At 46.5% G+C, this 71,284-nt stretch overlaps 4 protein-coding genes across 10 annotated transcripts; 3 read left to right on the top strand and 1 right to left on the bottom strand.

The window, feature by feature from the left end:
- Window positions 1-27,724: 27,724 nt before the first annotated feature.
- LOC123051535 (uncharacterized) lies at window positions 27,725-37,706 on the bottom strand. Of its 7 annotated transcripts, none has more exons than XM_044474430.1 (10): window positions 37,349-37,706; window positions 36,946-37,258; window positions 36,754-36,846; window positions 36,302-36,380; window positions 34,799-35,251; window positions 34,650-34,722; window positions 29,211-29,366; window positions 29,077-29,130; window positions 28,839-28,991; window positions 27,725-28,314 (listed from the first exon to the last, which is right to left on the bottom strand). In XM_044474430.1, the coding sequence occupies exons 7-10, from the start codon at window positions 29,253-29,255 to the stop codon at window positions 27,943-27,945; spliced, it is 624 nt and encodes a 207-aa protein (XP_044330365.1). In that variant the 5' UTR covers window positions 29,256-29,366; window positions 34,650-34,722; window positions 34,799-35,251; window positions 36,302-36,380; window positions 36,754-36,846; window positions 36,946-37,258; window positions 37,349-37,706; the 3' UTR covers window positions 27,725-27,942. The 7 variants fall into 7 exon arrangements, with proteins under 7 accessions (XP_044330365.1, XP_044330366.1, XP_044330364.1 ...); XM_044474431.1 differs by having other exon boundaries at window positions 34,836-35,251; XM_044474429.1 differs by having other exon boundaries at window positions 35,163-35,251.
- A 5,496-nt stretch (window positions 37,707-43,202) lies between these two features.
- On the top strand, window positions 43,203-44,357 carry LOC123048685 (protein PYRICULARIA ORYZAE RESISTANCE 21; the record flags this gene model as incomplete). Its single annotated transcript, XM_044471730.1, has 1 exon — window positions 43,203-44,357. A coding segment is annotated over one exon (888 nt), but the record flags the coding sequence as incomplete, so codon positions are not given.
- Window positions 44,358-49,347: 4,990 nt separating this feature from the next.
- Window positions 49,348-53,548, top strand: LOC123048683 (uncharacterized). Its single transcript, XM_044471729.1, has 6 exons — window positions 49,348-49,537; window positions 50,059-50,364; window positions 51,151-51,181; window positions 51,903-51,979; window positions 52,252-52,557; window positions 53,354-53,548. Exons 1-6 carry the CDS (start codon window positions 49,399-49,401, stop codon window positions 53,413-53,415), a joined length of 921 nt encoding a protein of 306 aa, XP_044327664.1. The 5' UTR covers window positions 49,348-49,398; the 3' UTR covers window positions 53,416-53,548.
- Window positions 53,549-61,668: 8,120 nt separating this feature from the next.
- On the top strand, window positions 61,669-63,325 carry LOC123048682 (protein PYRICULARIA ORYZAE RESISTANCE 21). Its single transcript, XM_044471728.1, has 3 exons — window positions 61,669-61,752; window positions 61,882-61,963; window positions 62,100-63,325. Exons 1-3 carry the CDS (start codon window positions 61,741-61,743, stop codon window positions 62,936-62,938), a joined length of 933 nt encoding a protein of 310 aa, XP_044327663.1. The 5' UTR covers window positions 61,669-61,740; the 3' UTR covers window positions 62,939-63,325.
- Window positions 63,326-71,284: the final 7,959 nt, after the last annotated feature.

The raw sequence follows: 71,284 nt of genomic DNA, 5'->3' as shown, positions 1-71,284 counted from the left end.
ACTATGAGCCTCAACGTTACAACTTCGGCTTTCATACATGAAATTACACATAAAATGATGATCTCTACTATGAATCTCCTTGATAACCGTACCATATATTCCCATGTTTCCAGAAATTATGTCGCCTACCACTTGCTTTGAATCAGACGAGATGACTATGCACTAGATATTCAGGTCCTCCGCTAGCGATAGCGCTTCCCGGCACGCAATTGCCTCAAGGGTGGCCGGGTCTGTAATGCCTTGGAGAACTATTGCAGAACTACCAAGGTATTTCCCATGATCATCTCTACACACTGCCGTTGCCGTGCCTCCCCACGAGCGACATCCGGCATCAACATGAATCTTGGCTGACCCCGCCGGGGGTGCCTTTGGGCGGACGGTTCTACTTGCTTGTTGTGCCGTATTTCTCCCTTGACCTGAGCTTCTTTCTCAGATGATTTCCAAGTCACCCAAATATCTCTGAATAAAAGAGTGCATATTCTGCGGGCTTTGGAAGATGCCCTCATGGACTGCTTTCCTTCGCGAAGACCAGATTGCCCAAAGTGTTACTGATATCTTAATGAACTCTGAGTGTGGCAAAGATTCCATCAGCGAGAAGAGCCAACACTTTGCATTACGATCAACGGCTACTATTATACTGTTGGTCGATTCTTCATCAGCAAGTGCCTAGGTACACCTTGCCACTGTGCATTCTAGGAGCGAATGCCTCCAAGAATCAGGTTCTCCGCATAGCGCACACGAGCTTCTATTTGACATATGCCCGTGAGCTCGTACATCCTCTGTTGGAATAGAGTGTTTTGATAACCGCCAAAGAAACATCTTGATCTTCCCTGGTACTTGAGTGTTCCACAACCTTTTCCATGCTCCCTCTTCTCTGTTTGAGCTTGAGGACCCGGCTGTACCCTCCAGCCAAGCCTTCCTTCTCCGTCTCGTTGAGACTAACATGTTGTACGCCGATCTTACGGTGAGCAGACCCGAGCGTTCAAAATTCCAGCTCCAGTAGTCTTCCACATTCTGCGTGCATATAGGGATGTTCAAGATCAACGAGACATCCATCGGCATAAAGACCTGCTTCACGTGCCCTATATTCCATGTCGCCGATGTCGTATCTATCAATTCAGACACCAGCTCCGGAGGGTTAGCTGAAATACACCCATAAGGTCGAAGCATTTCATCCCTAGGCAGCGAGTTGTCCACCCAGATTTTTGTACTTTAACCATTGCCAATACGCTTTATCAAGCCCTGCTTCATCACATCTCTCCCTTCCAGGATAGCCCTCCATATTTGACTCGGATGGTTACCTATGGTCGCCTCCAATATGGTGGAGTTTGGATAGTAAATGCTTCTAAGAAGCCGAGCACTTAAAGATTGAGGTTGTTGTAAGACACGCCACGCCTGTTTCGCCAACATTGCCATATTTAAAAGCTCAAAGTCCTTAAAACCCAAACCCCCCATAGCTTTGGGTTGGGTCATTTCCTTCCACGAAACCCAGTGCGGTTTGTGGTGCCCGTCCTTGCTGCCCCACCAGAACTTCCTTATGAGCATGTTAAGGTGCTCACAAAGGCCTCTAGGGAGTTTAAAGCGGGACATGGAATATACAAGAACTACTTGAGCAACTGCTTTAACCAATACTTCCTTCCCTGCCGTAGACATTGTGCTCTCAATCCAGCCCTGGATTTTACTCCAAAGTCGGTCCTTTAAGTATTTGAAGGCACCACTTTTTGAGGCACCAATATCCAAAGGCATTCCCAAATATTTCTCGTTTAGGGTCTCGTTTGGCACATTGAGTAACCCTTTAATTGTTGGGGAACGTAGTAATAATTCAAAAAAATCCTACGTGTCACCAAGATCAATCTAGGAGATGCTAGCAACGAGATAGAGGGAGTGCATCTTCATACCCTTGAAGATCGCTAAGCGGAAGCATTACAAGAACGCGGTTGATGGAGTCGTACTCGCGGCGATTCAAATCGCGGAAGATCCGATCTAGCACCGAACGGACGGCGCCTCCGCGTTCAACACACGTATAGCCCGGGGACGTCTCCTCCTTCTTGATCCAGCAAGGGGAGAGGAGAAGTTCAGGGAGAGCTCAGGCAGCACGACGGCGTGGTGGTGGAGCTTGCGGTTCTCCTGCAGGGCTTCGCCAAGCACTACGGAGGAGGAGGAGGTGTTGGAGGAGGGAGGGGCTGCACCCGGGGAAGGGGTGCGGCTGCCCTCTGTCTCCCTCACTATATATAGGGGGAAGGGGGAAGGAGGAGGCGCCCTAGGGTTTCCCTAGGGGAGGGGCGGCGGCCACAGGGGAAACCCTAGATGGGTTTGGGCGCCCCCACCCCTAGGAAACTTGCCCCCCAAGCTGGGAGGGGTGGCTGTCCTAGGGGAGGCGCCCCCACCTCTCCAGGTTATGTGAGATGGGGTGGGAGGGGCGCACAGCCCCTTAGTGGGCTGATGTGCCCCCTCCCCTTGGCCCGGGGCCTCCGAAACCCCTTTCGGACACGCTGGTCGTCACCCGGTACCCCCAGAACAATTCCGGACTCCAATACCCTTCGTCCAATATATCGATCTTCACCTCCGGACCATTCCGGAGTTCCTCGTCACGTCCGGGATCTCATCCGGGACTCCGAACAACCTTCGGTAACCACATACTATTTCCCATAACAACTCTAGTGTCACCGAACCTTAAGTGTGTAGACCCTACGGGTTCGGGAACCATGCAGACATGACCGAGACATCTCTCCAGCAAATAACCAATAGCGGGATCTGGATACCCATATTGGATCCCACATGTTCCACGATGATCTCATCGGATGAACCACGATGTCGGGGATTCAATCAATCCCGTATTCAACCCCCTTTGCCCATCGGTATGTTACTTGCCCGAGATTCGATCATCGGTATCCCCATACCTCGTTCAATCTCGTTACCGGCAAGTCTTTTTACTTGTTCCGTAACGCATTATCCCGTGGCTAACTCCTGTTGGGAATCGTAGCATAATTTAAAATTTTCCTACGCTCACCAAGATGCATCTATGGAGTCTACTAGCAACGAGGGGAAAGGAGTGGATCTACGTACCCTTGTAGATCGCGAGCGGAAGCGTTCCAATGAACGTGGATGACGGAGTCGTACTCGCCGTGATCCAAATCACCGATGACCGAGTGCCAAACGGACGGCACCTCCGCGTTCAACACACGTACGGTGCAGCGACGTCTCCTCCTTCTTGATCCAGCAAGGGGGAAGGAGAGGTTGATGGAGATCCAGCAGCACAACGGCGTGGTGGTGGATGTAGCGGGTCTCCGGCAGGGCTTCGCCAAGCTTCTGCGAGAGAGAGAGGTGTAGCAGGGAGGAGGGAGGCGCCCAAGGCTGTTGTGTGCTGCCCTCCCTCCCCCCCTTTATATAGGCCCCCTGGGGGGGGCGCCGGCCCTGGAGATCAGATCCAAGGGGGGGCGGCGGCCAAGTGGGGGGGAAGGGGTGCCTTGCCCCGCAAGGCAAGGGGGAACTCCCCCTAGGGTTCCCAACCCTAGGCGCAGGGGGGAGGCCCAAGGGGGCGCCCCAGCCCACTAAGGGCTGGTTCCCTTCCACTTTCAGCCCACGGGGCCCTACGGGATAGGTGGCCCCACCCGGTGGACCCCCGGGACCCTTCCGGTGGTCCCGGTACAATACAGGTAACCCCCGAAACTTTCCCGGTGGCCGAAACTGGACTTCCTATATATAATTCTTCACCTCCGGACCATTCCGGAACCTCTCGTGACGTCCGGGATCTCATCCGGGAATCCGAACAACTTTCGGGTTTCCGCATACATATATCTCTACAACCCTAGCGTCACCGGACCTTAAGTGTGTAGACCCTACGGGTTCGGGAGACATGCAGACATGACCGAGACGCCTCTCCGGTCAATAACCAACAGCGGGATCTGGATACCCATGTTAGCTCCCACATGTTCCACGATGATCTCATCGGATGAACCACGGTGTCGAGGATTCAATCAATCCGTATGCAATTCCCTTTGTCAAACGGTATGTTACTTGCCCGAGATTCGATCGTAGGTATCCCAATACCTTATTCAATCTCGTTACCGGCAAGTCTCTTTACTCGTACCGCAATGCATGATCCCGTGACTAACGCCTTAGTCACATTGAGCTCATTATGATGATGCATTACCGAGTGGGCCCAGAGATACCTCTCCGTCACACGGAGTGACAAATCCCAGTCTCGATCCGTGCCAACCCAACAGGCACTTTCGGAGATACCCGTAGTGCACCTTTATAGTCACCCAGTTACGTTGTGACGTTTGGCACACCCAAAGCACTCCTACGGTATCCGGGAGTTGCACGATCTCATGGTCTAAGGAAAAGATACTTGACATTTGAAAAGCTCTAGCAAACGAAACTACACGATCTTTTATGCTATGCTTAGGATTGGGTCTTGTCCATCACATCATTCTCCTAATGATGTGATCCCGTTATCAATGACATCCAATGTGCATAGTCAGGAAACCATGACTATCTGTTGACCAACGAGCTAGTCAACTAGAGGCCTACTAGGGACATGTTGTGGTCTATGTATTCACACATGTATTACGATTTCCGGACAATACAATTATAGCATGAATAATAGACAATTATCATGAACAAAGAAATATAATAATAACCATTTATTATTGCCTCTAGGGCATATTTCCAACAACTCCTTAGTCACATTGAGCTACTTATGATGATGCATTAGGCTGGGCCCAGAGATACCTCTCCGTCATACAGAGTGACAAATCCAGTCTCGATTCGTGCCAACCCAACAGACACTTTCGGAGATACCTGTAGTGCACCTTTATAGCCACCCAGTTACGTTGTGACATTTGATACACCCAAAGCACTCCTATGGTATCCGGGAGTTGCACAATCTCATGGTCTAAGGAAATGATACTTGACATTAGAAAAGCTCTAGCATACGAACTACACGATCTTGTGCTATGCTTAGGATTGGGTCTTGTCCATCACATCATTCTCCTAATGATGTGATCCCATTATCAACGACATCCAATGTCCATGGTTTGGAAACCATAACCATCTATTGATCAACGAGCTAGTCAACTAGAGGCTTACTAGGGACATGTTGTGGTTTATGTATTCACACATGTATTACGGTTTCCGGTTAATACAATTATAGCATGAACAATAGACAATTATCATGAACAAGGAAATATAATAATAACCATTTTATTATTGCCTCTAGGGCATATTTCCAACAGTCTCCCACTTGCACTAGAGTCAATAATCTAGTTCACATCGCCATGTGATTAACACTCATAGTTCACATCACCATGTGACTAACACCCAAAGAGTTTACTAGAGTCAATAATCTAGTTCACATCGCCATGTGATTAACACACAAGAGTTTACTAGAGTCAATAATCTAGTTCACATCACCATGTGATTAACACTCAATGAGTTCTAGGTTTGATCATGTTATGCTAACGAGAGAGGTTTTAGTCAACGGGTCTGCAACATTTAGATCCGTGTGTTCTTTGCAAATCTCTATTTCATATTGTAGATTGCTACTATGCTCCACTTGGAGCTATTCCAAATGGTTGCTCCACTATACGTATCCGGATTGCTACTCAGAGTCATCCGGATAGGTGTTAAAGCTTGCATCGACGTAACCACACCGAACTCTTTATCACCTCCATAACCGAGAAACATTTCCTTATTCCTCTAAGGACAATTTTGACCGCTGTCCAGTGATCCACTCCTGGATCACTCTTGTACTCCCTTGCCAGACACGTGGCAAGGCACATATCAGGTGCGGTACACAGCATGGCATATCGTATAGAGCCTATGGCTAAGGCATAGGGGACGACCTTCGTCCTTTCTCTTTCTTCTGCCGTGGTCGAGCTTTAAGTCTTAACTTCACACCTTACAACTCAGGATAGAACTCCTTCTTTGACTGATCCATTTTGAACTCCTTCAAAATCATGTCAAGGTATGTGCTCTATGAAAGTCTTATCAGGCGTCTTGATCTATCTCTATAGATCTTGATACCCAATATGTAAGCAGTTTTACCCAGTTCTTCCTTTGAAAAACTCCATTCAAACAACCCTTTATGCTTTCCAGAAATTCTACATCATTTCCAATCAACAATATGTCATCCACATATACTTATCAAAAATGTTGTAGTGCTCCCACTCACTTTCTTGCAAATACAAGTTTCTTGCAAACTTTGTATAAACCCAAAAGCTTTGATCACCTCATCAAAGTGTATGTTCCAACACCGAGATGCTTGCTCCAGTCCATAGAAGGATTGATGGAGTTTGCATACCTTTTCAACTTAGGTAGGTGCCACAGAAACATCTTTTTGTGCTGCGCTACTCTCTGGTTGAAGTAAAGGTTCAACAACCTCATCAAGTTCTATCTTCCTCCCACTCAATTCTTTCGAGAGAACTATTTCTCGAGAAAGGACATGTCCCTAGTGACAAACACTTTGCCCTCAGATCTGAGATAGAAGGTATACCAAATCGTCTTGTTTGGGTATTCTATGATGACACAATTTTCCGCTTTGGGTTCGAGCTTTTCTGGCCGAAGCCTATCGACATAAGCATCATAGCCCCAAACCTTAAGAAACAACAACTTAGGTTTCTTGCCAAACCATAGTTCATACGGTGTCGTCTCCACAGACTTAGATGGTGCCCTATTTAAAGTGAATGTAATTGTCTATAATGCATATCCCCAAAATGATAGCGGTAGATTGGTAAGAGACATCATAGATCACACCATATCCAATATAGTGCGATTACGACGTTCAGACACACCATTATGCTATGGTGTTCCAGGTGGCGTCAACTGTGAAACGATTCCACCTTGTTTTTAGTGATTGCCAAACTCATAACTCAGATACTATCCCCTTGGTTAGATCGTAGGAACTTGATCTTCTTGTTATGACTAGTCAATGTGTACGTGCAATGCACGTTAATTTGGAAGTATATTAAGTTCATGCGGATATTAAGTAGGATATTATTTGCGTGTTATTATGTGATTAACACTATATCTGATATGAAATTAACTGCACGCTAAACGTGTTGACCGCTCGACATTAAAGAAGTCTAGGTCGTTGGATTGACATGATTTGATGGCCGAGATTAATTGGATCTGCCCCTTTGGGTCTTTTTATATTGGTATAGATGATTCTCAACTTCACTCTGAAATTGCTTGAAGTTTTCAAACATTTCAGACTTATTCTTCATTAAGTAAATATACCCATATCTACTCAATTCATCGGTGAAGGTGAGAAAATAACGATATCCACTGCGTGCGTCAACACTCATCGGACCGCACACATCAGCTTGTGTGATTTCCAACAAGTCACTTGCCCGTTCCATTGTTCCAGAAAACGGGGTTTTAGTCATCGTGCCTATGAGGCATGGTTTGCATGTGTCAGGTGATTCAAAATCAAGTGACTCCAAAAGTCCATTAGCATGGAGGTTCTTCATGCGCTTTACACCAATATGACCTAAGCGGAAGTGCCACAAGAAAGTGGTACTATCATTATCAACTCTACATCTTTTGGCATCAATGTTATGAACATGTGTATCACTACGACCGAGATTCAATAAAACATTCACATTGGGTGCATGACCATAGAAGGTATTATTCATGTGAACATAATAACCATTATTCTCTGACTTAAATGAATAACCGTATTGCAATAAACATGATCTAATCATGTTCATGCTCAACGCAGACACCAATGGAAACAACATTTATCTGGGTTCAACACTAATCCCGAAGGTAGAGGGAGCCTGCAATGGTGATCATATCATCCTTGGAAACACTTCCAACACACATCGTCACCTCGCCTTTAGCTAGTCTCCGTTTATTCCGTAGCTTTTGTTTTGAGTTACCAATATTAGCAACTGAACCGGTATCTAATACCCATGTGCTACTAGGAGTACTAGTAAGGTACACATCAATAACACATATATCAAATATACTTTTGTTGAAGTTGTCAGCCTTCTTATCTACCAAGTATTTGAGGCAGTTCCGCTACCAGTGACCGTTCCCCTAATAGAAGCACTTCGTGTCGGGTTTGGGTTCTTGGGTTTCTTCACTGGAGTGGCAACTAGCTTGCCATTCATGAAGTTTCCCTTCTTGCCCTTGCCCTTATTTGAAACCAGTGGTCTTGTTAACCATCAACACTTGATGCTCCTTCTTGACTTCTACCTTTACGGCCTTAAGCATGACGAACAGCTCCGGGATCAACTTTCCTTGCATGTTATAGTTCATCACGAAGGTCTAGTTAGCTTGGTGATAGTGACTGGAGAACTCCTTCAATCACTTCTCTTATCTGGAAGATTAACTCCCACTTGATTCAAGCGATTGAAGTACCCAGACATTCTGAGCACATGCTCACTGCTGAGCTATTCTCCTCCATCTTGTAGGCAAAGATCTTGTCAGAGGTGTCAAACCTCTCAACACGGGCATGAGCCTGAAATACCAATTTCAGCTCTTGGAACATCTCATATGTTCCATGGCGTTCAAAACGCTTTTGGAGCCCCGACTCTAAGCTATAAAGCATGGCGCACTAAACTATCAGGTAGAACGTGTCTGCCAGATGTTCACAACATTCACAAACGACGCCAGAGGGGTTGGCACACCGAGCGGTGCATCAAGGATAGAAGCCTTCTGTGTAGCAGTGAGGACAATCCTCAGACTACGGCCCTAGTCCGCACAATTGCTTACAATATCTTTCAACATAGTCTTTCTCTAGGAACGTATTAAAACAGGGAGCTAAAGCGCGAGCTATTAATCTACAACATAATTTGCAAAGACAATTTAGACTAGGTTCATGATAATTAAGTTCATCTAATCAAATTATTTAATGAACTCCCACTCAGATAGACATCCCTCTAGTCATCTAAGTGATACATGATCCGAATCGACTAGGCCGTGTACGATCATCACGTGAGACGGACTAGTCATCAACGGTGAACATCTCCATGTTGATCGCATCTATTATACGACTCATGTTTGACCTTTCGGTCTCTCATGTTTCGAGGCCATGTATGTACATGCTAGGCTCGTCAAGTCAACCTAAGTGTTTCGCATGTGTAAATCTGGCTTACACCCCTTGTATGCGAACGTTAGAATCTATCACACCCAATCATCACGCGGTGCTTCGAAACAACGAACCTTCGCAACGGTGCACAGTTAGGGGGAACACTTTTCTTGAAATTTTAGTGAGGGATCATCTTATTTATGCTACCGTCGTTCTAAGCAAATAAGATGTAAACATGACAAACATCACATGCAAATCATAAAGTGACATGATATGGCCAATATCATCTTGCGCATTTGATCTCCATCTTCGAGGCGCGGCATGATCACCTTCGTCACCGGCATGACACCATGATCTCCATCATCATGATCTCCATCATCGTGTCTTCATGAAGTTGTCTCGCCAACTATTACTTCTACTACTATGGCTAACGGTTAGCAATAAAGTAAAGTAATTACATGGCGATTTAATTGACACGCAGGTCATACAATAAATTAAGACAACTCCTATGGCTCCTGCCGGTTGTCATACTCACCGACATGCAAGTCGTGATTCCTATTACAAGAACATGATCAATCTCATACATCATATATATCATTCATCACATCCTTTTGGCCATATCACATCACATAGCATACCCTGGAAAAACAAGTTAAACGTCCTCTAATTGTTGTTGCATGTTTTACGTGGCTGCTATGGGTTTCTAGCAAGAACGTTTCTTACCTACGCAAAAGCCACAACGGTGAAACGCCAATTACTATTTACCCTTCATAAGGACCCTCTTCATCTAATCCGATCCGACTAAAGTGGGAGAGATAGACACCCGCTAGCCACCTTATGCATCAAGTGCACGTCAGTCGGTGGAACCAGTCTCACGTAAGCGTACGTGTAAGGTCGGTTCGGGCCGCTTCATCCCACAATGCCGCCGAATCAAGATAAGACTAGTAACGGCAAGCAAATTGACCAAATCATGGCCCACAACTACTTTGTGTTCTACTCGTGCAAAGAATCTACGCATAGACCTAACTCTAATGCCACTGTTGGGGAACGTAGTAATAATTCAAAGAAAAAATTCCTACGTGTCACCAAGATCAATTTAGGAGATGCTAGCAACGAGAGAGAGAGAGTGCATCTTCATACCCTTGAAGATCGCTAAGCGGAAGCATTACAAGAACGCGGTTGATGGAGTCGTACTCGCGGCGATTCAAATCGCGGATGATCCGATCTAGCGCCGAACGGACGGCGCCTCCGCGTTCAACACACATACAGCCCGGGGACGTCTCCTCCTTCTTGATCGAGCAAGGGAAGAGGAGAAGTTGAGGGAGAGCTCAGGCAGCACGACGGCGTGGTGGTGGAGCTTGCGGTTCTCCTGCAGGGCTTCGACAAACACTACGGAGGAGGAGGAGGTGTTGGAGGAGGGAGGGGCTGTGCCCGGGGAAGGGGTGCGGCTGCCCTCTCTCTCCCTCACTATATATAGGGGGAAGTGGGGAGAAGGAGGCGCCCTAGGGTTTCCCTAGGGGAGGGGCGGCGGCCACAGGGGAAACCCTAGATGGGTTTGGGCGCCCCCACCCCTAGGAAACTTGCCCCCCAAGCCGGGAGGGGTGGCTGCCCTAGGGGAGGCGCCCCCACCTCTCCAGGTTACGTGAGATGGGGTGGGAGGGGCGCACACCCCCTTAGTGGGCTGATGTGCCCCCTCCCCTTGGCCCATAAGGCCCCTCAACGCTTGTCGGGGCCTCCGAAACCCCTTTCGGACACGCTGGTCGTCACCCGGTACCCCCGAAACAATTCCGGACTCCAATACCCTTCGTCCAATATATCGATCTTCACCTCCGGACCATTCCAGAGTTCCTCGTCACGTCCGGGGTCTCATCCGGGACTCCGAACAACCTTCGGTAACCACATATTATTTCCCATAACAACTCTAGCGTCACCGAACCTTAAGTGTGTAGACCCTATGGGTTCAGGAACCATGCAGACATGACCGAGACATCTCTCCGGCCAATAACCAATAGCAGGATCTGGATACCCATATCGGCTACCACATGTTCCACGATGATCTCATCAGATGAACCACGATGTCGGGGATTCAATCAATCCCGTATTCAATCCCCTTTGTCCATCGGTATGTTACTTGCCCGAGATTCGATCGTCGGTATCCCCATACCTCGTTCAATCTCGTTACCGGCAAGTCTCTTTACTCGTTCCGTAACGCATGATCCTGTCGCTAACTCCTTAGTCACATTGAGCTCATTATGATTATGCATTACCGAGTGGGCCTAGAGATGCCTCTTCGTCATACGGAGTGACAAATCCCAGCCTCGATTCGTGCCAACCCAACAGACACTTTCGGAGATACCTATAGTGCACCTTTATAGCCACCCAGTTACGTTGTGACATTTGATACACCCAAAGCACTCCTATGGTATCCGGGAGTTGCACAATCTCATGGTCTAAGGAAATGATACTTGACATTCGAAAAGCTCTAGCAAACGAACTACACGATCTTGTGCTATGCTTAGGATTGGGTCTTGTCCATCACATCATTCTCCTAATGATGTGATCCCGTTATCAACGACATCCAATGTCCATGGTTAGGAAACCATAACCATCTATTGATCAATGAGCTAGTCAACTAGAGGCTTACTAGGGACATGTTGTGGTCTATGTATTCACACATGTATTACGGTTTCTGGTTAATACAATTATAGCATGAACAATAGACAATTATCATGAACAAGGAAATATAATAATAACCATTTTATTATTGCCTCTAGGGCAAATTTCCAACATTAATATCATCTCGGGCAGCTTCAGGAACCCCCTTGCAGGAGAAGATCGATGATTTGTCATAGTTGATTCCAGTAGCTTGACAATAAGCATCCAACACTTGGTTCACCTCATTAGCACCCATACCATTAGCCTTGAAAAACAACAGGCTGTCATCTACAAACAATAAGTGGCTTACGGGTGGCGCCGAAGGTGCCACTTGCAATCCATGGAGATTTGATGAGTCACTTTTAGATTTTAGCAGGCACGAAAGGCCCTCGGCTGCAATCAAGAACATGTATGGTGAAATTGGATCACCCTGTCGAATACCACAAGATGGCTTGAACTGCTCGAGTTTCTTCCCATTAAACAACACCGAGAATTTCACTGAGCTTACCATTCCCATGACTATCTCCACCCACTTTTCCTTGAAACCCAACTTTAGCATTATATCTTTCAGATACGCCCATTCAACTTTGTCATATGCCTTCGTCATATCAAGTTTTAGAGCGCAGTGTTGATTTTTCTTTGCCTTATTTCTTTTCATGAAGTGGAGACACTCATAAGCAGTAATGATATTATCCGAAAGTAGTCTCCCTGGCACAAAGGCAGATTGTTCCTCCGAAATAATGTTAGGGAAAACAAGCTCCAGCCGGTTCGAGATAACTTTTGATGATATCTTGTAAAACACATTGCACAAACTTATAGGGCGAAATTGTGCAAGGAGAGTTGGGTTCTTTACCTTAGGGATCAATACCAACGTAGTCTCATTAATGCACTCAGCTGACTCCGTGCCTTCAACTATTCTTATGACTGATCTTGTCACTTCCTCCCCACATACCTCCTAGTGTCGCTGAAAAAGTGTGCCAGAAAACTGTCCGGGCCAGGCGCTTTTGTTGGGTACATCTGACAGAGAGCCTCCTTTACTTCCTTTTGGCTGTATGGTGCATTCAGGTTTAAATTCATTTCTTCTGTTACCTTGCATGGGAGAGTATCAAGAACCTGGTGCATATCATGCACTCCATTGGAGGTATATAACTCCTTGTAGAAAGCTGTCGCCATCGCCTTCATCTCTTCTACTTCTTCTGTCAATTGCCCATCCTGACGATGAAGTGCTTTTATTCTGTTCTTTCTTCTCCGACGACTCACCCTTAGATGAAATTAATAGGTATTCTTATCACCGTGTTGAAGCCAATCCAACCGAGCTCGCTGCCTCCATAGGATTTCTTCCCTGTGATACAACTCGACAAGCCGGTCGGTGATCTTTATTTCCGCATGATTGGGCCCTTGTCCAGCACGAGAGGAGCGCAGTCGGTCCAGCTCAGCTTTCAAGTGTGCAGTTTCTAGCCTCACCGACCCAAAATGCGTACGATCCCATGTCGTAAGATTTCTGGACATTTTGCTTAGTTTATCCCGGACATCCGCTACTGTTCCACCCTCTTTCTCTTTCCACCCCGTTCCAACAAATTCAAAAAGATCTGGATCACGCTCCCACATCAGTTCATACTTAAAAGCTCTTGGGGGCTTCTTACATGCCTGCACATCAGAGAACTTTAGCAATATTGGGGCGTGGTCAGAGGACACTGCAGTTTTGTGCTCAAGAACTGGTGTAGGAAAAGCCATACACCATGCCGGATTTGCAGAACACATGTCTAGTCGTACTCTCGTGTACGTTCCTCCTACGACCTTCTTCTCGAAAGTCCAACAACTTCCTTTGGATCCAATATCCATGAGGCCGCAGGTGTCCATCACAACGCGGAACGCGTCCATTTGTGCTTGGTTGTGTTGCCCCACTCCATCATGCTCGTGAGCATGCAAGACTTCATTAAAGTCCCCAATGACCGCCCATGGGAGATTGTTATTTCCTGCAATCCCTCTCAACATATCCCATGTCTTGTATCTATCCTGGACTTGTGCCTCCCCATAAACAAACGTGACGCGAGTTCTGCACTCCACCATGTCATCTATCAGTGCATCAATATGGTTCCTCGAATAACCGACAATCTCAACCTTTATTGAGTTATTCTAGAAAATACCAAGACCACCACTTCTACCAGTACTGCTAACTGCAAAACTACTCTCAAAACCTATTGTGCTTGCTAGATTCTCAACTCTCATACCCTCTAACTGAGTCTCAGCAACGCATAATACAGAGGGGGCAAATTTCTTCGTAAACTCGCGAACTGTCGTGGGTTTGCCTGCCCCGCGACAGTTCCATACTAGGAGACTCATTGTGCCTGGCGGTGCTCCTCCGAGGAGCCCGCCGATAATGCAACATGTGATTGATTAACATGACCTTCAGACCTGTCGTGCTCATCTTCATCTCCCTTGTCTCGCAGTTGTTTGTGCCTCTTGTTATGTTTCCGGGGTGATACATACACTGGTGGTAGTGGGGGCACCGCCGCAGCAGAGGTAACCACTGTCGGTGTCAAAACCGGCGAATCTCGGGTAGGGGGTCCCGAACTGTGCGTCTAAGGTCGATGGTAACAGGAGACAGGGGACACGATGTTTACCCAGGTTCGGTCCCTCTTTATGGAGGTAATACCCTACTTCCTGCTTGATTTATCTTGATGAATATGAGTATTACAAGAGTTGATCTACCACGAGATCATAATGGCTAAAACCCGGGAAGTCTAGCCTGTATGATTGTGATTTCCTCTACGGACTAAACCCTCCGTTTATATAGACACCGGAGGGCACTAGGGTTGTACAAAGTCGGTTACAGCGAAAGGAATCTTCATATCCGAACGTCAAGCTTGCCATCCACGCCAAGGAGAGTGCCATCGGGACACAGGAGAGAGTCTTCTGTCTTGTATCTTCATGGCCCATCAGTCCGGCCCACGTGACATAGTCCGGACGCCCGAGGACCCCTTAGTCCAGGACTCCCTCAGTAGCCCATGAACCAGGCTTCAATGACGATGTGTCCGGCGCGCGGATTATCTTCGACATTGCAAGGCGGGTTCCTCCTCCGAATACTCCAAAACAGACTTCAAGTATAGAAAACGTGTCCGGCTCTGCAAAACAAGTACCACACACAACCGCAGAGAGTATAATACTTCACGAGTCCAATCTGCTGACAACTTTTTGTAGCGTGACATTACATCGCTGCCCGGTCATTATTTCGAACCGTTTTTTAGCCCGCCGCTCCACGCTTCAAGATGCGGTTTTATTTGCACGTCTTGTCGAAGCAGAGATCGTGTCCCCTCATTACGGGATTCTCATCAATACGGGCGTGGGTAATCCAACCGTTCCGTTGGCATGATTCCTTGGGAATAGGCAGGTTTTAAGGCCTTAGGGGAGGCGCTTGATATTCATCACCTTTATGAAGGGGCACAGACCCGCCTTTCTCCCCTATGCCAACTCCTTCCTCAACCTTTCCACCCTCGATTTCCAGCACCCAAGGTTTAAATTGCTCCGATCCTCCCAGTCATGTCCGGACCCAGCCCTCAACGCCGGTGGGTGGCTTCCTCTGTCACAGAGGAGGATATCGCGAAGCTCCGGGCGGCAAGATACCTGACCGCGGAAATCCCCCACAGGCTTCCTGCTCAAGGGCAGGTTATTCCTACTCCCAGATCCGACGAGAGGGTCGTTTTCATCTCCCACTTCCTCCGGGGGCTAGGGTTCGCTCCCCATCCCTTCTTTCGAGGGCTCATGTTCTATTATGGGCTAGATTTTCACGATCTAGCTCCAGACTCCTTCCTTCATATCTCGGCGTTCATCATCATATGTGAGGCCTTTCTCCGCATCCCCCCACTTCGGCTTATGGCTCAAGACCTTTAACGTGAAGCCGAAGGTAGTCGAGGGGAAGCAAGCGGAGTGCGGTGGTGTTGCGGTGAGCAAACTCACCAATGTTCCTTGGCCAAAAGGCTCTTTCACGGAAACTTCCAACCTATGGCAGCGGGAGTGGTTTTACATCACTGAACCCCGTGGCACCAAGTGGGCAGCTACACCTGCGTTCCGATCGGGCCCTCCATTACGGCTTGCTTCATGGATTAATAAGGGGCTGGACTGGGGATCAATTGACGAAGTGCAGACGCTACAAAGCCGCATCCGGAGCCTCATCGAAAAGGACACCGGCCTCATCAACGTAATCCAAGTAATGCTAGTCCGTCAGGTCCTACCGTGCCTGCGACGGCCCCTCCACATGTGGGAGTTCAATCCGGAAGGACCACGGACCCTTCAGCACTTCTTCGGCACGATGCACCGAGGCATGTGGAAGTTATTCTTCGGGACATGAAAATAGTGGCCAGATACTACCGAGGACATCGGCCTCGATTGCAATCATCCGGATACCTTGGTAAGCACTCGACTCCCGAACACAACTTAGTTAAATATCCCATAACAATATGCTGAGAAAACCATCTTCGACTAGGACTGGATAAAGAAAGCGTAAAGAATTAGGTGTTCAGCCCCTCTTCCCGAAGACTCAGCTAATCCTATGTTAACAAGGATGCTGGCTCCAGCGCCATATCAAGTGCCGGCGAAGGAGGACAAGGAGGAGAGCAAGAAGGCCAAAGGTGGCCTCCGTTCTAAAGGTACACCGGACACTTTGTCCGGGGAGATTGGAACTCCCTCTTCCGAAGACAAAAGAGAAGGAGAAATTGACATCCCCTCTCCCAATGGGAAGAAGAGGACTGCCTCTGAAGATTTGGAGGTAAACGCTCCTAAGCGATGGAAGATGTTCCCATCAGGTGGTTCAAAAGACGATGTTGACGCGCGTTCCTCCGTAAGGACAAGCCCCTAGCCGAATCGTAAGTGAACAAGGGTGTCCGAAACATGTCCCGTTCCTTTCAGGTTACAAGGGTAACATCTAAAATATATGTTTGCAGTCCGGCACGCAGTCTTCCTCAACAGTCCTCCTCCTTGGGGGATCTTCTTCCGGAGATGATGGAAAGCGAGACGCCTCCACAGACCTCTCCGCCCAATAGGGCAGACGGCTCCGAGGTGTCGTCCCGAAGGATCTCTCCCGATCAACAAGTGGTGCGAGGGATAATGAAGACTACGCCCAAAGGTGATACTTCGGCCGTCCAAGGTTTGGGGCTTTCGGCCCCTACGGGGACCAACAATAAAGGCCTCTGACTATCCGGTTTACAGCTGGGGACGACTCTAGAGTCGTGTAAACATATCCCTTCGAAGGGAGTCCGTACTCCCGCAGCCGCTCCCAGGAATCCGGAGGTGCCGGATACAATGATGGGCATGTTGCAACATGCGTCCGTCTCAGAGGAACAACGTACCTTAATAGGTACGGTGGTTGAGAGGATTCTGTCCGTGAGAAGCGGATTGAATGAAGCCTTCATGGGCCTGTTAAGAGGCTACGAGGTATGCAATGTAATATCTTCAATTGCACTTCTACGTGGAAAATACACCTGTGTATAGATAGTAGCCCCTGAGACTCTGATTGGCATCCAAAGGGAGGCGATCAGAGGATCAAAAAAATATACCCAGGAAATAATCCAATTAATTGGAACACATGTTGTTACATCCATGGCGACTGCCCAAGCTGCAGAGATTGCAGGTCTGAAGCAAAAACTTGATGTAGCGGATGACGACATCACGCTTATTAACAGGCGGCTCAACGAGGCGCAAGGTATGTTTTGGGGCAGTCCGTATATGTAAGTATGAGCATGACACTGACAATTATATACTGAGATATGCATAACTGCAGATAGTGCTACCGCGGTTGAGACCCTTTGGGCTGAGCTTGCTCGGGCCAAGGAGCAAGCCAGGATGAGTGATGCGGCTGCCACTAAGGCAGCTGCTAAGCTAAAAGCCAAACAGGCTGCTCGGCGCTAGTGCGAGGAGAGAATATCTACCACGGCGCGCGAGCTGAAGGATGCCACTGTCCGATGCGAATTCTTCGAGAAGGATAACAAAGCCAGAACGGCCGATCTCGACAAGGCCTTACAAGAGGCGAGAGAAGCACGGTCCGAGTCTAGAGCGGCTCGGGAGGAGATCCGGCAAGCTAGGGAGATCGCGGTCGGTAAGCCCTTCTTATTGCAAACTAAATTCAGAGATCCAAAGTATGCCCCGCTTAATCAAATGTGGAGTTCTACAGACGCATTTTTGGACTTGCCGAAAAGTGTCTCTGATGCGACGCAGTTTTTTCCAAGCGCAAGAAGGACATGCAACGGAAAAGCTTTTCTGGTCGCAATTCAGCATGCCAAATCGTCCGTTGTTGCTGAATGAACAGATGGCCCAGTGGGCCGAGCTCCACCAGATATCCGGATCTGCCATGAAGGACATCGTGGTCCGGCTGTGGTCGACTGAGCCAATTCCGAATAGTTATTTCGGGTTGGTGCAGCGACTTGTTGATGCGGTGCCGCGTATCGACGCCGTTAAGCGGTCAACGTGCATTGAAGGTGTGCGGATGGCCTTTGCCCGCGTCAAGACGTACTGGGCGAAGATGAAGGCCACCGATATTGCAGCGAAGAGTCCACCCAAGGGCAAGGACCATCACACGCCGGAGCATTATTTTGAAGATGTCCTAGAGGGTGCCCGCTTGATAGAGGGTCAGTGCTCGAAGGATACGATGTTCGAGTGAATGTACCGAAATTGTAAAAACAATATTTATGATATACTAAGGCTATGTTTTTTTATAATTTTGCCTGAGAGTTTTGGTTCCTCCTGTGCGGTCGTTTTTTGTATAATCTGGAAGTTTACCAGTCGTCGGCTTCAGCCCCCTCGCATATAATACAGGGGTGTTCGGAAAAGCAGTTGATCACTCTTGACCCAACGTCTTGGTCCGTGAAGGAGGTGTCAATGCGGTGAACTAGGCAATCGGACTATAGGGCTTTAACACTTTCACTTAGCCATAGGAGTTTGGCGGTGGGTCTACGACATAGCCCCTGGTATGTGCGTGATTATCCGAATACGGTGTGTTACATAGGTGACCAGAAGAACGGTCCTTCGTGTAATACAGAAGGAATCGCGAAGATTTCGGTGAGTCATCGAGTGGTTGACCAGCTCTCGCCGCATCATGACAGTCAGTTTTCGGCTTTCTCTACTAAAGTGCTCATCTGGATAAACCAGGACACAATCGCAGTAGTTCTCCCTTTACTACCCTAGCCGGTAGAACGGAACGTAAGGTAGTAAGCACAGGAGCCGGGCAACCCAACTATTGAGCAAAGACATGATTCGGAGCTGATGCATATAAGGCCAAACTTGTGACGCTGAAGTGTGCTAAAAAGCTGTTCAGACTTGTCGGCAACTCGTAAGTTGCCGTATCGAGCCCCTGGCAATATATGCCGAGGTGCGTGCGTGAAATAACCACAGAAGCAAAATTCAGTTCTTAGAGAAAAGAGAATACTGAATAAGGGTTATGTTCACTGGAATCTGATTGATACGTCAAACGCAGTCTTATAGATTATAACGCCCCTATCCGGGCTATTTGACATGCCGGGGGTCGAAGGCTGAGAAAAAGGGCACTTTACAGGTTTGAAATAAAGAGTGCGGTCTACAAAAATTATTTGGACCTCCTGTCGCACGTCTGCGCTGCCTTGCCTCGGTTAAAGGACTTCTCAGCAAGAATAGCCTTTGGCTATTTATACAAAGCCGAACTCAGAAGGAGTCCGTAAGATGACCAGGCTTTGAGTCACCTGTGGTAAAAATAAAAAAGTAGTTAGAAAAAGGAAAAAGACTATAAGAGTGCGGACCGCGTTGTAGGCCTGTCTGTATTGAGCCTCCGCCGATGACCAGGGTATTTTAAGTGCATAATTATGTATGCGTGGTACAAACTTCGTGGCTATATGGGGCGGACGACGGAGGCCGAACTGCTAATCCAGCTCTGAGATTGGTTGGTCATGTTTAATAGAGACCGGCGGCTTGATGGCCGATGAGATACGTGGCTTGATAAGGCCGCTTTGTACTTTGGCTGCAGTCGCCATAGTATGCTCCTCTGTACGGAGGGAGCATTTTGTGTTTCCATTTATCGTAATGACACCGCGTGGACCGGGCATCTTAAGCTTGAGATAGGCATAATGTGGGACCGCATTAAAACGAGCAAAAGCGGTACGCCCGAGTAGTGCATGGTAGCTACTGCGGAACGGGACAATATCAAAGGTCAAGCCTTCGCTTCGAAAGTTGTTCGGCGAGCTGAAAACGACTTCCAACGTAATTGAACCCGTGCAATGAGCTTCTACGCCGGATACTGCTCCCTTGAAGGTAGTTGTGGTGGGCTTGATTCTTGAAGGATCAATGCCCATTTTGCGGACATTGTCTTGGTAGAGCAGATTAAGGCTACTGCCGCTGTCCATAAGGACTCTCGTGAGATGGAACCCATCAATAATTGGATCGAGGATCAGAGCTGCCGAACCCTCGTGACGGATACTGGCTGGGTGGTCCTTGCGATCAAAAGTGATCAGGCAGGCCGCCCATTGGCTTAATTTTGGGGCGACTAGCTCTATGGCGTCGACATCCCGTAGCGCGCGCTTGTGCTCCCCTGTAGGGATGTGCGTCACGTATACCATGTTTACTGTTTTTACTTCGGGGAGAAATTGCTTCTGACCCCCGGTGTTCGGTTGGCGAGTCTCTTCGTCATCGATGTCACTGGGCGCCCCTTCCCCTTCTGTTTGGCATTAAGCTTGCCGGCTTGTTTAAAGACCCAACAGCTTCTATTGGTGTGATTGGCTGGTTTAACGGTGGTGCCATGAATCTGGCAGGGCCGATCCAGTATCTTGTCTAAATTGGATGGTCTGTCTCTGTTTGCCGTGAATGGCTTTTTCCGTTGGCCAGGACTGGAACCACTGAATCCGGCGTTGACCGCCGTGTCTTGCGTTCCTTCATTATTATTTCGACGCTTGTGTTTATTGCATCGTGGCTTGTCGTTGCCGTCTCGAACTTCGGAAGTGCCCGGGTCAATGGTGTTGTTGCTTCTACGAGCGAGCCAGCTGTATTCTCCCACGCAAAAGTGGGTCATCAGAGCGGTAAGGGCAGCCATGGATTTTGGTTTTTCTTGGCCGAGGTGGCGGGTGAGCCACTCATCTTGGACGCTATGTTTAAAGGCCGCTAGGGCTTTGGCGTCCGGACAATCGACAATTTGGTTCTTTTGAATTAAGAACCTAGTCCAGAGCTTCCTGGCTGTCTCCCCGGGCTGCTGGATAATGTGACTTAGGTCATCGGCGTCCGGAGGCCGGACATATGTACCTTGGAAGTTATCACGGAAGGCGTCTTCCAAGTCTTCCCAGCTGCCAATGGAGTTCTCTGGGAGGCTGTTTAGTCAGTGCCGCGCTGGTCCTTTTAATTTTAGTGGGAGGTATTTGATGGCATGGAGGTCATCACCGTGGGCCATGTGGATATGGAGAAGGAAATCCTCAATCCATACCGCAGGGTCTGTTGTTCCATCGTATGATTCGATATTCACGGGTTTAAATCCTTCTGGTAATTCATGCTCCATTACTTCATCGGTGAAGCAGAGGGGGTGTGCCGCGCCTCTATATCGGGCCAAGTCGCGGAGTAGCTCGGATGGAGTTCGTCTGCGTTCGGCCCGGGCATGGTTGTATTTGTCGCGTCCGGCTAGATGGCCGTCGTCGCGCGTCCGGGCACACCCCCGTGGTCCGTAGATCGATCTAGTCTGACCTGCTCTGTTGTCTAGGTCCTGCCGCAGGTCATGTGTATAACCCCGAGTAGTTATGTCTCTGCCTTTACGGCGAGGTAGTATGGGCTAGTGTTCGGCTTGAGTTGCCGCTTTGTCCCGGCCACGTGGTGGTCGGTCAGCCGCATTATGTGTTGATGGCCTAGGCTCAGGTGCCTCGTCGTCGAATTGGGGTAGCAGTTTACGCTTCGGGTAACTTTTGGTGGGGCGCTCGACGCCGTATTCCTCGGCTGCCAGGACATTAGTACATCTGTCATTGAGCAGATCTTGGTCAGCTTGAAGTTGTTGCTGCTTCTTTTTCAGGCTCCTCGTAGTGGCTATTAGCCGGCGCTTAAAGCGCTCCTGCTCGACGGGTTCCTCAGGCACGATAAGTATTCGTCGCAGAGGCTCACCTCGTCCTCGGAGAGTGGCAGATAGTTACTGTCCTTCGTGTCTTCGTTTATGGCATGTTCATGAGGGCTGACTTGCCCATCTTCCCTATCGTCCTGTTCGGAAGTTGGCTCGACGGGGTCTTCTTTGTCTTCGACATCGTCCGGAGTATTGTTTTCTCCCATGCCGGTATTGCTAACTTTTCCATGGCGTGACTTAGAGCGGCGCCGCTGACATCGGCGCTTTGGTTGTATCTCAGGAGGTTTGTCCTAGACTGGATCCTTCTCGTTATCACCGTTATTCTCTTTGGGTGTATCCACCATATATACGTCGTATGAGGAGGTGGTCGTCCAGCGCCCGGTAAACGGCGGGTTTTGGGCCTGCTCCTCTTCGGCATCGTCGTCCATGCCGTCGATGTCTTCGGAGCCGTAATCGAGCATGTCGGTTAAGTCATCGACAGTGGCTATTAAGTGGGAGGTGGGTGGGAAGCGAAATTCCCCATCATCAGCCCCCAGTTCTAACCGGATATAATTCGGTTGTGAGTCCCCCACTAAGGAGAGGGTTTTTAATGAGTTTAGCACATCGCCTAAAGGTGAGTGCTGGAAGATGTCCGTGGAGCTGAATTCGACGATCGATGCCTGATCAAGCTCGACGGATGCGGATGCACGTGGTTCGGAACCTATGCCGGAGACGAATTCGAGGTTCCGGTGACACGGATCCCGCTCGAGGTTGGGTCTGTGTGCGGCTCCAACGCCGCTGAGTCTGCGGCCTCCGTGGTGGGGTTGAGCTTCCCGTCCTCGAATGGCGCAATCTGCTCCGGATCTAGGGCCAGAGCAGTTACAGGCGCTATCTCCTGGGTATTATCCGATGACAGATTTAGGTCATGTTCATCGCGGTGGCAGGGAGCGGCTGCCATGGGCTTGAATCCGTCGAAGATCAAGTCTCCGCGGATGTCAGCAACGTAGTTCAAGCTTCCAAACCTGACCTGATGGCCAGGGGCGTAGCTGTCGATCTGCTCTAGATGGCCAAGCGAGTTGTCCCGCGGTGCGAAGCCGCCGAATACGAAGATCTGGCCGGGGAGAAAGACATCCCTCAGGGTAGCATCGTTGTAGATGATTGACGGAGCCATCGAGCCTTTCAGTGACGACACAGCGGAACTCTCAATGAAAGCACCAATGTCGGTGTCAAAACGGGCGGATCTCAGGTAGGGGGTCCCAAACTGTGCGTCTAAGGTCGATGGTAACAGGAGACAGGGGACACGATGTTTACCCAGGTTCGGGCCCTCTTTATGGAGGTAATACCCTACTTCATGCTTGATTGATCTTGATGAATATGAGTATTACAAGAGTTGATCTACCACGAGATCGTAATGGCTAAAACCCTAGAAGTCTAGCCTGTATGATTGTGATTGCCTCTACGGACTAAACCCTCCGGTTTATATAGACACCGGAGGGGACTAGGGTTGTACAAAGTCAGTTACAGCGAAAGGAATCTTCATATCCGAACGTCAAGCTTGCCATCCATGCCAAGGAGAGTCCCATCCGGACACGGGAGAGAGTCTTCTGTCTTGTATCTTCATGGCCCATCAGTTCGGCCCACGTTACATAGTCCGGACGCCCGAGGACCCCTTAGTCCAGGACTCCCTCAACTGCCAGAGAGCTGTCCACTTCACCACCTTCCCCGTCTGCTACCGTGTTCTGCGAGGACGAGCTAGGCCTCGAGTTGTTCTCCATTGATGGGCGCTTGTATGAGGCAAGCATGCCCTCCTTCGCCTTGTCCAGGGCATTCCTCACTGCTTCCTCATCTTTCTCAACCTCCTCCCCTTTCCAGCCGCCTCTCTATCTCATGTGTTCACAGGATTATGGTTCTGAGCATTGAAACGCCAACTTTGGTTAGGGTTATAAGTGCCCCTACCCCTTCCTCTTCCTCCTGTACCTCCCGCTGTCGCCCGTCCTCTCTGAGGTCCAGCCATCCCACGCCCACCACTGTTTAACCTAGCCCCACAGCTAGTACAAATTCTCCCCACTCAAAGGTGGACTCATCATGCACCCCATCACCACATTCCTCATACCAGTGTCCAAATTCTCCACAGTTGATGCAAAACGTAGGGAGCTTTTCATACTTCACTTGGTACCTTACTCTTTCATCGCCCTTCTTTCCTGTGACAAAGCATTTTATTTTGGCGTTGATATCAATGTTGACCTTGATTCTGACGAACTCGCCAAAAAAAACCGCAGGCAACCTTAGCTGGACCTCCTCCACTCGCCAATGCGTGAGGCCATCCCCCGAACAGCTGCCTCTATCAAGAAGTTCTTTGGGAGACGATGAATCTGCGCCCAAACTGCCAGTCTATCCAGCTGGATGGATTCAGTCTATCATAGCATGACCTCTGAAAAGCCATGGCCCCTCAAACATCGCCTTGTTCCAATCCGCTAAACAACCAAGTTGCGTTGTGAACAGGTTTTCATTGACCCTTCTCCACGCCACAGGTCTGGCTGGTTCCACGCCGAGCCCATATCTCCATATAGCGCACTCGGGCTAAAGGTCTTTGGGGTATGAACCCTAGCTATAGCTAGCCACTTGGCCGGCGCCATCTGATCCGGGAGCTCCTCCTCCCAGACAAAGTCATCGTCCGCTTCTTCATGCAGGTTCAGGCGAGCCAAGAGTTCGTCTGCGCTCTCCTTAGCCCTCCTCCCCTGCGATCCTATGTTCTCACCAGCCATCACCTCCGGATCCAGCCACCAGAAAAAACCCTAGGAAAAATAGTCCCCCGTATGCGCCCCTGATCTTCCTCACGACCAAGGCCGGGTAGGATCTCAGCGATCCCCCTTGATCAGCCAGAGCCGAGAGGTGAAAAACAGAGGGGTACGGAGTGGATCAGAAGATAAATTCCGGCGGAGTCGCCGAAAGCGAGAGAAACCCTAGTTTTCGCCTAGGGGAAGAAAATGTTCCATCCGTTTCTGGTACGTCCTAGGTCAACCAGCTGTTGGACAAGTTGCTCCGGAGCCAGCGCCCAAACACACTGCTGGACATCGGGCAGGTAAGACTAGCCACAGTGGGAGTAACATCAGCAGTAACATCGTGTCCAACTCAACAAATTTGCTTATGTGGCAATGAGTTAATGAGGAGAGAGGTAGTTTGAGTAACTTAGCTCGTTACTGTAACATCACATGTCCCAATGCAATATGAGTCTATAACTTAATAAATGAGGCTTTGCATGTTACCATACTTTATGTTATTATCCATTATGAAAGGTAGTAATATAGTCTAGGGATATGTGTATGTTACTGGTGTATGTTACTTTCCGTTGTGACTAGTCTAAGCAGAGATGCAGCACCCGTCTCTCGCCTGGGCCTCGCGTGAGTTGCGACAGCCCGGTGTTGTGTGACCCGGCTGCAATGGCGGCCCAGCCAATCATGCAACCCGGGAGAGCAAAAAATAGGCATTGTCGTCTCCGAGACCAAACTAGCTACCGATGTCAGAGCCAGAAAGGCCATGGTCCACGAGATACCACATGATTGTGTGTGCGATGTAGGATTCGTTTGCCTATTTGTCCCACCTCACTTACATCTCATCTCAGTGATTAATACTATACATCTACTCCCTCCGTTTTAAAATAGATGACTTAACTTTGTACTAACTTTGTATATAAAGTTGAGTCATCTATTTTAAAACGGAGGAAGTATAATTTAAATTAATAAGCAGCTTCAGCCCTCAAGAACCTAAGCAGAAGGTGAGGAGTCAGTCCTCGTTTGCTCACAAATATGAGCAGGAAGGAAAGGAACTAAAAAATAAGGAATAAACTCAGTTGCGCCTCACGAAGGAAGGAAAAGAATTAAAAGAAAGAATGATGTGTAAAAAAGAGAATTAAACTCCGACGCGTCTCAGGAAGAAAATGAATTAAAAGAAGAAAAAAATGCCACACGCACGTGTATTACACTCCAAATCTTTTTTTAGAACTATTACACTCCGAATCCAATATGTGTAGTTAACTCACGAAATGTCTTCACATGTTTTAATTTTGTGTGTCATTTAAAATGTGTTTGTTCCTTTTGAATGACGGAAAGTGTTCACACATTTTAATTTTTGTGTCATTGAAGATGTGTTTGTGCCTTTTGAATGATGTCATCTAATTTTTAAAACTCGTTCATGCATTTTAAAATGTTTGTGCGGTTTTAAGAAAAACGTGTTCACATATTAAAAAATATTCATATAATTGAAAAAATGTTCACCCTTTTCTCAAAAAGAAAGTTCATGTAATCCTGAAAAGTGATTATGTGCTTAAAATATATTGGTAATTTTAAAAAATATTCACGCTCTTTAAAAGGAATTCCATGTGATATAAACGTGTTTGTGTTTTAGAAGAATATGATATTGATGCATATTCAAAAAAAATACTCCCTCCGTCTCGGTTTACAGGGCATGCACGTTGTTCTAGGTTGAGAATTTAACTAGCTATATATGTATTATATGTGATAAAAATATATGTTTAGAAACTATATCCGCTTAAGAATCCAATGATATACTTTTGGTGACATGTGACCATATTTAGTTAGTCAAATGGATGACCTAGAACTACGCGCACGCCCTCTAAACCGAGACGGAGGGAGTATACAATTTAAAAGTAAGTTTTGTTTTAGAAATCTCGCATCTTTATTCATTCGAAACAACGGTCATAGGTACACTGTTTGGGTCATGTGGGACGCCCAACCAAACATGTCGACCTACACCTAGATTACAAGCAAACTTGGCGAGATTATGAGCCTCATAATTGAAGTTCCTACGCTCATGTATAAAAGAAAAAGAAGAAAAACTCTCACAACGAGTCAATATTTCATGTACTATGGCAGCATTTGGACCTCCTGTCCCCTTGTTGATGTCATTCACCACTCCTTGACAGTCTGAGGCCACACAAATAGTTTGGACGGCGAGATCATCAGCAAGTGCTAACGCTTCACGGCATGCATAAGTCTCCAAAATTAGAGGATCATTTATTCCTTGGAAGACCACCGCCGAGGAGCCTAGATACATACCAAATTGGTCTCTGCAAACAGCTGCTACCGCTCCTCCCCCACGACGGGATCTTGCTACAGCACCATCAACGTTTACTTTCACAGCGCCATTAGGAGGTGGTAACCACCGTTCAGGCTGTGCAGATGGTATTGCTGCTGCACTTTGTCTCTCTGGGCTATTAGCAAGCTGCCCCAGTTCTGCTATAAAGTAGTTTACAAAGGAAATTGTCTGTTGGGGACTTTGAAAGATGGATTCATAGACCGCTTTGCGTCTAGCATACCATATGGACAAGAGAGTGACGGCCATCGCCGTGAAGCTCGCTTGATCCAATTCATCGCTGAGTTCAAATAACCACAATCTCGCATTGGGTTCCATGTTGGCAGACATGCGCTGAACCATCACATCATCGGACAACGCCCAAATGCATCTGGACATAGTGCATGAAACTAGGGCATGTCTCCATGAATCCTGACATCCGCAGAGCGGACATGCATCTTGAACTGACATGTTGCGCTTCTTTAGAACATCGGTGGTAGGGAGTGAATGATGGGGCATCAGCCGCCATAAGAAGATTCTGATCTTCGAGGGAATCTTTACTTTCCACAAGGAGCACCAGGACTTTTCGTCTCTCTGAACACTTGATGAACCACCTCTTCCCTGTAACCACTCTTCTCTCTGCAGCTTCGTTTTTAACAATAAATTGTACGCGGAGGCTACCGTGAACCTGCCCTTTCTGTCCGAATACCAAGCCCAGAAATCCTCGGTGTTGTTAGTGCAAGTAGGTATCTTCAGGACTGCATTTGCATCTATTGGCAGAAAGTAAGTGGGCGTACGAGGGATGGTCTATGGACTAGGTGTAGGCTCTAGCTCGGGTGTGTGCGCGCGCGCGGTGGCCCAGATCATCACATAATTAACCACGCTCAGATGCGTTGCTATCAAGGAGAATAAGCAACAACACGGAGGAGACTGTTGAAATAGGTAACGTGGACCTAAAGCGGGTCTTGAGTCGTGCTCATTGTGCTATGAGCATACATTATTTGTAACCGCACATGCATGTTTGCTAGATAAAATGTAGTACTGTAATTATAAATCATCCACTTATTCATCATATCTGATGACTACTGTTGGTCTCGAGTCTCGACACCCATGATGAAGCCATCCTCACATTTTAGTGGTTGCAACCTTGAGGCCCCCCGTAATAGAAGAACCCGCCGTCGTCCTTTCCGACCTCGTAATCGCTGGCACCGTAGCAGTCTCCGGCGTCCGTGAGCGACGTCACGTTCCCGGCCGCCGGGGCGGTGGCGTTCCCCTTGGAATCGTACACCGCGATGCTGGCCACGTAGGCCGCGACGCCGTCCCCCTCGTCCGGCCCGTGTCCGCTCCCCATCGGCGGCCCGGCGCCGGACGACGACTGCGCGTTGCCTCCCCAGCCGACCACCGTCGCGTTGCTCGCCAGGCCCGTGAACAGCGAGCCGGGCAAGTACCCGACCGTCTCGTTCTCCCCCGACAGGTCCACGATGAGGGACCAGTTCCCAGCCACCTGCGGCAAAGCACCAAACGAACCGAATGAAGTACAGCAGCGGCAAAATTGACAAATTTGACCTATGGACAAAATCAAATCACAGAATGAACTGTCCGTGAAACTATTTCACGCGGCTGACCTTTTTGTGTGACGCCCGACGCGAAGGCGCCACACTACACTGTGCAACGCCTCACAGATATGCGCTACATGCCTGACCAGCGTCGCACCCGTGTGATCTGAAAATTACTAAGTCAGTGTGCAGCGCCTGAGAGCTAGGCGCCACACTATACAGTGTAGCGCCTAGCTTCTAGGCGTTGCACTAGTGGTTGCTTCATTTTGTAGTGCAACCACTAGTGCAGCGCCTGAGAGCTAGGCGCCACACTATACAGTGCAGCGCCTAGCTCTGAAGCTCTGCACAATGACTTAGCAATTTTTAGGCAGTCTGGGGTGCAACGCTGGCCAGGCGTGTAGCGCCTATCTGTGAGGCGTTGCACAATGTAGTGTGGCGCCTTTGTGTCGGGTGGCCGTCGTCAGGGTCGAACCTGGAGGATGGTGACGGTGTACTCGGTCTGTTTGCCGTGGTAGACGGACGTCGGCGTGACCGTCGACCCGGGGGAGACGCTGGCCGGCGGCGTGGAGCCCACGAAGCCCTGGCAGTCCGTGTCCATGCAGCCCGTGGCGTTGAACCCATCGGCCTGATCGAGACAACAAACACCACATCAGCACGTAGTCCTCCTGGTTTAGCTGCGCAGCTTATCAATGGTGCACGCACGCACGTACCGTCCATGACACGAAGAAATGGAGATCGGTGTCGTTGTACTGCTCGGGGGATACCTGCAACGCAACAGAGTGATGATGGACGTGTGGATCCTGTGGTGATTAGAGAGAGAGAGGGATGTGAAGCAGGAACGTACCATGAAACCCGACATGATCTGATTGTTGCCGCTGGCGAGCCACATGACCGACGAGCTGGCCTGATCGGGCTTCAGTTCCAGGTCCCACGCGTTGATCCTGGCGCTGCCGCCGTAGAACTCTCCTCCCCGCCCCTCTCCGGTCTGGTACCCAACCCACTGCGTCAAAATAACCCTAGTTATTTAGTTAACACAAAGTATTTAACTTCTTGAAACAGCGAATGCCCACGCAATTGCAGAGTCCTGTACTCGTATTATTGTATGTGTAACAGCAATCTTATTGCCACGTCAGACCATATGCATTATCCTCGTGAGTTCTTGAGTGAAAAATAAACACGCAAGAAAAAAGGAAATATTAGGCAATACATGATTGATGCTGCTGCTATTTGCGCCGGATACATGACGCAGCCCTCCAGGCACTAGAGCCCTTCCAACGCCATGACACCGAGCTTGTGGTAGCATGAGTTGGACGAGGCAAGCAACCACAGCAGGAAGAGCGAGACGTTTCGAGGCCATTTTTCGTGAGCAGTTAAGCTAGTGGAGCGCCTCTGATGTGTGAAGGACCCGTCCGGACAACACATACATGAGCGGAACAAATAGCCGGTACGGTGGCGCTAGCTCTCGCATGAGCGGCCACCACGACGACGAAGATCAAGAGGGTACTTTTGTCGTGCACCATATCGACAGACGAAGCACGTACGGCGACAGGATGCTGCCTAGCTACGGAAGCCCCGATTGTGTGTTCGATGCTTCGACATGGACAGCATGTACGTACGTGTTTCCTTAGAGGAGGAAGAGGACGAGCAAGAGAGGCAGAGGACGATAGTGAAGTGAGAACGGGCATATGCTTTGCTCGCTCACTTAATTAGCTGGCCTATGTACTGGCGTCACACGAAGCAGAGGCTGTTCTTAATAATGGTTATTAAGATTGCTTTGCTACTACTGGGGGATTAAGATTGGTCGGTCCGGGTATTTTGGTGAGCGGACACAGACACCGGTATATACGCATATTGTATATGTCTATAACTCTATAGGAGGATACACACTACGCAGATCACAAAGAGGAATTTTTTTCTTCCTCTTAGTTTCGAAACCGCATTTAGTGCTCTGACCACTCGAGGCAGTTCAGATAACCTTCTCTGGCTTCCTGAGTATTAGCGGCGTAGGCTTTCAGGTGGATTGGGTAATTGCCGTCAGTCCATGTACAAAAATCGCCTGCAAAGCATGGTTTTGTACTAGTGAAACCAGCTTGCTGCTTCTCAATGTCTACTGCTCAAATGCCTTTAAAACTTTCTCAATCTTATTCCCTTAATCCACTTGGGCTCCGCTCCGCTGACCAATGAGTTGAATGTACCATGAGTGATTCTCGGAGAGTTTATCACTCCTCAGAAAATTGACCAAAACTATGCTGCTGGCAAAGCCGTCCGCATGGCATGTGCCTGAGTTCCCAGGAGCCGCCATGTGGCACCTATGCCGATGGAAAATTTAATGTATGTATCATGGCAATTATATTGTATGGATCATGGCATTTTGTAGTCCATGGATCATGATATATATAACATTTTTCCAACAAAGTTGCCATGGCCCATGGCAACATTAGATTTACTCATGTTTCTTGTTTAATACCATCGCAATTTTATTGCATCATGGCAAATTAAGTTCAAGCATGGCAAATGTAGTTTATGGATCATGGCAATGTTCTTTTTCTTTTGCAACATGGCAAAAATTACTTTTTATTTGACCATGGCAATGTAGCGCCTCCCCCGGCCTAGACGCTGACCAAGAGGTCGTCCTCCGTGACGACGACCATGATTTTTGTTTTGTTTTTCGAACACATGGTATTTTGTTTGAAATTTTATGTGATGGCAAGTTGATATGCACCCCCGCGGACAAACTTGCCATGTTTTTATCTTGGGAAACAACAATATTTTCCATGGCAAATTCATACAATTTGCCATCATATAGCAGTAGAGATGTCATGGCAAATTTTTAACCTATTTTTTACTATAGGTATATTCAATCTGCAGTTTTGCTTTGCCATTGTTTACTACTTAGACCATGGCAATTCCAGTACTTTTAGGCCATATAATTTGCCATGGCAAATCTTATTCCATAGCCATGGCAAATTAACCTTTTTTCCATGGCATTTTTATCTTCTTTGTGGACCATGGCAAATTTACTTTTCTTATTTTCCATTGCAATTTTATCTTCTACAAACATGGCAAATTTACATTTTTTTTACATACGAATGCTCTTTCTCTAAAACATGGCAAATTCTGAAAATTTCTAAAATATGGCAAACTTGCCATCCTTCAAAAAGTGTGTGTTCCACCTACCAATTGTCCCCTTTTGATAGGTCTCTGTGTAATTTTAAGATGAAATCTATGCATGTCATGGCAATTTGAATGTACCTATCAATCGACGATTCAAAATGTACATGTCAAGTTTCTAGGATTTTGTTTTGTTTTTTAACACACGGCAAATTTTTTTTGAAATTTTATGTGATGGCAAGGTTGATATGCCCCCCCCCCCCTCCCCCCAGCAAACTTGCCATGTTTTTAGGTTGGGAAACAACACTGTTTGCCATGGCAAATTCATACAATTTGCCATCTTTTGCAATCAAGGTCTTTTTTTGGTTCAATCATCATATAACAGTAGAGATGTCATGGCAAATTTTCAACATGCAGTTTTGCTTTGGCATTGTTTAATATTTAGACCATGTCAATTCCGGCACTTATAGACCAATGACAATTTTTAATAGAAATCATTCGTATACGGCAACTAAGATTTGTGCACAAACCATCTATTTTTTTGCCATGGACATTTGATTTTTTACTATGAACCTGCCATGGTTAATTTTTACTACGAATCTGCCATGGGCATTTTTAGTTTTTTTTATGATGGCGTTTTTTCTTCTGCTTTTTAAAGATGATGACATTTTTTCCTAGCACGGAACAACTTGGCTTTATTTGTGAAAGCAAAATAAAATCTGGGCTGGCCTGTCGGGGGAGATGGATAGTGCGTTCGGGCCATGGGATTCTCCTGCCACACGTGTGGATAGTTTTAATGTTCGCCCACATAGGGTTGTGTGGGCTGGTTTTTGTATACGATCGGACGAGTCGTGTGGTCGGGTGTCCATTGTGCCACACGTGTAGTGAATATCAGGGTCCTAGTTAATTGCCTGTGCGTCGCAACAAGGCAAATATTCCTGATGATTCAATGTCAATCGTGTCTAAATATATCCTTATCATGCATATTACATAGCATTGTCAACTTTCTTTTTACCATGGGATCACTCTTCTAGTCTTCTTCTTCCACCGCACCCTCTCACTCTTACCTAGTAATTGTGCACACATAATGCATTTGTTGGCTAATTTCTGATAAAGGGCGCTTTATTACTTTTTTGAACACAGTACACACGGGTGCTTTATTACTTAAAATGTTTAAGCATTACACCCGGCCTTGTATAATTAAGATGCACACAGTCATAACCAAGTCCAAGTTTAGAAAAAGAAACCCCGAAAAAGACGTAATCATATGGAGTATGTATAACGCCTAAGACGTAGTAGGAGGGTCAATCGAAAGATCTTGCTGCCATTCATGTCGGATACAAGTATCCTTCGCCATGGCCTCCAAGCGTGTACACACCTCCATAAGCAGGTCTTGCCATAAACGAAGCGTATCGGTACATCCGTAAATACCACTTGAATTTTGCATCCATCTAGCAAAGGAATTCTGTTTTTTCTTCTGTTTTCTTTTGTTTCTCTTTTCTCTTTTATTTTTTTTTGTTTCTGTTTCTTTTTCCTTTTCTTTTCTTTTCTTTTCTTTTTTTCTTTGTTTTTCTTTTACTTTTTCTTTTTGAAAAACTGCTTGGGAATTTTTAAAAATGTTCTTATTTTCAAAATTTGTTCCTATTTTTCAAATTGTCTGCACAATTTAAAAAATGTTTGTGTTTTAAAAAATGTTCGAGGAATTTTCAAAATTCTTCGTGTTTATTCAGAAAAATCTCAGATTCAAAAAATGTCCCAGTTAAAAAAAATCCACAAGTTCAGAAAATGTTTTTTTTGCATGGGTTGAGAAAATGTTTGCACAGCCCACACATGCCCTGGGCTGAGACTCAGTGTATAATTCTGTGCGGAGAAGATCGAAGGCAAGAGCGATCCAGCGACTTCAAGAGACCCTTCGCTCTATATAACTTGGGTACGCCGACGTGCAGTCGTGCACAAACCCTAAATCCAGAACCATTTCCATAGGGTTTCATACAAAAGAGATTACATATAGTACTACTTATCACAATTCCATGGCTATAATCTTCTGACATGCACGTCAGCGGGGAAGAAGCATATGACATGCGTACAATCACCTTCCTAATGGTCAGTTGGGTTCCCGTCCAAAAATAAAATGTTCAGTTGGGTTCTGACCAAAGCGGTCAGCCCTAATTGTTCCCCTGGCCATGCATGCGTGCGGGGCACGGCCTGAAGTTGCCCGATAGAGCTCTCGCGCAGCTAGAATCCTGCTCCTGATTGTGTTCCCTTCCGCGATCTCCGTAACAAACGAGTAGATCTAACCGTGACGAGGTGGTTCTCTGCTCTGCTGCCTGCCAACGTACCATGGCTATGGCTTCGATCGTATCCAAGCTCGCGCGGGCAGCCCTCGCATCACGCCCCGTTGGAGATACTGCTGGTGGCATCTCCCCGTGCCTCCCCCGGCTCTGCCTGACACTTGGTTCCTTGACACGAGCCACCACACCTCGAAGTGGGGTTGCGCGCCTGCGCCGCCGCTGTCTTAGCAGCTCCAATCGACCATGGCTGTCCGCTGGACCGGTGGGTTCTCAAAAGCAGCGATGGCAGCGCCCCCGCTTGATGAGATGGCTGATGTGTGCGACCGTATACTACCGCGGTCTCATGGTCGAGATGAAGTGCCCCGTCAGATCGGCCGTCAACCGGCTCCTTCCGCCTCCAGGGGATCCACCTCCTCCCCTTCTCTCTTTCCTGAATCTTAAGCCCATATTTATGGGAGGGTCAAGGGAAAACTCCAAACTGATCGAGAGTCCGCCCTCGTCTTAACTCTCTGATTTCTATTTGTTTGTTGGGCTAGGTGGACCAGAATAATGGGTCGTGGACCAGAATAATGGGCTGCCTAGGTTGAATCTAATATTTGAGGACGCGAGATGAAAGCTGACGTACGGACAAGTCAAGACGGACGAAAATTATAAAATTTAGTACCACCTCGAATATATTTTAAATTCAAACTGAAAGCGTAAAATCACGGGAAGAATCGTATTGTGACGGTGAACCCGACAAAGTCAATCCGTACTTTATTATTAAAAAAAATATAGGGAAAGATAAGGCAAAGCACTACTGAAAAAAAAACATTACAGTATAGCAACCAAAAACAAGATGAAAATGAAATGCTTGGGAAAGGAAAAGTTCATTACTGCACCTATTTGATGGTTTGCAGCCTGAGTTCCAAGTGGATCTGTGAGGGATACACGGATTGCATCAACCACGCCATCCTTCAAGACAACAAACATAATTATCGTGGAAGAACCAGAGGCATCAAATCACATAAAATTATCACATGGCACCAACTTTCAGTCCACAAGGAGATTGAGATTGAGAGAGAGACGGGCCCGTAGGTCATCGGCAGTCACGACGGCAGGGCGTGTGCGGTGGTGCTGCTTTCACCTGGTGGAGGAGAGCAGAGGGTTGGATGGGCTGGAGGCAGCCACGCGAGAAGATGACAGCGCCGGCTTCACGGATGACAGTGTAAACCATAGACACAGCTCACTTAGCACTAATTATGGTGTAGCACAATATACTAATAATTAGTATCTATGCAGTTAGTTAGGAGCCTAGGAAGGAACCACAAACGACTCAAATTAGCAGATTAAGCGAAGGCAATGTGATTATTCAGAAAAGAGGGACACCTAGTACAAGAGAAAGTAGCACTTACGCCTGGTCTTTCCATATTTGGTCCTGCTTCAGAACTGGCAAAATAAGTGTTGCTTCCATTATCTTAGCAATTGCAACATCATTACATATCTGCGGAAACACCAAACGTTAGAAAGTAACAGATGGGCCTATGTTGTAATTGAAACTCAAAGTCAGCTTAGGAAACTCGTTACCACTACCCACTGCTTAAGAAATTGGCATGATCTTCTTAGGCAGGTACATAAATAACTATTAAAGGACATGAGAATCTAATTTGTTTCTTAAATAAGCAACAGAAGATCATTGGAAAAACATGCTATTAAAAGGAATTATCATAAATATATTGAAGGTGTAGGCTGAAGACACTTAAGCAACAACCACCATCATAGGAAAAACAATTCTCGTGTAACAGCGAGATTCAGAGACTCAGAACCATGCTTAAGCAGAAAAAAGCATTGCACCACTGAAACAAGTATTTATCAATCACACAAAATAAGGTGAGGAAGGATTTATCAATCACACAAAATAGAGGGGCGCCGACTGGCCGCACAGAAACAGTTCAGTTCAAGAAAAATTAATTCAGTAAACTAAAACAGAACCTAAAATGGAAACTGAAATGGACATCAAAGGCATAGGTCAGCAATCAGCACTTCAACACAATAATCATAACATGCACCTGTTGGCAAAATAAGAAAAACCGTTATTTATCTGCATTATTATAGTTCCCTTATTCAAGATTTCAATAAAGAAATTTGCTGACAAATAATATTAGACAGGAAACAACTACAGTTATAATCCTTGAGAAGCATAACTCAATCACCAGGTCAAATCTACAGTTGGTGATAATTGTTTTGGATTCAACTAAATCAACTACGAAGAGGAAAAAAAGTCAAAAACTTTAGTGTTGGCAACCTCTACAGAATTACACGCTTTCACCTCCACATCAACTCTCACAGTGTATAAAAAGATCGAAAAGCAGGTGTAAGTACAGAAAATTCAAACAGGAAAAAACTTGTTACTTGCCACTGACTTCATTAGAAAGCTTGAGATTGACTGTTTTTCTGACCTAACTTTTTGATAAATATTGACGACAACTATAACTAAATCATCGAAGAAAACATTATCTCTGGTATGCATCACAAAAACTAAGTCTTAACTAACATGTAACAGTCGCACTCGCCTAAGATGAAGTGCAACGTGCATACATATGCTCCATTCAAATGCTTCAAGGGCTCCAATCCTACACAGACGAAGGTGAAAAAGGTTCAAGTCAGCTTACCGCATCACCAATAAGAAACAAACAAAGATTTTGTCCCCAAGAACATGAGTGAAAAAATGATATCAATTCAAATGACATTAGAATATCCCGAGTAATTAAAATGTCGGCACTAAAGAGGAAGAAAGAGCAGATCACCACTCTCAAAATTCCATCGGCACTTAACATCAAACTCTGACGTGGACACGTGGTTAGTTAGTTACCATTCACTGATTTGAAAGAAACCCTTCCCAAGTAGATGGTTAGCATCCCATGTCCTGGATCTACTCCCCATAACTCCTCCTACACCTACATACAAGATCAGAAATGAGCAGCGAATTGTGCAGACAGTACTAACCCTTCCACCGGATTGAAGACGACGAGGAGAGGCCCCTTGCTCCATCATCCTCTTCCATAGGCTCAATGTCTCTGCATTCTCCCTTGGCAGCACCTGAAATGAGATGGCACCCAAGCTTCAGCAAAACTGAAATGGCGTCGTGACACTGAATTTAATGGAGATCGGGTGGTGGAATTGGAGGAAACGTCTGACCTGCATCCCTCCTGCCACGAGGGCGGATTGGTTGGCGGACCGGGGCGCCATGCCGGGCACGTAGGTGAGGTCGTTGCTGAAGACGGCGCTGGTGGCCGTGAGCGCCGTGGCGAGCGAGGCCATCTGCGTGAGGCGCCGGACGGGGTCTTGCTGGGGGTGAAGGGTAGCTTCCTGCTCTTCTTCTCGGACACCACCAGCGCGCTGGCGGCCTTCCGCTTCCTCTTCTTCCCCTCCGGCGGCTCGGCCACCGCGGCTGCCGGGCGCCGCTGGATCTTGAAGAAATCGAGGATCTTCGTCTGGATCAGCAGGAACTCTGCATCCAAATCACGAGATCCAAATCAGCGAACGAGCAGATGCAATCCAAAAATGGTCAACGTGATAGAAATATCTTTTTTCGACTCACGTTTGGGCATCTTGGTCTGGACGACGGCTGCAGCTGGGTCGGACCCCCCCCCCCCTCCATGGCCGACCTCGAGGACGGTGGCGGCTCAGGTCGACGACGGCGCGTCGATGCCGCCGTGGATCTGGGCGCTGCCTCACCTCGTCCTCCTCGCGCTCCGGGAGCGGGCGGCGGTTCCCCTTCTCGCCCCTGCGCACGAGCGTGCGGTGCGGCGGCGGCCGGCTGGGCGAAGAAGACGATGGCGGCGTGGGGCTGGACCTGGACAGCGGCGTGGGGTAGGGTTTGGAGGGGGAGAGAGAGGTGAGGGCGCGGCGCGCGTGCGGGAGGAGCGGGCGCGAGTGCAGGAGTGCGCGAGGAGGCGGCGGCTAGGTTTCCTCTCCACAAGAGCGGCCCCGTTTTATACTGTAGGACGTGAAATGACGAAAATGCCCTCGTGGGGGCGCTGGAATTACGAGCGGTAGCACAAAACGGGAGTAACTATTCATTCCTATAGTGCCAGCCCCAGATCCGACGGCCCAACTCTTCCATGCGCTCGATCGGACGACCCAAAACTCATCAAGCAAACGAGATGGACGGTCGGATGTTTCAAATCGCTGAGGAGGCTCGGTGGAGCTTTCATCTCTTATTTCTGGATGAATGTGTGGTGGATCTCGCCCCTTGTGCCGGCGGGAGGCTCCTACTTCGTTTTTAGCTGCTTTTCTGTGTTCGTCTAGGGTTTGTGTCCAGTTCAGGAAGAAGAGACGACAATGACTCCTTGAAGTTGGAATAAGGTTCTCCCTGTCTAGCCCCAGTTCTGGCGGTGCATCTAGTGTCATTAAAGGGTGTGTGGAGATTTGTCTCTGGCGGATCACGTGGGATTCGGTTGGCGTTTGTCTTTGTTGGATCCACTTGTATCCGGTTTTCGTTCGTATCATTGTATGTGTTCGTGTGTCTTCAGGTTGGATCCTTCCGATCTATGTTTTTTTCATCGGCGATGGTTGTTGTTCTGGCGTGCAAGTCATATTGCTCCATCATATTGGGTCTTAACATGACGACTTCCCGATTGTCTGTTACAACAAGGTTGCCCGGCTCTGGTGATGGAGGGGCGATGACGGTGATGCGCCTTCGGCTCGCTCTAGTGCTTTTTGTCGTCGTTAGTTGTGGTCTACGGATCTGGATGTCATTTTTACTTCTAGTGTTCTTTGTACTGACTTGACACTTGAGGTGCCAAGTGCAGCTTTGTGGGTCCAGGAGTTGGTGCAGCCCTTAAATAATTATTGGCAAAATTATGAACTTGTCTTGTATTGGTTTGTGGTATTTTTTACTCGTAGCATTGTTGCTCTCTACTTGGTTTGTTGCTATATATTTTATCTTTTTTCTGGTGGTCTTACTTCTTATGTGCTCAACTTGTGCATGAATAACCTGTGGTGCTTGGCACAACATCTTGATACATGTAGATAACCTTGTTCATTAAACTTGGTTTTAGATGGTACACATAACTTTTGTAGAAGCAAATACTTTAGATAATATGAATATCATTGATGCACAATTTTGTATGTTTACACCCATTGTGTTAGAAGGGAGAGAGAGGATTGGTGTAATTGTTGTTGTATTGCTTGAGCCTTGTGGGCATATATATAGGAGTACAAAGACCAACTTGGAGTACAAGACAAGGCAGGACCAAATCCTAGTCTATCATATACTTCCTAATAATCCCCTTATACTCAACATCCCCCCGCAGTCACAACGGTAGCGACGCAGACGGTGAGACTGGAGAAGAATCCGAAGGCAAGCTGACGAACACCCCCCATAGTAACGGTTGATGCATCGTGGAGTCGTGACTGGAGTGAAAACCGACGAGGTTGCTCAAGCAGGCACTAGTCCTTTGTGCCGTTTGTCGATGTAGCCGAGAGCGTGGGTGGTGGAGCCGTGGTCGAAGTAGCCGTGTGAAGAATGCCGTGGTCGATGTCGAGGAAGTCGTCGTGGAGCCGCGGGCGCAAGGAGGCGCCGAGTTAGTCATGGGCGCAGTGGTGTCGAAGTAGTGGTGCGCCAGGAAGTAGATGATGTTGACGACGCGTCGCGCCGGGGTTGCCAACCCCGGGGACACATCGTAGACGAAGGCACGCGTCGGTGTTGCCAGTACCGGGCATGCGTAGACGGACGAAGACGAAGTTGACGAAACGCCGCACCAGGCTTGCCATGCCCGGGGACACGTCACGGACGAAGGCACGCGGCGGTGTTGCCAGCACCGGGCATGCGTAGACTGGGACCTGCACGAGCTGTACGCCATGTCGAAGAAGTCCGAGAGGCCAGCAGAGAAGGACTCGACGACGGTTGCGGCGCCAATCGGCGCGGGGCCAGTGTCGCCCGCGGTTGTCGGAGTAGACGAAGCGGTCGGGGTAGATGACGGCGACGATGGCGACGGGCTGGTGCTGAACGAAGATGAAGGGGGTGGACGGGCGGCTGCAACGCCTACGGGGGTAGCGGCGGCGGCGGCCGAAGAAGAGCGGCGGCGGCGACGACTAGGTTAGGAGCGCGGCGGGGATGCTCGAAGTAGGCAAAGAACTCTGACAGCGTGACGAAGACCGGCGCTGACGGTGGCGTTCCCGCGCCAAGGGAGACGGCGCGACGCATACCACGGGAAGTCGACGCGCGTGGACGGTGAAGTGGAGCGCGGGCCACGGCGCTACGGCCCGAATGGCCGACGCAGCGGCGGCGAGCAGGTCGGGGCGACGGCGAAAGACCTTGGGGCGGTCGCAGGGACCGCGGGGCGCAGCGCTACAACCCGAAGGGGCGGCAGAGCACGGGTCGGTGCAACCACGGGGATGGCCTCGGAGCGGCGGCGTGGACCGCGTGCCATGCTCGCTACGGCCCGACGGGGCGACGCAGTGGTGGCGCGAGGGTCGGTGCAGCTACGGGGACGGCCTGGAGCGGACGGCCCCGGGGCAGCGGTGGACCGGGGGCGCTGCGGTCCGAAGGGGCCACACAGCGTTGACGCGGGTCGGTGCAGCCGGGAGAAGAACCACGGGGCGGCGGCGCTGCGGCCCGAGCGACGCAGTGGCAGCCCGTTGCTCGATCGGTAGAGGAGCGCGCTGAACTCGGGACAGTCTTCACGGGGCCTGGAGAGGCGCGCGCAACCGACGGGCCAGGTCGGTCGCACGGCGTAGATGAGGCGGATCGCAGCGGCGGGCGGGTGATCAATCCGATCGCGCGCGAGGTCGGGGACGCCGCTTGGTGAAGACGAGGTGGCGGCGTAGTCCGAGATGAAGCCGACGACGATGGACGGCATGGGACGACGTGCGGACGAGCGCGTCAGCACCGGCACCAGGGCCACCAAAGCAGCGCCAGCGCCCGGGCAGCGAGGCCCGAGCGACCAACGGAGCAGCGGCGCACGAGCTCAAGGCAGCCGACGGGCATGACGTAGTCGGCTCGACGCAGCCGGGGACGAGGCCGTCGAGACAACCCGCAGGGCCCCCGTGGAAACACGGCGAAGGCGGGTGGGGTGGATCGATTGGCGGGCCGACGTGCAAGCGGCGGTTATGATTGGCCGCTGCATGGCGTGAGGCCGCCGGGTGTAGGCGATGCAGGTGTCCGGGTCGGAGCAGGGCGGTGACGGCCGGCGCGCGGACGACTGCCTTGAGGGGCCACCTGTCGCGCGAGGCCGCTGGGTCTGTAAAGTATCCGGCCGGTCACGCCGGTGTCGGAGTAGAGGCGCGGGGTGTCGACGGCGGCGACGGGCGACGCAAACCGATCAAGTATAGATCGAAAAACCAAAAAGGAAAACGCGTCGATCAAAGCGACCGGCGAGAGAGAGAAAAACCCGAATCAAAGGATCGGAAAAGCACTCTCTAGGGCAGTCGGTCAACATGTGGCGGACGAACCCTAGGTACGGGCGGCGCGGCCCCCGGCGGCGGTCATGGAGGTCGACCGCCCCGAGGGCGGCGCGCGGGTGCGGAAGCGGCGGCGGCTAGGTTTTAGAATCCGGAAACTGATACCATGTTAGAAAAGAGAGAGAGGATTGGTGTAATTGTTATTGTATTGCTTGAACCTCGTGAGCATATATATAGAAGTACAAAGATCAACTTCAAATACAAGACAAGGCATGACCAAATCCTAGTCTATCATATACTTTCTAATAATCCTTATACTCAACACATTGTACCCAAGACAAGTATAATCAATGTTATAACCTGCCAAGCGATGCAAAAGTCGCAATTTATGGTTGAAATAGCAATCATCTTAATCTTATATGTGATGAGGGCACGGTCCCTTTATAGTCTCTCATAGGGGTTGTTTTGATACCAAGTTATGTGCGTCCTTTGATGGATAACCGAGGGATATTCACCGCCTTGCTGACCATCCATTGGATGGACCCGACAATGACCATCCAATGCGCCCCCCGAGAGCAGCCTCCCTTTGCAGCAAAAGCGGTGTTGCAGTTTTCTGCAACAAAGGTCTAATAGAGGTCATGTTACAGCTGCAACATAAGTCCTTCGCAAGAAAAAAGTTGTGTTTTTTTCCGGGCTGAAACACCCTTTTGCAACGATTGCAACAAGCCCTTTGTTACAAACACAAAACATACCCGGCCGGTCGTTTCATTCTGTGATGACACCACCTCGGCTGCACCTCGGTCCACTCCGTCACCTCGCCGAAGCCAAATCCGGCGAGCTGCCGCGGCCAGTCCACCATCGTTCGCCGTGGCCGCCTCACAGCGCTTGGGGATGGTGCATGACCGCAGCAAGCGGGAAAAGCGGTCGCCCGTCTCATGGCAAATGCACGTTAATCAGTTATCAGTATAGCAAACAACCCAGGTCACAAGAAAGATGCTCCACGACATGCTCTCCCCCGGTTTGCAGTACCTTGCCGCCTATCCATATCGGTGGTTGGCGACGATCCAATCGTACATGCCAGCCAGCTGATCATTTCGACATAGCTGTCGTCGTTGACCATTGTTGGCATCCATGTGTACGCAGCCTAGCTAGCTGCGTGATCATTTTCATTTCGACATGAGGTTGGCCGATGGGTTGTTGCAGCTCACCCATCACCTGCACAGATCGCGTCAAAACGGCTCCAAATCGTCATCGAGTTCCATGTACGTACGTGACGATAGTTCATCAGTGCGGCCGACATGCGCGTTTTCTATGCACCCCGGTGCGGGAAATGAGACGTGAGAAGGTTCGTCTCGTGGCGTTTTGGCAACATGCCCAGGCGTAGTGCCAGCAGTGTCCGGACCAACTACGGCGACTTATTTGTCCCATGTTCAGGCTAGCTCATGCTCCGTGATGATCATGGCTGGGAAAGGTTGTTGCCCCGAATCTTATGCTTAAACTACTGATTAGGTCTTCATCACGCTCATGTGATGCCATATTCCTCCTTCACCGGCTATGCCGGCGGCTTGCATGCAATTATACTTTTGTTCTTTCTTGGAGTGCAATATATGGTGGGTGGGCAGATGTAGTGCTCCTATTCGATTATGCCTAGCTAAAAAAATGTGTTATTTCATTAGATGATGGCATGGATTTCGGTGTGTGACGAGTCATGGCGACGGTGGAACGTAACCACTGCCACGTCATCTCATCAAGATGACCACAAGTGTGATGCTGCACTGCAACAATGAAAGTTCGTGCCGTAATATATTTCTTAGAATCCCCTATATATATATATTCCCTCTTCCTTTTGTGGCAACTCGGCCATTAAACGTTCGTTGGAGGTCGCCTCAGCTCCAGCCATGGCAGAGAAGGTGTGAGCGCCCTGTTTCATGCATACATGCTTACCTTCATCTGCATGCGTGCATGCATGGTTGATTTGGCGGGTGGAGTAGTGGTGTTGTGAACAATAGTCAAGTACTCGATTTAATTTTGTCAAATTAACCCTGTAATACGACGTGGATCCATTTTGTGTTTTGCTTATTGACTTCGATGCAATTAACATCCATGGATCAGAGAAGGAGAAGATCAGCACCATCAATTTCGACACGAAGAAAAACACGGTGACCGTCTCCGGTCCGTTCGACCCGGTGAAGCTGTCCAAGAAGCTGCGATGCAAGGCCTGCAAGGCGATCAAGGACATCAAGATCGTCGAAGAGAAGAAGCCCGATGCCAAGAAGCCTGAAGAGAAGAAGCCGGAGGAGAAGAAGCCCAAGGAGAAGAAGTCGGCCGCCGATGGCTGCAAGTGCTGCTGCAAGAAGCCCGACGAGAAGAAGCCGGATGAGAAGAAGAAGCCCGACGAGAAGAAGCCGGAGGAAAAGAAGAAACCCGACGAGAAGAAGCCGGACAAGAAGAAGCCGGAGGAGAAGCCGAAGCCCAAGGAGGAACCCAAACCAGCCGCGCCGTCGACGACGGTGAACCTGCAGTTCACGCAGATCTGCAACCTCTGCTACCCGTGGCCATGCAGCGACCCGAGCCACTGGGGAGGCGTGCATCAGTACCCGCATCCCCAGCCGCAGTGGCCGTGCGAGCCGCCGCAGATGCCGGCGTACCCCGCCCCCCACCACCCTCAGCACCCGCCCTGGGCGGCGCCGGCGACCCCGAAGAGGCAGCCGTGCGGAGGCCCGGCGTACTGCGGAGGAGGGTGCGGCTCGTGCGGCGGCGGCGGGTACGGGGCGTGGCCGCCGCCGATGCCGACGCCGCTGCAGATGATGCAGCCCCCGCCGATGGGCTGCGGCGGGCCGGCGTCGTCGTGCAGAGGGTGCAAGGGCTGCCGGATCGTGCAGGAGGGGAGGTTCATCTACGAGGAGTACCCACCCAGTGCGTGCACCATCATGTGATTCTCAGGCCAGCGACCGTTCGTGCATGCATGCATGCGCTGTTCTACCTCTCCGCACGTTGTTTTTCGTGGTTCGACCGATGTTCAATATTTGCCATGTATGTTTCGTGCACAGTACTGCATTTGTTTATGTCTATATCCGCAGCAAAGAAGGTGTAGCTGCCACGTGCAATTTTCAGTGTGAAAATAGATGCTCTCGGAACAATTGATGTAGCTTTTTATAGATGATTTCAATTTTTGGGGCAATAAAAGTTCGGAAATGCTAGTATTTGTAGAGGGTTTCGGCATACAAAAATTCAAAAGGCAAATTCGTCACCTAGTTAGGCAAATTCGTCACCTAGTTAGGTGGACACTAGCAGTGGAAGCCACTCGGGGTAGAGCGATGCGGTCAGAAGAAAGAGATCGACTACGGGCAGTCGATTTCTAATATATCACTACGACAGTGCTCGTGCATTGCAATGGGATATAAATATTCAGTATGTTAACTTGAGATTTAACTGCCCGTGATTTACATTATATTTTGATGAGAAATTTGGTAAGTAACTAAAGTAAAATTGAGGTGATTGATTTTCGTTAGGGCGGGGGGGGGGGGGGGGGGGGGGGGGGGGTGAACGAAGGGGTAGTGAGAAAAAAATGAAACATGAAACATCACATTTCTTTTAGGACGCCAATATTGAGGGAACGTACGGTGGGAGCCCTTCCCAGACCGAACGAATCTTTCCCCAAGGCAGGGAGGAACGATCGAACAATTTCGTTCTGAGTGGGAGGCCTCCCAACGCGAACAACCTTATGTCGCTTCGTGCTAACAGGCCAAACATGCCCATTTAAGGTACCCAAAACGTAAAAAAAAACAGAAAACCAACTAAAAACTGAGAAAAAAACTTTACAGTAAAAATCACACGAAATCTAGACAAGTTCATATAGAAAAAGTTGATGAAAAAAATTATATATATTGCCATGGATTAGATGATAAAATTGCACTGTTATACTTGTTAAAACAACAACACAAACAAAAGTACGTACATGCCATGACAGAGCACAACTAGCAAAATTTTCATGGTCTGCATTAAAAAGGAGGACATGTGTTGCCGTGCTCCAACAAGAAAAATAATGCTTGAAAAAAATTATTTGCCATGTACTTGAAAATAAATTTTCCATGCGGCGTGAAGATAAAATGCCATTGGTATAACATAATAAAAGAATTTGCCGTGCCCCATAAACTACATTTACCAAGATCCATGAACTTAGGTTGACATGTTCCATTAGATAGTACATTTTTTGCCATTGTTGCAAAAAGAGAGGTAATTTTCCATGATGCATAAACTACAAATGCCATGCTCCATGAACTTAAATATGCCATGGTCTCATAGAAAGTAATTGTTGCCATGTTGCAAGAGAAAAGGAAAAAAGGTATATGAATTATAGACATTTGTCATGGAAATTTTCAGAGATCTCTAAATTAAAATATTTCTATTACATGGCAAGTATATACAGCATAGTTGATTGACATGGCAAGAATGATATGTAAAGAATAAAAGCAATTTGCCATGGTCCATAAACTAATTTTGCCATGGTCCATATAGTAAGTTTGTCGTGTCAGAGAAATAAAAATATATACATTTGAAGAAAATGGTGGCAAACTATTTGAAGGATGGCAAGTTTGCCATGTTTTAGAAACTTTCAAATTTTGCCATGTTTTAGTGATCGTTTGTCATGGCAATTTTAGAGATGTCTAAAAACATGGCAAATTTAAACATGGGACTTGAGTTAAACTTGCCATGTTAAATCTAAAAAAAGCATTTGCATAAAAAAAATTGACAAATATAAGACAGAAGAATTTTGCCATAGTACTTGAATTAAACTTGCCATGGTCCATCTAGTAAGTTTCCCAAGTTAGAGAAATAAAAAATATATACATTTGAAGAAAATGGTGGCAAACTATTTGAAGGATGGCAAGTTTGCCACGTTTTAGAAACTTTCTGAATTTGGCATGTTTAAGTGATCGTTTGTCATGGCAATTTTAGAGTTGTTTAAAAACATGGCAAATTTAGACATGGGACTCGAGTTAAACTTTCCATGTCAAATCTTTAAAGAAAATTGTCATTTATGTAAAATATAATTTGGCAACAATAAGACAAAAGAATTTTGCCTTGGTACTTGAATTAAACTTGCCATGGTCCATCTAGTAAGTTTTCCATGTTAGAGAAATAAAAATATATACATTTGAAGAAAATGGTGGCAAACTATTTGAAGGTTGGCAAGTTTGCCATGTTTTAGAAACTTTTAGAATTTGGCATGTTTAAGTGATCGTTTGTCATGGCAATTTTACAGTTGTTTAAAAACATGGCAAATTTAGACATGGGACTCGAGTTAAAATTTCCATGTCAAATCTTTAAAGAAAATTGTCATTTATGTAAAATATAATTTGGCAATGATAAGACGGAAGAATTTTCCCATGGTACTTGAATTAAACTTGCCATAAACTATTTTTTGCCATGGTCCATATAGGAAGTTTGCCATGTTAGAGAAAAAAAAAATATTTGGAGAAAATGGTGGCAAATTATTTGAAGGATGGCAAGTTTGCCATGTTTTAGAAACTTTTAAAATTTGCCATGTTGTAGCGATCATTTGTCATGGCAATTTTAGGGATGTCTAAAAATATGTCAAATTTAGACATGGGACTTGAGTTAAACTTGCCATGTCAAATTGTTAAAGAAAATTGTAATTTATGACAAATATAATTTGGCAATGATAAGACAAAAGAATTTTGCCATGATACTTGAATTAAACTTGCCATGATCCCTAAACTAATTTTGCCATGGTCCATATAGTAAGTTTGCCATGTTAGAGAAATAAAAAATATATACATTTGAAGAAAATGGTCGCAAAATATTTGAAGGATGGCAAGTTTGCCATGTTTTAGAAACTTTCAGAAATTACCATGTTTTAGAGAAGAGAAAACTTCAAAACCTAGGAAAAGGAAGAAAAAAACCCAAAAAAAAACCATGTAAACCCTGAAAACATGTACAGGAAAATTAAAAAACCGATATCCAAAGGAGCCCCGGCTCGCGACACGAGGCGATCGCTGGGCGGACCACTTGGTGCGCTCCAAGACCATAAAAGTGACCCTTGGAAGAGCCCCGCAAAGTTGCTCTCTGAGTCCTATGGTTCATTTGCATGAAGATGTTTTTGCCTCGTTTTGAAATGGGCTGGCCCACTTCTCCTCGCTCGGCCGCTTTAGGATCTATCGATTGCTTGCTGTACTGGTTTTTGATCTGGTTTCTTTTTGGTTTTCTTCTTTTTTTAACCATTTTGTTTTCTTTTTTCTTTGTTTTTTTGGGGTTTTATTGGTTTTCTTCAGTTTTCTTTGTACATTTTTCATATGTATTAGGAACCCTTTTTATATACACCTTTAACATTTTTCAAATACATGATTAGAACTATTATTTTTGAAATTTTTTTTTTGGGTTTACCTTCTTCATACATCTTTTATAGTTTTTATATACATAAAAATTAACTTTTATATACACTTTTAACATTTTGAAAGTACATGATTATCATTTTCTAACACATGTAATATTTTGATGTCTACTTTTTCCATAGAAATTGTATATTTTTTGTATACATTAGGAAAATTTTATATATACACGTTTAACTTTTTGGAATATATGATTTACATTTTTGTAAACATATATTTTAGGTCTATTTTTTCATAGAAATTATACATTTTTTGTATACACACTTAATATTTTCCAAATACATGATTAACATTTCTAAAACTTATATTTTTAGGTCTATTTTGTCCATACAGATTGTACATTTGTATGCATCGGGAACAATTTTTTAATACACATTAAAAAATCTGAATAAATGATTAACATTTTAAAACTTAAATTTTTTTATGTCTATTTTTTCATACACATTGTACATTTTTTGTATACATCAGAATCATTTATTTATACACATTTAACATCTTTCAAATGTATACACTTCTCAGATGTTTTATGTAAACGGGCATTTTTGTAATATATATACATGGGGGGAAAGAGGTTGTGGCCTGTGGCCACCCGCGCGTTGGGCCGGCCCAGGCAAGGCTACCCTACGTTTCGCCATAAGTAAGACATTGGCGCGCCCCCTAGCAAGCGGAACCCTACCACAAATCACTAATTAAGGGTTACCTGTCACTTCCAACTTCTGAGGCGAACTGCATGTGCGTACCGGATTTTTTCCTTTTTCATAAATTCGTTTATTCAAATATTTTATCTCTTGAATCGTGTGTCCAAATCCTGAACCATTTTTATCGTTGGATTTCTCGTGTCAAGATCTTCAAATCTTTACTTCACGTTAATAGGTTTCAACGAACTTTTTTAAATGAAAAACAAACTAAAGTAGAAAAAATAGAAAAAAATCCAGAACCGGGAATTGAAAAAATGAATGGCAATAAAAGGAAGAAAAAACCTGGAGCCGGAAGCATGGTTTCGGTTTTCACTATTTCTCCTTTTCGAGAAGCACAATCTGCGGAAGCAAATATATGTTTCTTATGAAAACACAGTTTCCTTTTTTCCGTGAAAGCAAATTTGTGCATCCATGAAAAGCAAATATGTGTGCTTCTAGTTTTGAGATCTAGAAGAAAAAATAGACGAAACATATCATGGCAAATTTATTGTAAACACAATTACAACTTTAGTGTAAATATCATGGAAATTTTTGGCAAAAAAAAGTCATTGAAACATATCAACATAGGATCTAGTTTTGAGATCTCGTCGAGATGGATTTATTGGTGAAAAATGGATTTTTAAAGAGATTTTTTATTTAGGAGATAAAACATTTTTAAGTCTGAAAACCAAAAATATTCCTGCTGATGTCACCTGTTTTGACTTGGCAAAAAAGAATGATAATGGAGGCATTTGGGCCATGTTGAATTGTGCCACACGTGTGGGCGTTATCATTTAGGAAAGATAAAGATTAGGTAAAGATGAGGGGACTTTTTCCTTTTTTTTTTTCCCCCTTTTTGAGGTTTTCATTCCCCTCTCTTGGGTTGCTGGATTCGCTGGGTTGGCCCGATGGGCTTTATATACATCCTACCTGGAGCCTCTCAGTTTCGGCCGCACAGCCCACACATGCCCTGGGCTGACGCTCGGTGTATGATTGTGTGCGGAGGAGATCGAAGGCGAGAGCGATCCAACGGCTTCAAGAGAGCCCTCGATCTATATAAATCGGGGACCGGCAACACGCAAAAACCCTAACGAACAGGGTTTAACCGTGACGAGGAGGTTCTCTTCTCTGCTGCCTCCTCACGTACCCTGGCTATGGCTTTCATCGCGTCCAAGCTCGTTCGGGCAGCCCTAGCATCACGCCCCATTGGAGATACTGCTGGTGGCATCTCTCCGTGCCTCCCCCGGCTCTATCTGACTGGCGATTCCATCCGTCGCATGTCTGCAGCTGCAGGTAATCCGAGACAGCTCTTTCGTAATTTGGATCTAAGTCCTGAATGCCAAAATTCCCAAAGTAATTATTCTTACTTGGATCTGAATTTCATACCTAAAATTCCCATGTTATTTTGATAGCTCTTTCCGAAATCGGATCTGAATCCCGAATTCCAAAGGAATTCTCCTTAATTGGATTATAACTCTTTCAGAATTTGTATCTGAATACTAAGGATTCTTAGGCTTTGGATATGAAAAGGAATCCGCCTTACTTGGATCTGAATTTAATACCCAGAATTCCCATATTATTTCTTCTTGTCAGTAGATCTATTTGAATAAGCTGGCAGAGATTGGGCCCTATTCATTCGGACATCTGGCAAGCATATTTTTCTTAGTAAAACTAAGTGTTTAAAAAACTGGTTTATGATGATTCATGATGTCTTGATGTCTCTGCTTTCAATCAAATTAATTCCGTTGAGAGCATTATTACAAATGATGCTATTTTACAATCGAATTTTAACTCTGTGCTACTGAACGGCAAAGGTTCTGGATCAGAAAAAATTCTCGGACTAGTCTTTACGGCGGACATAAATCCAAATGAAAAATATCCCCTTGTTGATGAGAATTCCATTAAGTCCAAGGAATCTCTGTGGGCCTTGTATAAATGCTGGTGCAAGTATCGTGGGGTATCTCGTAGCCATGAAGAAATGACCCGCCGGTTCAGGTCATTTAGGGCTTGTGCAATGTCCGTGTACAAAGCTAACAATTCTGGATCGTCGCAAGTGTCTCAACTGGGCCCATTTGCAGATATGACTAAGGCGGAGATTGCTCGGCTGTTTCCTCCTCGTGGTAAGAAAAATAATCCAAGCTCTTCTAGCCCTACTGTGCATTACTTCGTTATTATATGAACTCATCTAGTTTTTATTATTTTCTGTATTTGCATGTATGTCTTCCGCTCTTATGTGTAGTGAACTTGGCAGACAATTTCGGTTTTTTAGTGTATAAAACTGTTCTTTTGACACCATCAACCTGTTATGTTCAGTTGGTCTTCTTAGCTTGCATTCTGCACACAACCATCACTAAATTGTTTCAAGAAAAGTGTAGGGCATAGAAGTTATTTGTGTGGTCGAGCTGCTTAGAGCATTGCCAACAAGACTGGTGAAAATATCAAGTTCTGCTCTTATCATGAGAAACCATACATTGCTCATATGGGTTTGGCTTTGGCAGAGAGAAGATGTAATTAGTTAGCTACCAATCCTTATCCTTTGCTCCTACTACCTTCATTACTTCATGATAAACCCTGCACATAGGCTCAAAATTTGACCTGTTTTAAACCCTCCGTAGCAACCCGTGTAAAACAGAGGCATTTTAAATTTGCTCTAATTGCCATGGAGATTGACAAGCTTGGCAGACCAAATTTTCAAAAAAATGAATTAAATAGTTGTGTTATTTTTTAGGTTTTGTCATTGTGAAAATACTGGCAACAAGTAGACCACAAAACTGAATTTATTTCTCCGTTCTAGCAGTAGTTGTTCATTGCTTTCCTTACTACTGTATCACCTAAAAAGTGTCTTTCATACACTTTCGAAATGATTCGTTAGATTGACACATGTGTATCTATCTACCTTTGGTCAGGTCCCAAGTGCCGCTTCGGGGAGTCCAGGAGGTAGTGCAGCCCTTAAATAAATAACTAATTGGCAAAATTATGAACTCTTCTTGTCTTATGGTTTATGTTAAACTCTGTTGTACTGGAAGTATCGTTGCTCGATGGTGCTTCTCATGGAATGTTCAGGTGCCAAGTGCAGCTTTGTGTGGTCCATGAGCTAGTGCAGCCCTTAAATAATTACTTGGCAAACTTATGAACGTCTTCTATTGTTGTTTATGGTGAACTCTGTTGCACACAACCATTACTAAATTCTGTTATGAAAATGGTAGGGCATAAAAGTCATTTGTTTGGTCGAGCTGCTTATATCCTCATTACTATTTGGTGAGTATCGGCTACTAGACTATGATAAGTTCTCGTAGAAGCCATACATCCCTGATTTGGATTTGGGAGCGAGAAGAAACCACCAATCCTAACTTTGCTCCTACTACATTCATTACATCCTGAAAAAAATCCTGCACAAAGGCTCAAAATTTGACCTGTTTTGAACCCTCCATAGCAACCCATGACCCCATGTCAGACAGACGCATTTTAAATATGCTAACTGCCATGGAAACTTACAAGATCAAAGTTTCAAAAAATGCATTTATCTTGTTTTCAAGATTCTATAATGGTGAAAAGATTGCCAACAAGCAGATCACTAAACCAGAGTTTATTTCTTTGTTCTAACAGTAGTTGTCCATCCAAGGTCAATTGTTCTAAAAGTAGTTGTCCATCCAAGCAGATCACAAAGCGCAATTGCTTGGCCTCATTCGCTCTCCCTTGGAGCATGCAGTGTGGAAAATCTGGGCTCCACTCATGGTAAGTTCTTTGCTTGGCTGGCCATCCAAAATAGAGTCTGGACCGCGGATCAATTGGCCAAGCGCGGTTGGCCTAACTCTTTTGGAATATAAATCTGAATCCTGAATACCAAAGCAATTGTCCTTACTTGGATCTAGGTTTAATACCTGAAATTCCCATATTGTTTTGTCTTAATATGTCTCTGCCTTCAATCAAATTAATTCTGTTGAGAGCATTATTACAAATGATGTTATTTTACAATCAAATTTTAACTCTGTGCTACTGATCGGCAGAAGGTTCTTTGTCAGAAGAAAAACTACTCAGCGGCTTTGTGCCGGACGCGGATCCAGAAACCTTTCCCCTGGTTGATGAGAATTCCATTAAGTCCAAGGAATCCCTGTGGGACTTGTATAAACGCTGGTGCAAGTATCATGAGGTATCCCGTGACCATGAAGAAATGACCCACCGGTTCAGGTCATTTAGGGCTTGTGCAATGGCTGTGTACAAAGATAACAATTCTGGATCGTCGCAAGTGTCTCAACTGGGCCCATTTGCAGATATGACTAAGGCAGAGATTGCTCGGCTGTTTCCTCCTCTTGGTAAGAGAAATAATCCAAGCTCTTCTCTACTGTGCATTACTTCGTTATTATACGAACTCATCTAGTTTAATAAAAGCTATATTTCCTGTATTTGCATGTATGTCTTCCGCTCTTATGTGTAGTGAACTTGGCAGACAGTTTCGGTTTTTTAGGGTATAATAAAGACAGTTCTTTTGCCACCATCAATCTGTTATGTTCAGTCAGTCTTCTTTAGCTTGCATTATGCACACAACCATCACTAAATTCCGTCATGAAAAGTGTAGGGCATAGAAGTTATTTGTGTGGTCGAGCTGCTTAGATCCCCAGTACTATTTGCCGAGCATCGCCAACAAGACTGGTGAAAATTTCAAGTTCTGCTGTGATCATGAGAAACCATACATCACTCATATGGTTTTGGTAGAGAGAGGATGCAATTAGTTAGCTACCAATCCTTATCCTTTGCTCCTACTAGCTTCATTACTTCATGATAAAACCTGCACATAGACTCAAAATTTGACCTGTTTAAAACCCTTCGTAGCAACCCGTGTAAAACAGAGGCATTTTAAATATGCTCTTACTGCCATGGAGATTCACAAGCTTGGCAGACCAAATTTTCAAAAAATGTACAAAATAGTTGTGTTTTTTTTAGGTTTTGTCATTGTGAAAATACTGGCAACAAGCAGACCACTAAACTGAGTTTATTTCTCCGTTATAGCAGTAGTTGTTCATTGCTTTTCTTTACTACTGTATCACCTAAATACACTTTTTGAAATGATTCATTAGATTGACACATGTGTATCTATCTACTTTTGGTCAGGTCCCAAGTGCCGCTTTGGGGGGTCGAGGAGGTCGTGCAGTCCTTCAATAAATAATAATTAATTGGCAAAATTATGAACTTGTCTTGTATTATGGTTTATCGTAACTCTCTTGTACTGGAAGTATCGTTGCTCTATGGTGCTTCTCATGGAATGTTCAGGTGCCAAGTGCAGCTTTAAGGGGTCCATGAGCTTAGTGCAGCCCTTAAATAATTAATTGGCAAACTTATGAACGTCTTCTATTGTCGTTTATGGTGAACTCTGTTGCACACAACCATTACTAAATTCTGTTATGAAAATGGTAGGGCATAAAAGTCATTTGTTTGGTCGAGCTGCTTATATCCTCATTACTATTTGGTGAGTATCAGCTACTAGACTATGAAAAGTTCTGGTAGAAACCATACATCCCTGATATGGATTTGGGAGCGAGAAGAAACCACCAATCCTTATCCTCTGCTCCTACTACATTCATTACATCCTGGAAAAAATCCTGCACAAAGACTCAAAATTTGACCTGTTTTGAACCCTCCATAGCAACCCATGACCCCATGTCAAACAGACGCATTTTAAATATGCTAACTGCCACGGAAACTTACAAGATCAAAGTTTCAAAAAATGCATTTATCTTGTTGTCAAGATTCTATAATGGTGGAAAGATTGCCAACAAGCAGATCACTAAACCAGAGGTTATTTCTTTGTTCTAACAGTAGTTGTCCATCCAAGGTCAATTGTTCTAAAAGTAGTTGTCCATCCAAGCAGATCACAAAGCGCAATTGCTTGGCCTCATTCCCTCTCCCTTGGAGCATGCAGTATGGAAAATCTGGGCTCCACTCAAAGTAAGTTCTTTGTTTGGCTGGCCATCCAAAATAGAGTCTGGACCGCGGATCGATTGGCCAAGCGCGGTTGGCCTAACTCTGGCTCATGCCCCTTATGAATGAATCGGTTGACCATCTATTCTTCAAATACCGTTTCATCATTTGCCTATGGGGCTTGGTAAGGCGTGGCTGCAACTCATTCACGTTGACACCTCTACTTGGCCCCTGAGGCATTCCACCTTAGACTGGTGGCTTGGCTTGGGTTGATTGATGCTTCCGTCCCCAACCGGAAGGCCATGGCCTCGCTCACCATGCTCACTACATGGACGATCTGGAACGAGCGAAATGCCCGCGTATTCCGCAACATGGCCGCTCCGCCTACGGTTCTTCTCGACAACATCAAAAGGGAGGCATCATCTTGGGCCGCGGCCGGAGCTAAGAAACTAGGGTCCATCATGTCGGGAGAGTGATTCTTCCGTGTATTGTTAAGGGGGTGTTGGTAACACAAACTCTATTCTCTCTTAATTAATATACGTGGCAAATCTTTTGCCCGTTTTCAAAAAAAGAAAAAACAGTAGTTGTCCATTGCTTTTTTTCTTCTATCACTTAAAAGAAGTGTCTTTCGCTGGATATAGTGAAAAGCTAGGACATGACACCTGAAAGGGATCAGCTGTGAAGCATGTCCCATTTTCTTAGGAGAACTTGTTATGCATGTTTACTTACAGGAGAGCTTTGTGAACGGTACAACCTCGACAAATTTATAGAAGACGGTGCCTCAAGATTGGCGCCAACTATGAAACCGTCAAGTTTGAAGACTGATTCAGGGGCTATAGACGGTGTAATGGCCCAGGGGTGCCTCATCATACCGGAAGCCGAGTAGCCGACCCATGGCCCCTAAGTCGGTTCGTGCCCTGAACTGTTGTACCGGCCTACAGGCCCATTACAGATGAGGACTCGAAAACTCGAAGTACATGGCAAGGCAATTGGCGTTCAAGAGGACTCCTTCGCAATCCTTACCAACTAGGATCTTGTAACCCTAGGCGCAAGTACCCATATAGGTCGGAGCTAGACTAGTCGATAGAGAGAGAACCATAGAGATTATTCTCAATCCCCAGATCGTCATTGTACACGGATGCAGAGTATCTGCTCGCGAGCTCATATGCTCCTCGATGAACAGTAAATTCAGAAAAAAATGACAATAAAATTCAAAAGTTCTGAATTGTTTGGGAGGGGGGGGGGGACATTAAGGAATGTTTCGGTTGATGCTCTGAAAATGGTACTTTCGAAAGCATTTTCAAGCTCTATTTTCTGCCACGAATGTGATTCCATGATGAAACTTTGCAAGCACTCCAAACATTACTTAATGTTTTGCCACCCAAAAAATCAGTTTTTTTGAATTTATTTTGGAATTTACTATTCATACCAGGAACATTTGAGCTCGAGCTGAGAAAAATACTTTCAATTCTACACCCCTAGACTCAAGCAATACAACACAAGCAGGAAGTATGGCTTTACCTCCACCATGAGTGCCCGAACCTGGGTAACAATCTCATGTTTAGTCTCGGTCTACTCACCTAGCCTTAATACCCTATCGAGGGATCTGCCGAAAAATACTCCAACACCATCACCACCACCACCTCCTCAAGGCCGCCCGGAAAATCGAACCACACTTTTGAATGAGCATAGAACGCCTTACCCCCCGCTCCCGCGACGCTCCTCGCGCGCGCGTCACGGGAGCCCCATCTCCGCCGCCGACGAGAGGCCCCTCCCCCCGTCCCCTCCTCCTCGTCGCTGCCTGAGGGCGTCCGCCGGGCAAAGCCCGTGCGGCGCTGGCGGCGGCGGGGCTTCTCCCCTCCATCCCCTGTCGGGATCCCGACAGCGCGGGTTAGCCGCTCGCGGGGGGGGGGGGGGAGGGTCCGGCGAGCTCTCCGGTGGCGGGGACGCGCGGATCTGATAGCTGCTGTGCTGGAAGGCGGCGGCGCGGGCTCGGCTGCGAGGCCGATCTGGTGGTGGCGTGGGCTAGGTCGGGCGCGTCCGATCTAGTCGATCAGCGGGTGTCGTGGGTGGCGGCGGCCATTGCTGGAGGGGGCGCCCCCTCCTCTTCGATGGGGGGTGGCGTCGGCGCTGCGGGGTGCCGTCCTTGGCTGCGCCGGGCAGCGAGGCGGCAGCGAGTATGGTTTCGATCCCTTAAATAATTACTTGGCAAACTTATGAACGTCTTCTATTGTTGTTTATGGTGAACTCTGTTGCACACAACCATTACTAAATTCTGTTACGAAAATGGTAGGGCATAAAAGTCATTTGTTTGGTCGAGCTGCTTATATCCTCATTACTATTTGGTGAGTATCGGCTACTAGACTATGATAAGTTCTCGTAGAAGCCATACATCCCTGATATGGATTTGGGAGCGAGAAGAAACCACCAATCCTTCCTTTGCTCCTACTACATTCATTACTTCCTGAAAAAAATCCTGCACAAAGGCTCAAAATTTGACCTGTTTTGAACCCTCCGTAGCAACCCATGACCCCATGTCAGACAGACGCATTTTAAATATGCTAACTGCCACGGAAACTTACAAGATCAAAGTTTCAAAAAATGCATTTATCTTGTTTTCAAGATTCTATAATGGTGAAAAGATTGCCAACAAGCAGATCACTAAACCAGAGTTTATTTCTTTGTTCTAACAGTAGTTGTCCATTGCTTTTCTTTTCTATCACTTAAAAGAAGTGTCTTTCGCTGGATATAGTGGAAAGCTAGGGGCTAAAACACGTACGCCTCCTGGCCCTTCACCTCGTGCGCTCGCGCAAGGGCGATTAGGAATCTGCGCCTCCCGTCGGCGCCGCCGCAGGTCGGCTTTGCCTTCTGTGGCCTTACACCATGAATGCGTGGTGGATCTCGGCTCTTGCCGGCGGCAGGGCTTCTACTTCATCTTTCTTCGTTTTTAGGTGCTCTTCTGTGTTTTTTTTAGGATTTGTGTCCAATTTAGAAAGGAGAGATGGCAATGACTCCTTGAAGTTGGAATAAGATTCTCCATGTCTAGCCCCAGTTCTGGCGGTGCATCTAGCATCATTAGAGGACGTGTGGAGATTTGTCTTTGATGTATCTCGTGGTATTTGGTCGGCGTTTGTCTTTTTTGGATCCACTTGAATCCGGTCTTCGTTCGTATCATCGTATATGTTCGTGTGTCTTCAGGTTGGATCCTTCCGATCTATGTTTTTTTCATTGATGATGGTTGTTGTTCTGGCGTGCATGTCATATTGGGCCTTAGAGCATCTCCAGCCGCGTCCCCAACATGCCCCCAGGGATATTTTTTAGCGTCGGCGCCGGTTAGGCCTGAAACTGGCGCCGACAGACCCAGGCCGAACCCGGCGCGCCGGGGGCCGCCGGTGCAATCGTTTTTTGCGCGAAAGAACGGCGGGCCCGCCGAGTCAGCAACCCCCGCACCTCGTTGTCCTCATCGCCTCGGTTTCCCGCGGAGAATCATTGCCAAGGCTACCGCCGGTCAACCTTCCATTGATTCCTCACGGGCGGCGTAGTGCGGCGACGCGCCCCCTCCCGCCACGCGTACACACGACCCCCCGGCCGCTATATAAGCCGGCCCTCCCTCGGCGGTGGACGCACCCGCCCGCAGCCCCCCCTCTCTCTCCCCGTGCACGCACAGCCGCCGCCGATGAACTCTATTTTCTCTCTCTCCCCATGCACACACAGACGATGGGCGAAAGGTCCCCGGCGATGGGGCGGCGGCCAATGGCTTCGGCCGCCGCTCTCTGCACGAGTGGGAAGCCCATCTCCTGCATGAAGCGAACTACCTGGCGCCTCCCGACATGCGCGCGCCGGGGCGGTGGAGGCTCAGCGCCAGGGGCGTCCCCGTCCCCCCGCTGCCCGACATCGAGCACCCCGACTACTTCCACGCCGAGATCGAGCGTGTGCGGGCTTCTCTGTCGGAGGGGCAGCGAGCCCTTCCGAAGTACGACGCCGGCAACCATGAGGCGTGGGCGGCGTACTTCGAACGCCGGCAGGCGGAGCGGCTGGCCTCCATCAACAACGCGCCAGTGGTGAGGGGGCGCAACAACAGCGACGGCCGCCGCCTGTGGTGGGGCGTCCCCGGACGCATGCTCCACGCCATCCTCGAGTACCTTGAGGGCGGCAACGATCCGCCGTTGACGTACCCGGCCGCCCCGGTCCCCCGCCGGAGTTGCGGCCATGGATGCCGAGGAGGATGCTGGGCGGGTCCTCCTCCTCCTCCTGATCCTCCTCCCACTCCTCCAGGTCGCCGGTGCTCTTCAGCGTCAAGGCCGAGCCCGTGGAAATGCCGCTCGGCCGGCGCAACCGCGTCGTCGTCATCAACGAGGGCGGCGGCGTTTCCTCGGGTCCTGCCTCCCGCCTCGTCAGGCCAAAGACGGAGTTGGGGCTCGGCGTGAAGCGCGAGCACGATGACGAGACCGCCATCGACGACGAGGCCGCCATGAAGTGGGCGCGGGAGGACTGGGCGCGGATGGAGATGGAGCATCAGCGCCGCGTCCTGGAGGAGATCACCGCTCGGCGCCGTGGCCGCAACGAGGGAGGCGTCGTCGTTCTCGACGACAGCGACGACGAGGCGCCGCCGCCGGCCAAACCAGTCCGCCAGGGCAACCCCGGGCAGGGGTCCAACAGGGACGACCGCGTGAAGGAGGAGAAGGAGGACGACGGCGGCGGCGACTTCGGCGTCTTCAGCAAGTTCTTCGGCCTGTAGGCGCGGCCGGTTTTTTTCTTCTTTTTTAGTGGACTTATTATTGTTTCTATATGTAAAAAAACTATGAACCGCCTAAATATCACCGAATGTCTGTCATGTTTGCCGAAATTTTCCCAATTATGTTTTTTAAAATATTTAAAAAGAGCATCTGGGGCCGACCTGGGGGCGGCGGCTGGGAAGCCGATCGCCCCCATGCCAAAAATATCGCCGGCTCGCCCCCAAGCGGCGCTTTTTTCTAGCCCCTGAGAGGGCGAACGGCTGGAGATGCTCTTAGCACGACGACTTTCCAATTGTCTGTTACAATAAGGATGCCCGGCTTCGGTGATGGAGGGATGATGATGGCGACGCGACTTCGGCTCGCTCTGGTGCTTTTTGTCGTCGTTAGGTAGTCTAAGGATCTGAATGTCATTTTTACTTCCAGTGTTCTTTGTACTGGCTTGACAGTTGACGTGCCAAGTGCAGCTTTGGGGGTCCAGGAGTTGGTGCAGCCCTTAAACAATTATTGGCAAAATGATGAACTTGTCTTGTATTGGTTTGTGGTATTTTTTACTCGTAGTATTGTTGCTCTCTACTTGGTTTGTTGCTATATATCTTTTATCTTTTATCTGGTGGTCTTACTTCTTATGTGCTCAACTTGTGCATGAACAACATGTGGTGCTTGGCACAAAATATTGATACATGTAGATAACCTTGTTCATTAAACTTGGTTTTAAATGGTACACAGGATTTAACCAAATGGGAGATGTTGGCAGGGATTAAACTTGGTTTTAAATGGTACACGTAACTTTTGTAGAAGCAAATACTTTAGATAATTCGAATATCATTGATGCACAATTTTGAATGTTTACACCCATTGTACGCAAGACAAGTATAATCAGTGTTATAACCTGACAAACGATGCAAAACTCGCAATTTATTGGTTTGTGGTATGTTTTACTCGTAGTATTGTTGCTCTCTACTTTTGTTGCTATATATCTTTGTCTTTTTTTCTGGTGGTCTTACTTCTTATGTGCTCAACTTGTGCATGAATAACCTGTGGTGCTTGGCACAAAATCTTGATGCATGTAGATAACCTTGTTCATTAAACTTGGTTTTAAATGGTACACAGGATATAACCGAATGGGAGATGTTGGCAGGGATTAAACATAACTTTTGTAGAAGCAAATACTTTAGATAATCCGAATATCATTGATGCACAATGTTGAATGTTTACACCCATTGTACCCAAGACAAGTATAATCAATATTATAAACTGACAAGCGATGCAAAAGTCGCAATTTATGATTGAAATAAGAATCATAATCTTGTATGTGCTGAGGGCACGGTCCCTTTACAGTCAGTCTCTCATAGGGGTTGTTTGGATACCAAGTTCTGTGCGTCCTTTGATAGATAACCGAGGAATATTCACCGCCTCGCTGACCATGCATTGGATGGACCCGACAATGACTATCCAATGCGCCCCCGTGTGCAGCCTCCCTTTGCAGCAAAAGCGGTGTTGCAGTTTTCTGCAACAAAGGTCTAATAGAGCTCATGTTACAGCTGCAACATAAGTCTTGTCGCAAGAAAAAAGTTGCGATATTTTTTTCTAGGCTGAAACACCCTTTTGCAACAGTGGGCTTGTTGCAATTGCAACATGCCCTTTGTTGCAAACACAAAACATATCCGGCCGGTCGTTTCATTCTGCGATGGCACCGCCCCTCCGCCACCTCGGCTGCGCCTCCGTCCACTCCGTCACCTCGCCGTAGCCAAATCCGGCGAGCTGCCGCGGCCAGTCCACCGTCGTTCGCTGTCGCCGCCTCACAGCGCTTGGGGATGGTGCATGACCGCAGCGAGCGGGAAAAGCGGTCGCCCGTCTCATGGTAAATGCACGTTAATCAGTTATCAGTATAGCAAACAACCCAGGTCACAAGAAAGATGCTCCACGACATGCTCTCCCCCGGTTTGCAGCACCTTGCCGCCCACCCGTCCATATCGGTGGTTGGCGACGATCCAATCGTACATGCCAGCCAGCTGATCATTTCGACGTAGCTGTCGTCGTTGACCATTGTTGGCAACCATGTGTACGCAGCCTAGCCATCTACGTGATCATTTTCACTTGGACATGAGGTTGGCCGATCGATGGGTTGTTGCAGCTCACCCATCACCGAAACTCCGAAAGATATACCTTCACAGATCGCGTCAAAACGGCCCCCAAATCGTCATCGAGCTCCATCCTCCATGTACGTACGTGACGACGGCTCGGTGCGGCCGACATGCGCGTTTTCTATGCACCCCGGTACGGGAAACGAGTCGTGAGAAGGTTCGCCTCGTGGCGTTTTGGCAAGTCGCCCCGGCGTAGTGCCAGCGGTTTCCGGACCGACTGCGGCGACTTATTTGTCCCATGTTCGGGCTAGCTCATGCTCCGTGATGATCATGGCGGGGAAAGGTTGTTGCCCCGAATCTTATGCTTAAACTACTGATTAGGTCTTGATCAAGCTCATGTGATGCCATATTCCTCCTTCACCGGCTATGCCGGCGCTGTGCACGCAATTATACTTTTGTTCTTTTCTTGGGGTGCAATATACGGTGGGTGCGCAAATGTGGTGCTCCTATTCGATTATGCCTGGCTAAAAAATTGTAGTTTTTGGCCTGGACTAGGGTGTGACGAGTCATGGCGTTGGTGGAACCTAACCACTGCCACGTCATCTCATCGTGACCACAAGCGTGCCGTGCTGCACTGCAACAATGATATATTTCTTAGGCGATTGCCATGATTAAGTAAGAGTCCCCTATATATATTCCCTCTTCCTTTTGTGGCAACCCTGCGATTAAACGTTCGTTGGAGTTCGCCTCAGCTCCAGCCATGGCAGAGAAGGTGAGTGCCCTGCTTCATGCATGCTTGCGTTCAATTTTGCATGCATGTGTGCATGGTTAATTTGGAAGTTGTAGTGATGGTGCTGTGAGCTCTTTGTGTTGATTCTCCTGCCATGCATGTATCCACCAGGTATCAACGTTGATCATTGAAGCCAACCTCGAATGCGAGAAATGCTACAAGAAGATTCAGAAAGTGCTATGCAAACTCCAAGGTACGTAGTACAATAGTCAAGCACTCAATTTACTATAATTGTGTATGTACTATAAGAGAATTAACCCTGTAATAAGAAGTGGATTCATTTTGTGTTTCGCTTATTAACTTGCATGCAATTAACATCGATGGATCAGAGAAGGAGAAGATCAGGACCATCAACTTCGACACGAAGAAGAACATGGTGACCGTCTCCGGTCCGTTTGACCCGGTGAAGCTGTCGAAGAAGCTGCGATGCAAGGCGTGCAAGGCGATCAAGGACATCAAGATCGTCGAAGAGAAGAAGCCCGATGCCAAGAAGCCGGAGGAGAAGAAACCCGAGGAGAAGAAGCCGGCCGCCGATGGCTGCAAGTGCTGCTGCAAGAAGCCCGACGAGAAGAAGCCGGATGAGAAGAAGAAGACCGACGAGAAGAAGCCGGAGGAAAAGAAGCAGGAAGAAAAGAAAGAGGAAAAGAAGGAAGAAAAGAAGAAGACGGATGACAAGAAGAGCGAGGAGAAGCCCAAACCGGCCGCGCCGGCGGCACCGTCGACGACGGTGAACCTGCAGTTCACGCAGATGTGCAACCTCTGCTACCCGTGGCCGTGCAGCGACCCGAGCCACTGGGGAGGTGTACACCAGTACCCGCATCCCCAGCAGCCGCAGTGGCCGTGCGAGCCGCCGCAGATGCCGGCGTACCCCGCCCCCCACCACCCTCAGCACCCGCCCTGGGCGGCGCCGGCGACCCCGAAGAGGCAGCCGTGCGGAGGCCCGGCGTACTGCGGAGGAGGGTGCGGCTCGTGCGGCGGCGGAGGCGGTGGCGGCGGGTACGGGGCGTGGCCGCCGCCGATGCCGACGCCGCTGCAGATGATGCAGCCCCCGCCGATGGGCTGCGGCGGGCCGGCGTCGTCGTGCAGAGGGTGCAAGGGCTGCCGGATCGTGCAGGAGGGGAGGTTCATCTACGAGGAGTACCCGCCCAGTGCGTGCACCGTCATGTGATCTCAGGCCGGCAACCGTGCATGCATGGCAGTTCGACCACCTCTCTGCATGTTGTTTTTCGTGGTAATTCGATGTTCCATGTTTGTCCTGTATGTTTCGTGCACAGTACTGCATTTGTTTATGTGTACCTGTAGCAAAGAAGGTGTAGCTGCCACGTACATTTTTCAGTGTGAAAATATATGCTCTCGGAACAATTGATGTAGCTTTGTATAGATAAAAAATTCAATTTTTGGGGCACTAAAAGTTTGGAAATGCTAGTATTTGTCAATGTTTTAAATAGCCGTCTATAGCGCCGCTATAGCAGTTTGAGCAGGATGCCGCTAAATGATAGGCTATATGATTCATGTACAATTGTCGAAAAAAGTTCTGAAATAGCATGTTATACCACTGCTATAGCTGATTTGAAGGACCGCCATTATTTGGCATAACCCGCTATTTAACACAATGATACTTGTAGAGGGTCTCGGCATACAAAAATTTAAAAGGCAAATTCGCCACCTAGTGGTGGACACGGTCAGGGGAAGCCACTCACGGTAGAGTGATGCGGTGAGAAGAAAGAGACCGACTACGGGGAAGTTGCATAGTTTTATGATTTGGGTCAGTTATAATTTTCTAATATATCATTGATTACCAAATCGACGGACGAAATGTCAGTCAATTTTGATGATGCAGCAGCATAGTAGCTACGTAGGGCAAGATCCATGGAGCAAAGGAGGCAGCATGTGCACGGAGTCGCTCCAAGGCCTATTGGGGGTTGGGGCTCCACCTTGAAGGTGACCTAGCTGCTGGGCATGATAGAAGCAGCAACCTCAGCTCAACGAGCAGTCAAAGAGAGCACTCAAGCCTTTTGCAAACAAAAGAAAATCAACAACCCGTTAACCCATGGTGGCATCACTTTACAGAATAAATTGGAAAAACTGAAGTTTTCTAAGAAATAATGAATTAGTGGCATTGGTATTACCCATTAAAACGATTAAAATGAAATAAAACTGCAAAAATATCAAAATAATGAAGTTTTCTAATGAAGAATGAATTAGTGTCATTGTTATTACCCTTTAAGAAGAAAGAAAAAATAAAAAATGGAACAAATAATTACAAATTTTTCACACAACTAACACAAGAATTGCACTTCTTATAATAGGCAAGAATAAGAATATAATAGTATAATTTTCTAAAAATATAAATTACATGAAAAGCAATGGATAATACCACCACTAAAAAAATGCAAATAAAAAGATATCAAAATAACAAGGTTTTCTCACAAAGAATGAATCAGCGGCATTGGTTTTACACTTTAAAAAGAAAGAAAATAAAAAATTACAAATATTGCACATAAATTATGCTTTTTTATAATATGCAAGAAGAAGCATATAATAGTGAAATGTTTGTAAAAATTGAAGTTTCTAAGAAGTAATAAATTAGTGGCATTAGTATTATCATTAAATAAGAAAGAAAAAGTAAAAATAAAATCAAATTCAAAATAATAAAGTTTTCTAAGAAAGAATAAATTAGTGACTTTGGTATTCCCTCTAAGAAGAAGGAAATTAAAAAAACCTGAAACTGATTCAAAATAATGACGTTTTGTAAAATGAACAATTTAATGGCATTGGTATTACTATTATAATAAGAAATAAATGAAATAAATCTAAAACAAAAATGACACAATATACACAAAAATAAGCATGTAATAGTGATTTTTTTGCAAAAACAATTACTAAGAAGAAATTAATTGGTAGCAGTGGTATAATCTTAAAACAAAAAAAACTAAATCAAAATCAAAATATTGAAAAATTAAAATAACAATGAATTAGTGGCATTGGTATTACTCTTTAAGAAGAGACATAATTAAGAAAAGTTAAAACAAACCTGCACACAACTTTGCAATAAAATTGCACTTTTTGAATTAAGCAAACAACAATAATATAATAATGTGTTTTTCACATATATTGCATAGTATTTATGTGTATACATTTACACTAGCCCAAGATCCGAAAAGTACTCACAAAAGAAAAAAAACATAAGAACCAACTAATAAAGTAAAACAAAAATATATATATAAGCATAAACGAATAAAAACAGAAAAACGGAGAGAGGGGAAGGCTGTGTGGCATGTAACGGGCTTCGGCCCAGTAGCAAATTGGCTGGCGTTGTCAGTTGTCACTAAAAAAACTGCCCAATACTGCTCACAGAATTGACCAGGAAAAAAACACGAATCACAAAGCAAAAATCAGCGGTTAAGAAAACCAACTGAACCAAAATCTATTTTCAGGCAACTTACATATAAGTAAAGTGGAGAAGAAAAGAAAGCCTCTATGTATAACTTCTAGTCTTCTTTGGGGGGGGGGGGGAGGGGTGACCTATGTGTAGCTTGTAGTCTTTTTTTTGAGCGATAAACCAACTTGATTGCTCAATTTTCAGGTTTACATGAATTACAAAAGGGTCGTGGGGTGAACCCAGCCACACATGACGCCCTTCTTCTAAGGATGTAGAGAACTTGACTAAATTATGGGCATCAACATTCATTGCCCGGCCTTCGAAAACAAACTTACAGCTAGTAAGTTCTCTTGCCCTTGCAACAATCTCCTTAATGATCATACCATATTTCCCATCCGAACCTTTCTCTATCTCCCCCACCAGTGTTTTATAGTCACATGCGATAACAACTCGATCCAAAGATAAATCGAGTGCAAGATACAGAGGTTCTCTACAAGCAAGCGCTTCCAGCATAGGAGGGTCCGTAATTAGATCGAAGACCATAGCCGATGAACCAAGGTATTTGCCGGTATGATCCCGGCAAATCGAGGTTGCCGCCCCCCATCTCCCATTCCTTGTGAGTCATCCGTCCACATGGATCTTTGCGACGCCTTCGGCTGGCGCCTTCCATCCTCTCCTGCCTCCCGTTCTTGTTACAGTTGTTGCCCGAGGCCTGTCGCCGGATGGCACAGACGCCCTCAAAATTTCATGTTCCGAGATGAAGCTCTTAACAAAAGAGAAAATGGCATGTGGGCTCTGAAAGATTGCTTCATGGATAGCCTTCCAACGTGCTGTCCAAATTGCCCATAAAGTAACAACACAGTTTATTAACTGGGCATGTGGCAGATTATCAAACAAAGTGAATAACCATTGCTTCGCACTGGGCTCGCTTGTTGCATGTAGATGTTCAGCGAGATCGCCATCAACGAGGGCCCAAACGCAACGAGCCATTGAACAATAGTCGAGTGGGACCCTGACATCCCTCATGTCGTTCGCCTACATGGGCCTAGCCCAGCACGTGACTACACACGCACGTCTCCTAGCCACCACTGAGCTAGCAACAACACGCGAGTGCTTCTTTTCTTTCTTTTTCTTCCTTTTTCACATTTTCTTTTGTTTCTTTTTAAATGTTCTGAATTACTCACTCTATCTAATATCTATATAGTCAAAAAATGATTATGCATAAAAATAATTGAACATATCCATGTGTGTGGAAACAATGATTGTAAAAATTATCCACATCATTTAAAAAATTCTTCATACCATTAAAAACGCTCACACGTTTTAAAAATAAGTTCACCACATTTCCTTAAATACCAATGAAAATATAAATTGCAAAAACTGTTTATACAATTCAAAAAATTGTTCATGACATTTAAAAAAAATTGAAAAGTAAAAATCTGATCAAGCAGTTTTTTGAAAATGTGCATAAAATATAAGAAATGTTTGTTCCATTTTATAAAAAATGATCATGAAAAATTAAGAAATCTATTGCATGTTTTACAAATATGTTTATGACATTTTAAAAAAAATGTTCATAGTGTATTAAAAAATGGTCAAGGTGCATTTTAAATCTTCAAGGGGTATCTTATTAAATGTCCAATATATATTTGAAAAATGGTCAACATGTATCTCAAAAATGTCCAATGTGTATCCGAAAATTATTTAATGTCTATTCAAAAAATGTTCAGCGTGCAGTTGAAAAACATATCAAAACGACTTTAGAAGAAGATAAAAACTAATTAAAAATAAAAAATATGAAAAAGGTAAAAGTAAAAGTAAAAAAAATAAAAGAAAACCGATAAAAAGGTAGAGAAAAACATAAAAGAACAAACTAGTCAGAACATTCCAGAAACCAGACGGTTGGTTCACAAATCCAGTGCACAATGTACGTAGAAGGTTCCCAAAAGCACGCTACCATGCGAACATTGCAGGCAAGACGAATGGATGTCTCACAGTAAGCAAAATGTAGCTTTTCCAGAATAAATTATCAACTATAAGAGCACGCGCGTAGGGGTATGCACGTGTTGAGCCGGTCCATTAACGGTTCCCCGATATTTTTCTTCATGTTCGTTCAGTATATCCATCTTAGTTCGTTTGTTCGGTTCTCTTCCCCTTTCGCTACATTTTTCATGGTTTGTTCTTGTAGTTTCATTCATTTCATTTTTGTACGTATGGGTCTTTGCTGGTTTTCATTTCTTTTCTCTTTTCATTTTCTTTCTTTTTAAGTTTCTCTCTTTTATACAAGAAATCTTTTAATAAATATGTGATTAATATTTTTCACGAATAATATTTATTTTAGACATGATATGGATATTTTTGTTTATGGGACGGACATTTTGTAAATATGTGATGAATATTTCTAATACGTGCATTTTAAATACACAATATTTTTCAAATATGTAATTCAAAAAATTTCAATTCAAGGTGAACATTTTTTATACTTGATGAAAAAATTAATACACGGTGAACATTTCTTAATATGGCATGTACATTATTTTTTAATATGTGATGTACATTTTGCAAAACCTTGCATTTTTAATACTTGTTGAAATTTTAAAAATACACAATGGGTGTTATTTAAGTGCAGGCTGAACATTTATCAAATATATGATAACTTTTAAATGTGATATTAATATATTAAAAATCATGAACATTTCTATTTTTAGTGAACATATTTAAAATACTTGATTATTTCTAAAATTTAAACATTTGAATTTACGAACATTTTTAAAGCTTGTTATTTTAAAGATTAATTCAAAAAGTTGGGATTGTGTAATACTTTGTGAAAAAATCTAATTTTTTTTCCTTATTTTATAAACTGATTTTATAAAAAAATTGTGTTTTTTTCCTAAAAAGAAATTTGTCCCGGTCGATTACACGGACCCAACCCATTTTAGCTCCCAGCACCACATCACCACGTGTTTGCTCGATTTGGTGATATGGCTTTTCTAGAGTGGCGTGTGTGGCACGAAGACAAGGACGCATGTGGTGGCGTGGTCGTGTCACATTTGCAGGGTCACTAATCAGGAGTGTATACGGCGAGATCTACCTATCATAGGCTGTGTGATGGCTTGGAGAGGGCCCCCTTTGCGAAGTGTGTTTGGAGGAGCTGGGCACCCCTCAGGTGCAAAATCTTTGCCTGGTTGGCCGTGCAGTTGCGTTTATGGACCTCGGATCGCCGCGCCAGACATGGATTGCAAGATCATCCCTCTCCTTGCTTCATTTGCCTCCAGGACCAAGACAATATCGAGCACATCCTGATCCAACGTGTTTATGCAAGAGAGGTGTGGTATTTAGGTTTCCAAGAGCTCAACATCCAAATCAGGACACCGGAGCCTCAAGATACATTGATGGAATAGTGGCTTCGGGCGAGGGGCCACTTCAGGTGTGCCGAGCGGCGTGGTTTTGATACTCTGGTTATCATCACGACCTGGGCATTGTGGAAGCAAAGAAATGCCCGGGTGTTTAACAGGCCGCGGCAATTCATGAACCCTACGCAACTGTTGGGCCAAATCGGGAAGGAGATGAAGGAGCTTAGGACTGCAGGGGTAGGAGTAGGAGGTCTTCAGCGTTTTGTGAGAGAGTAGTCTTAGTCCGTTTGTTTGGAGTTGGTTGGCTCGAATGTTCGCATTCTACGCTAGCGTCTTGTAAATATTATTTCTACCTTCTATAAAAATATGGTACGCCATTGGCGTACTCTCGAAAAAAAACATTTCCAGGGTCTACGGGCATGGCAAATGGACCACTGCCCATTGCACACCAGACACACCACGACTCTAGGGTAGAAAATCTGGTAATTTGCTCTCTCAGAGGTTAGTGCAAATGCATCTCATCTCGACATGTGACGTAAAGAATGGGAGGCTCTTTGTACATGCGTACAAATTTTTAACGAAATATACTTTAAACGGAGTGTCTAAATTACGAACTGTTTTGCATCCATATTTCAAAACTAAATCCCATCTTAATACATTTTGGTGCATTTTTTTCTCGGAATAGCTTTTACTTCTAACAAAAATATACATGTACTTCCACAGATACAGTGTCCTCCGGCGTAGTGCAACTTGTATTCATTGCATAGTGCAACATATAATCTCCTATGATGCAACATTTACTATTCACATATGTTTTTTTGAGTGGCAACAACTTTATTTAACACGAAACAACTTCTGGAATACAAATAATGTCTGGTAAATCGGAAACCACACGTGGCGACCAAAAGACAAAGTAATTGCTGCCTTGGATAGGGTATGAGCCTCAATATTCAGATCCCTTTTCTCATGGATAAAATGCATGACACAGAGGCATATGTTCTTCCTCTGCTATCTTGTATGATTGATGCAGACGACCCATTCTATTCACTCTCTAGGTGCGCAATCGTTGCCACGGTCAGTGGAGAATTGGATTTTCTGATAACCCAAATCAGCTGCTAAAGGGAGAGCCTAGTAACCTACCATAGCTTCTAAGGTCTGTCATATCCACGACTGAGAGTGCTGAAGAACCATGATTAGCTCCTGTTTCATCTCGGCAGATAACGACAACTAGACCACGATCCCAATTTCTTCCGACCGCAGCATATACATGTATTTTCGCTGAACCTTTGGGCGGTGCGATCCATCGTGGAGTCTAGAGTGAGGTAAGCGATCTTGGGACAGATTCTTGCACTCCCAGAGTCTCTAACTTAGAAAGGTAATTCTGAATGAATAAGAACGTGGTGAGTGGGGATTGAAATTGATCTTCATGTATTGCCTTTCTTTGGACCCACCAAATGGACAAGAGAGTCACAAGCAACTTCACAAAAGTTTCTTGTCCCATAGAATCTTGTAGTTCTATTAGCCATAGTTTCGCGTATGTGTGATTGCATGCAATCATATGTTCAACTAGCTCCTCATCTACTAGTGAGTAGTGACCGCACACTCTTCGCCATTGAGCATTGAACTAGTGTGCGTCTCCAAGTATCCTCGGCTGAATTACAGATTGGGCATACGCTTGAATCAGTCATGTTGCGATGCCTGAAAACCACTTCGGTCGGCACCGAGTTTCTTGCTGAACGCCAGGCAAAGTTCCTCAGTTTCGCAGGTACCTGTAGACTCCATAGCTTCCTCCAATTCTTCTTATTACTCACAGTATTTGAATTCCCAGGAATTTTGTGCAACCAATCGTCTTTGATCCTCTTAGTCACCATAAGCAGCTGGTATGCAGAACATACAAAGAAGTTCCCCGAGTGCTCATAATGCCATGCGCAAGTATCCGATCTATTATAGGAACTCAACAACATCTGCAAGATTTTGTCCACATCAATCTGCCGGAGGTGCTTCCTCCATCTGGCTCTGTCCCAACTCCTACGGGATTGATCAATCAACCCTGACACTAGCTTAAGGGTTTTGAGACCGAGGGTGCAAAGCTCGTAGCGTATGATCCCTAGGGATCCAACTTTGGTTCCAGATACTTGTGCTCTATCCTTTGCCAATTCTACGGATAAGTCCGTGCTTTAACACATAAGTTCCTTGACAAAATCACTCTCCATACTTGTGATGGATGGCTTCCCAGTTCTGCATCTAGCAACTTTGATTGTGGAAAGTACACTGCTTTTAATATTACGCCACTCAAGGATTCAGGGTCTTGCAGCAGGTGCCATGATGGTTTAGCCAACTTTGCGAGATTGAAAACCCGTGTGTGTCCCAGAAGCCTAACCCTCCTAGGTACTTAGGAATGGTTAGAGTTTCCCATGACACCCATGCAACCTTCCTCTCTCCTTTACTCCCCCCCCCCAAAACAATCCCTCAACATTGCATCAATATGTTGGCATAGACCATGAGGTAACAGAAAAAGCACGACATCGAGAATGTGGGGATAGCTTGTGCCACTAATTTTATGAGTACTTCTCTTCGTGAACTGTACACGCAGTGCAATATGTACCCTCTCGCATAGGGTACATGTACTTCCCTTGTATCATACATATACTCCTCGTGATTGCATGTCCCCATGCGGTGTGCCAGTACTTTGGATTCACAAATGTACTCCACCGTGCAACTTACATATACTCATGAACAAACAAACAAAAAGAAAAAGAAAAAACAAGCAAAGCATAAA

The sequence above is a fragment of the Triticum aestivum genome, chromosome 2D (genome assembly GCF_018294505.1).
Source record: "Triticum aestivum cultivar Chinese Spring chromosome 2D, IWGSC CS RefSeq v2.1, whole genome shotgun sequence".
In the NCBI taxonomy this organism is placed as follows: domain Eukaryota; kingdom Viridiplantae; phylum Streptophyta; class Magnoliopsida; order Poales; family Poaceae; genus Triticum; species Triticum aestivum.
Note: the sequence above shows the minus strand (reverse complement) of the source record. Positions and strands in the feature narration are given on the sequence as shown.

Bases quoted from the DNA above. Each gene is read 5' to 3' on its own strand.
- LOC123051535 (XM_044474430.1), bottom strand. From the start codon at position 29,255: ATGTGGCTCGCCAGCGGCAACAATCAGATCATGTCGGGTTTCATG. The intron at 29,131-29,210 runs GTACGTTCCTGC...GTTGCGTTGCAG, and splicing joins AGATCATGTCGGGTTTCATG to GTATCCCCCGAGCAGTACAA. The intron at 28,992-29,076 runs GTACGTGCGTGC...TGTCTCGATCAG, and splicing joins ATTTCTTCGTGTCATGGACG to GCCGATGGGTTCAACGCCAC.
- LOC123048682 (XM_044471728.1), top strand. The intron at 61,964-62,099 runs GTACGTAGTACA...TCGATGGATCAG, and splicing joins AGTGCTATGCAAACTCCAAG to AGAAGGAGAAGATCAGGACC.
- LOC123048683 (XM_044471729.1), top strand. From the start codon at position 49,399: ATGGCTTTCATCGCGTCCAAGCTCGTTCGGGCAGCCCTAGCATCACGC. The intron at 50,365-51,150 runs GTAAGAAAAATA...ACCTTTGGTCAG, and splicing joins TCGGCTGTTTCCTCCTCGTG to GTCCCAAGTGCCGCTTCGGG. The intron at 52,558-53,353 runs GTAAGAGAAATA...ACTTTTGGTCAG, and splicing joins TCGGCTGTTTCCTCCTCTTG to GTCCCAAGTGCCGCTTTGGG.